Source organism: Phasianus colchicus, chromosome 4 (genome assembly GCF_987193195.1).
Source record: "Phasianus colchicus chromosome 4, bPhaCol1.hap1.1, whole genome shotgun sequence".
NCBI lineage: Eukaryota > Metazoa > Chordata > Aves > Galliformes > Phasianidae > Phasianus > Phasianus colchicus.
Window position 1 is genome coordinate 53729150 of NC_143439.1, and position 72089 is coordinate 53801238.

The window sequence follows — 72089 nt, forward strand, 5'->3', positions numbered from 1 at the left end:
TTTCCTCATATTTTCTCATGTCCTTGACATCTGTGGCCGCACTGCAGAGAATGCGAGATAACTGCTGCTATACAGTATTTACAATACCAATCTGACATAATAAGGTAATTTTGCTGTTATATCTTTTGGAGTTCTTTGTGCCTGCCTTCTTTAAGAATTTTTTTTTTTTTCCCCCCTCAGGAAGTCCTTCTTCAGACACATTTTATTAGTGACAGCATGCATTTCTTTGCATTCTTTGGTTAAAAATATGTGCCACATTTCTTAATAACTAAATATTTTGCCAAAGAAGACAACAGGCATTATGTTCTTGAAAAGCATAGACGTTTTTGTGTAGATTCCCAAGCTCCATATATGTGATTGAGGGCAAAATATAGTAAATTTTCATGGCAGCTTTTAGTTGAATAATGGTGCATTAAGCTCATGTGGCATAGTGGGAAGCATACAAAAAAAAAAAAAAAAAAAGAATCCACAGGATTGTAGTGACTGCAGAACATCCATGCATTTCAAATTGGGAAGATGTAAGAAAAAAGCTAAGTCTTGTCAATCACATAGCATGAGGTAATGAGATTATGAAAAACTGTGGTTATTAACACTTCAGTGGAAATGTGCCAAAACACTGTGTGAAATAAGCCCTAACTATGATAAACTATTTAGAAAAGTGATTTTTTTCTTAAAAAAATGATTAAATAGTAAAATAGTAATCCACTTACAGAACAAAATCCAAATATGCAGACTATGTAGCTTGCATTTCCAGGATGCAATTTATATTGTATATCTTAGTTAATATATTTCACTGAAGATAGTTATTTTATTTTCTTATAATTAATAACTGAAAATGTGGCTAAAATGTAGGGAGAAACTTGATGCTTGATTTTTTTTTTTTCTTTTTTTTTTTCTTTTTTTTTTCTCTCTTTTTTTTTCCCCCAGCAACTCTGTGAGGTCTATCAAGCAAAGTATTTTATTCTACATTTTAACTTTGATTCAGCTTCAGAATCTCAGTGTGCAAATTGTTCACAACTCTTAATTTATTCCTAGGTTCTAGGAAACCTGGAAGTAGAAATGGATATAGATATTGCAAGCACATGTAACCTACAACTCCTATGGGTATAGTCTTAGTCTATTTCCCCTTTTTTTTCTTCTAATTTTCTACCTGAAACCTATGAATAATAGTCCATAAGTCCAATGTTGGTTATTCAGGTGCTACAGTTCTGAATGCTGTATAAATAGTAACAAATGAAGCAATGACTTCCTGTGCAGACTATGCAGTCAAGTTATTATTTTATTATTGTGGCATTGCTAGCTTCACCAATGAAATATCAGTGCAGCGTTGTGCCTTGCAGGGCTCTTTCTAAATAGAGATTATTCATGCATAAATTATTCCAGCAGTTTGTAGTACATGTATCCACACTGAACTTACATCTTACTAGTTTCTGGTTTCTTAGTATATTTGTTTTGCTTTAAGTTATTTAAACTGAAATTAGTTTAAAGGCTAGTCACCATCAACAAAATGGATAAGAGGAATAATGAGGCCATGAACCTTGAGTAATCTAATTATTGAGGAAGGCTATTGAATTGACTACTTCTAGGACTTGACTTTGAAATCATTTTCCAAAATTTTGGAAAAGTGAAAAGGGACACTAAAACACAGAATGCATGGTGGAAGTCTCTGACTCAGTCAGTGACAAGATATGAAGAAAAAGATGAATTAGCAAATTAGTATATATTACAGAAAATTTTTAACTGGAACATATTGTCTTTGATGATCTGAGAAAGAACTTTTAGTTCTCAGCAAGCCCCTGTCTCTTTCAGATGATACAGGCATTGCAACAGAAATGATTAAACAAGAATAGTTTGGAGACATTCTCAATGGAAGTACTGTGCAATTTTTGAACCGTCAAGCTGTCAGGAAAAAGCACGGAAAGGAAAAGGATCTGAAGGATCTGTCTCCAAATGTTCCTTTTTTTTTTTTTTTTTTTTTTTTTTAATAAATTTCTAATTGTTCATAATTATAGAAAGACAGGAATGTAAGACAGTCTGAAACTGATATGTAATTTAATCCAGCATAAATTGTTCAACCTTAGGAAAAAAGAAAGGAAGAAAAAGGAGCCATTTGAGGTAGCATTTTACCAATATGAGTAAATAAATAATGAGTTGAAGTAAGGAAGTCATGATCCAGGCTCTTCTCAGTGGTCCTCAGTGACAGGGCAAAAGGTAATGAGAAAACACTGAAACACAGGCAGTTTGATCTGAACACAAGGAAACACTGATTTACTGAGAAAGTGACTGAGAAGTGAGATTTTGTGGAGTCTCTGTCCTTGAAAATATTCAAAACCGTAGTAGACACAATGATAGGCAACCTGCTCTAGGTGACTGGGCTTTGAGCAAAGTACTTTTCAATCTCAGTGATTCTGGAATTCTGTGAGTCTATGGGAACTGTGACCATATTTGCAACTGTTTTTAAAATGACTGATTCTGATTCTCATCATGTATCCAAATGTACCCAATAATTATCAAACTCATGAGATTAATTCTCATTCAAGAAAGTAATAAATGAAAAATTCTATGGGAAGTCCGTTCTATCAAAGTTTCACAAGTGAATATTGGGAGAACTGTGACTTTAGCTGTTATATTCATCATACACAAAGACTGTTCGATTTCATACTTGAAAAAGATAATGAGGATGAAAAATATATTTTCAAGTTTCCAGTTCCCCTCAGAGTATAACCTTAATAGCTGATTCTAATTCTACAATGAGTTATCAGTAACCATTACATATGACATATGACTCAGAATATGTAGCAGTTTTCCTGATTTCTGTTTATTTTTATATATTTATTTCTGATGTACTATTATTTTAAATATTTTCTCAAGAAGTAACGTCTAGATGGTAATTGATTTTAGAGAAATAGAAATGAATGTAAATATACATAATTGTAGCAGTGAACAAATAGTATGTAGCAGGTCTCTATAAAATAAGCTATAAAAATGTGAAAGAATTGAATATATACAGTAAAAAAATCATTTTTATCAACAGATGCAAAATTGAAGGTACATAACTAATTACAAAAAAAAAAAAAAATCTTTGCAATCTTTATACATGCGATTTAATGAAGAAAAAAAAACTAGCTTCTTTTCCCTCACAAGTCACTTCCAACATTCCTTGTTCGTGTAATATTCAATTCGTTTGTGCTGGAAATTTCAGCAATTTTACCTTCAGTTGTCGGTCTTCTTTCTGCCCTTCAGATGAATGCAGAGTTTGTAGTTATGAGCTTTCTCCTGAGGTTTATCATAAATACTTGCCCAAGATTAAAAAGTTATTTGGTAATTTTTTCTGAAAAGATGTGTAATTGTGAAAATAAAATCTTCAAAAATATTTCAGGTCCAGGCAAATAAGTTTTGCAATGAATTGACACCTACTGTACCTGGACTCTATTCTTATTTAAAAAGAGTTGTATTCAAGCTGAGTTCTCTGGAACATGATTCAGTAGCTATTGCTTTTATTATTTTTTATTATAAAAATGAAAAATGCAACTGAAATTTAAGTTTCATTGTGATATTACTGTAAATGTAAAATACAATGCAAAAAAAAAAAAAAAAGGTTCTGAATAGACAAAAGAGAGAAAAAGAAACATTGGAATGCTCATTCCATCAGTAGGAAATTGAGGCATAATTAGTCTAACTGTATTATGTGATTATATATGAAGCGGAGTACTGAGTATTAAAATAAGCCAGATAACCAACACAGTTCATTACAATCCACAAAAACAAACAAACAAAAGTAAAATACTGTGAAATGAAAAAAGTGGGCAGTATAGGCAGCATCAGAAAAAGAGATACAAAACGTTTCTGCATGAAATACAGCCACCTCAGAAATAACAAGGATCTTACAAGTTATTTAAGATTTACAGGAAACTAGATCTGCCTCTAGATAGTTTACTTGTCTGACTACCTCCAAAATGATCAATGATTGCTGAAAAAACAGGTAATTTAATCTGTACACCCACACAGATGACCAAGGCTTTCTACAGTTCTTTTTGTTTTGTTTGTTTATTTTGTGTTGCACTAAGATTACCTCTCTCAACAAAGCATCCTTTTTTACATGTATCATTGTCTAATATTTTCCAAGCATGGATTTTTCATTTCAAAGTATCATGACAAATGAAGCATTTCAATTTTCCTTATTTTATAAACACAACAACAAAGTGCTCTGTGATAGTCATGAAAAAAACATGAGCTTGAAACATTTCAAGTTTCTAAATCTTTTGTCTCATTAAAGGACTCTCTGGCTGAACTACCTTTTTTTTTTTTTTTCAATTTAGAATGTATTAAGGAAATAAAAGATGGACTCCCTACCTCATACTCCCCTTTTTGCATTAGCTCCCCATTTCCTAAATGAGGAAGCCTTTCTGAGCCAACAGTATTCTCCCATCTCACTACTACGCTGCATAGGCTGGGGAGCATGGTTAATTTTTGAAGTCTTTTGGGGTATTGACTTACATGGATGAGATGACAGGGAGAAAGATAAAGATAGACTAGCACGTATAATCAGAATGAAGATTCTGAGATGCCAAAGGGCAGACTGAGAAGAGTGACAAGGTTGGTTATGGTTAAAATTGCTAAATGGCAACAACAGCTTGTAAAAGTAGACAAGTAGATGTGTCAAACACAACCCCTAAGAAATACTCTTTATTTCTTCCCACAAGTTTTCTCTTTCATAATCATAATTGTTTCATATAGTCTATATTATGTAATGTAGATGTCTGAGTGGATTAGGTTGCTCTAGAGAATTCTGAACACTGAAAAAATTCTTCTGCTGTGTAAGGGTCTGTCCCGTTATTTGTAATGTATGTGATTTAACAGCTAGTAAAATGTAGTTTTGGGGTTTTCTCCCTAGTGTGTTTGTCTTTTTTTTATCATAGAATACATCCTTGCACTGACTTACAGAATCACCAAGGTTGGAAAAGGCCATTCACGATCTTCCAGTCCAACCTATCACCAGTAGTTCTCACTAAACCATGTCCCTCAGTACAACGTCTAAACGTTCTTTCAACATCTCCAGGATTGGTGACTCCACTACCTCTCTGGGCAGCCCGTTCCAGTGTCTGACCACTTCTTCATGGCCATGGCCTAGGACAGCTCTATCTGCCCCTTGGCATTACACAGGTCTCTCCTCTTCACCTCGTGGTGGAGGATAATTTCATCCCATTCATAACAGAAGCGTGAGGACAGCAATATGCAGTGCAGGGACTACTTCTGAGCCAGGAGATGAGCAGCATGAGGAGAGGAATGAATGCTTCCAGCACTGAGGGATTGGGACATCACAGCCATTGGGCACTGTGAGCCACCCAGCAGCGCTGCCCAGAGGTGCTGGAACAAGTTGCCCAGAGAGGCTGTGGATGCCCCCTCCCTGGAGGTGTTCAGTATGAATGGAGTCCTGGGAAATCTGATCAAGTACTTGATCTAGCAATTGGCAACCCTGTCTATGGCAGGGGAGTTGTAACTTGATAAGCCTTGAGGTCCCTTTCAACCCAAGCCATTCTATGATTCTATGACCTTCCTTTCTCATTCTGTACTTATTAGTGTTGTAGTTTAACCCAGCAGTCAACTAAGCACAACAGCCTCTCATTTGCTCACACTTAGTGGCACTGGGGAGAGAAATGAGAAACATTAAAGTGCAAGAACTCAGTTGAGATAAGGATAGTTTAATAAGAAAGATAAAATACAATTGCTCACCACCAGCCATCTAATGCCCAGCCATTCAGAATAATGTTGTACAGTATGGAATATTTCTCTGGTCAGTTTGGGAAGCTGTCACTTCCCAGCTTCTTGTGCACTCCAGCTTAGTCACACACAAGAGAGATTCTCTAGTCTCCATCGTGTGTGATTCTCAGTCTCCATATATGTGGCTACTGTTATTGCCTGTCCTCGGAAGGTATTCTAAACCTCAGATCATTTTTGTGGTTCTCCTCTGGGCACACTCCAACAGGTTCGTGTCTCTCCTGTTCTGAGAACTCTACATAAAGACACAGTACTCCAAGTGCGGTCCCACCATTACAGAATAGAGGGGCAGGATCATCTCCCTCGACCTTCTGACTACACTTCTTATGATGCAGCCCAAAGTATGATTTGCTTTCTGGGCTTTGAGGACACATTGCTTGCTCATGCCATCCACCAGTACTCCCAGGCCTTTTTCAGCAGGGCTTTACAAAATCCTTTCATCTCCCAGCTTTTATTGGTAGTGGGGGTTACCTCAATCCAGGTGCGAGACCTTGCACTTGGCCCTATTGAGCCTCATGAGGTTTGCCTGGGCCCACTGCTTAAGCCTGTCTAGATCTCTCTGGATGTTTTCCTGTCCCTTGGGCATGTTGACCCCCACATTTTGGTTTTGAAGACTACAAAACAAAACAAAACAAATTTACTTTTGCAAGATCATATATAAATACATTTCTGCCAAATATTCAAATAGAACATACAGAGACATACAGAGTTATTCAATTCAAAAATTGAATCATATCTTTTTATTGGACTTTCATAACCCCTATCTTAGCAGAGAAAAAATATCTTCTGCTTCACAATCACACCTTATTCATGTAATCACTTTTTGGTAGTACACACATTTTGAACAACTGTTGAAAAAGTTGAAGTACTGGAAGAGTAAAATTTCATTAAAATATCTAATGAACACCTTGAGGCCTCACTAAGAACTGCAACCACTGCTATCAATACAAACTGATGTGTTAGTTTCACAAAAACAATGTCAAATATCTCACTAGCTTGATGTTTTTGTTCCTCTTTTTTTTAATGTTTTAAACAAAAGAATTAAAATGTTTTGTCACTTTTAAATTACCGATATTGTATATTTTGTGAAAGCTGCTCTGAAAGTAATGCTTCTTGTTCTATTTTGTTGGTGGCATGGCAGTAGAAGCTGAACATTCCCACCAACATTCTGTTACATTTTATTGCCATGTGACAGTTGTAAGCAGAGGCCAGTCTGACAAAATGGCATCTGACATGGAAGTGTGGAGCAAAGGTATGTCAATGAATTCCTCCATGTGCAAAAATGCCACCCACTGACCAATGCTTGCTGAATACTTCGGAAGACCAAACAGTGAATGTCAGCACAGTGAGGCAGTTGGGTGGTGTGTTTCAGTGTTAGTGATACTGGGTCATGTTCACTGGTGTAGATTTTGATGAGTGGCATAAACACTCTTGTTCATTGCTGGTGAAAATGCATTGCTAATGGTGCTGACTATATTGAAAAACAGTGTTTTGTAGCAGAGATTTGCTCTATGAAATAGTGTTATTTAGCTCTTTATATCTGTTGTAGTTTCCAAGAAAATAAATTGGAAGCATTACTTCTGGAACGACCTATGTATATGTGGCCCAAGACAATTTCTATTCACTAAATGAGTCCCTGGCAAGCCAAAAGGTTGGATACTCATGGTCTTGATTGACATGGCCAGCCAGAGACATGGATCAACACAGGCAGAGAATAATGCCTCTATCATCATCTGTATAAAGAAAGACAATTCACACGAACCACAGAATTGACCCATCATTTTCCTTCTGTCAGGCTACTAAGGACTTGAGTTTACTGGTACTGTGTATGTACAAGTATGTACACAAATACATACTCCTCTAGTAACTGGCTCTGTACAGCCTTCAGTCTTTGGTATGTTCATATCTTTCAGATCCCAGTTTATACAGTGCTAGTCTAGAGTTTAAGGTCCCTGGAATCATAGCTCTACTTCAGTTGTGGGTTCATAGACTTCTCATCTACTTTCTGACTTGTCCAGATGAAGTTCTCTCTCTCTGTCTCTCTCTGTCTTTCTCTCTCTCACACACACACATGCACACACACAGAAAACCACTTATGAATGGAAACTAACAAAAAGGGCAGTGATCCAGCATTGGGCTCAGTCAGGCAATAATACCAACCAACAGCCTGCTTTCACTCAAGCAATCCATTTTATTTCCCCCTTCTCACTGTTTTCCAATGCTTGCTTATTCCTCATTCACCTATATACTTCCTTTTGTTGTCCCTAATTCCGCCTTGATGAACAACCTAACACTCCTAATTACATTCTACCTATAGGTACCAATTTTGCTCCTTCTGTACACAAGTTTGGTATTTTTGATAGGGTTATCTAGGTTCTGTGAGACTCCAAAACGCTGTCCTCCAATGGCATATGGTATTTGACCAACTCCCTCTTAACTGTATCTGAAACCAGCCTTTTCTTGCTCTCATGGTACTAACCTTCCTGAACGGTCTCTTTTCTCTTATATATGTATAACTCCAGACACAAACTGCCTTGTAATGTACACAGAATACAGAAGAATAATTGCTTTCTCTTTTAACTCAAATTTCTGAGGTGCTCTCTATTTCTAACATTCTATAAAAAAAAAAAAAAAAAAAAAAAGCCTATTTCTTACAATTACTGCCATTTTAAAAAAGATACTTTTCTGCTTTAAAAAAAGTTAAGAAGAAAAGATGTCAATCAGCCATATCCACCACTAAATCACTATCATCATAAATAATTAACTAAATCTTTATCGGGTTTAAAGACTGATATCTGTCACAGCCAAGCTTCAAGTAGCAGCTAAAATTGCAGTTAATCCTCTAATTCTTTTCTTATTCTGTGCCTCACGATAGTGCCTACCTCTATATTACCTAGAACCACAGTACTGTAGAATTTTTCCCCTATAAAAAACAGTTTATGAAAATGTAGCCAAATATCTCAGTTGTTTTTTTGAATATGTATGGCATACATTCACATTTCCATTTTGTGAGTTCTGTTCTAATTCCTTATAGAGCTGAAAGAAATATTTTGCAATCAGAAGTGGAGGATTTACCAGTCCAGACTCAGACAGTATAGTGCATGTTGTACAGCTGTCACATTGCAAAACTGAGAAGTAAGAAGCTATTAAAGTATTATGCTAATAAGGTTAAACTATGTAACACCTGTTATCAATGAAGACTGATGTTTCGACCATTTTTTTTTTATTTTTAAGGAAGTTGTGTGAAATGAAGTTTTAGGCAAAAGAGGCTGAAGGCAAATGGGACCTGTATTGAGCAGCTGTGCTTGTGTTTCTTTCTGTTACTAAAAGGAATTTGTTATGCTAGTGATTTTAAATGATTTGCGACTGACAGTTTTAGGTTTAATAATAGTAAACCAGACAACATCTGGCATGATGAAATAAAATTATTTCACATAGAACTTAGTTCCCACCCCCAACACACACACACAAATCAGAATCTTTTTTTGAAGTACATATTGAGCCATCATTTTTAATGAATAACATAAGAACATGGGATGAAGATTTCTTCTGAAGTTTTCATTGCATAATTCAATTTTCTTTGTTTAATTTGGAAGCTTACGATGAGAACAGGTATTTTTCCTCCACAGATATTAACATGTTTTAAGGTGGGTTTTTTTTGTTTGTTTGTTTGGGTTTTTTTAATGTTTGTGTTAAGATTATGGTTATTTCTGCTTTACTTCCTTTTCTGACGCTTTCTTGAATAGACAATGTTAAGGCCATGTTCAACGATGACAAATCACAAAGAAATATTTTTTTCATAAAGTCATAAATTCCCCTTCATGAACAGCAAATAACTCTAAATGTATGTGAAAATGAAGTGAAAGTATACCTCACTGGGATTTTTATCATATTACCTAAAACAAATGCTTGGTTGAAAATGTGCTTAAAACTTCATTTCTTCAGTTCTAAGCATAGTCTATAAATAAAATTCCTTTCTTGATATAGAATTTATAATTGTAATGTGTCAGAATTCTATATGTGGCTATGGAATTCCAACAAATGTACAAAAAACAGAAGTGGAATAGGCATTCATATAATATTCTTAGTCTGGTTGCATGAAATACTTACCATGTAAGTCTTCAAGAAATCTGTTTTTCTCTTTAAGTATAAATGTATTTGGTAAAATACCATTTTAAAAGTTATTTTTTAAAGTAGGACATGGGGAAATCTCATGAAATAATTCAGTTTGTAAAATTTGTGTTGCAATTTACAAACCAAAGTTTAATATAGATGAGTAAAAAATAGGTTTAAAAAAACAGGTTCATTTATTCAAATGGAACTTGAAATTTTAGAAAATGTACCTATTTGACTATACATAAGTTTCTCTATTTAATCTTCATGAGGTGACATTTTTGTTTGGATGTGTGATTGGCTGAATGACTTTGTATTTTTGTGTCTGTGCACAAATACATATGGGTGTGTACAGTTAGTTTAACTGGGAATGTAAAGGCTCTAGAGGTGAGTCCGAAATAGCATAGAAGTCTACTGCTATTTTGATTAAATGAAATAATATTGCTCACAATATATGTGAAAGATCTTAAAGGTTGCTTGAAGTAATTTTTAAATGTTGCGCATATTACTTATTATACGTAACAAGCGTAGCTAATTGGCATAACTGAGTACATGAATAACAGTATGTGGCTTAAAACTACAAAAGAAATTATATTTATTTCCTATAAATAAAGTATTATCTACTATGTATTATTTATATTACATAAATTTAAACAATGTATAATACATGAGGATAAATTTACTATATTTGGAGCAAAATTAACTGAGCTGTCTCTGAGGACCTTTATTAATATTGCAGAACCACTATAATACTACTGTATAATTGATTTCTGAAGACTATTTTGCATATGTTTTCCTAAGTCACATCACTTAAGCTAGAAAATTTTACATATCATAGGCCAGACAGATAACACCATGACAAAGGTGTGTTGTGAAGCATGAAACAAAGTACCTTAAAATTCTGGGAAACAATGATAACTTTTCACAAAACATGATTTTATTTTTCTGTGGAAAAAAAAAATCTCAAACAAATCTTCTTAAGACAAAGCATTTCCCCAGCCTTATATCTTCAAATGAAAATACTTTTGGAATCACAGAATCACAGAATTGCAGGAGTTGGAATCCAACCCTCATCAGTTCCAACTCCCTTGCTAAAGCAGGTACCCTACAATAGGTCACATAGATAAGTGTCCAGATGGGTCTTGAATATCTCCATAGGAGCAGAACCCACAACCTCCCTGGGCAACCTGTTCTAGCACTCGTCACCCTTATCGTAAGGAAGTTATTCTGCATGTTTGTAAGGAACTTCCCAAGTTCATGTTTTAGGCCCTTGCTCCTTGTCCTGTCACTACATACCCCTAAGAAGACCTCGGCCTCATCTATTTGCTTCCTACCTCCCTTTAGATAGTATAAACATTAATCAGATCCCCTCTCAGTCTTCTTTTCCCCAGGCTGAATAGACCCATATTACTCAGCCTTTTCTTGTATGGGAGGTGCTCCAGGCCCTTAATCATCTTTGTGGCCCTCCACTGAACTCCTTCTCAGAGATCCCTGCCTTTTTTGAACTGGAGAGCCCAGAACCGGGCACAGTACTCTAAATGTGGCTTCACATGGGCAGAGTAGAGGGGGGAGGATCACCTCCGTTGCCATGCTGGCCATGCTGTTTTTACTGTATCCCAGGATACCACTCACATTCTTGGCCACAAGGGCAAACTGCTGGCCATGGCCAACCTGTTGTCCACCACCAGATCACCCACATCCTTCTCCACAGATCTCCTCTCCAGCAAGTCATCTCCTAACCTGTACTGATGCATATGGGTATTCCTCCCCACATGTAAAACTCTACATTTGCTCTTGTTAAATCTCATCAGGTTCTTCCCTGCCCAACTCTTCATTCTATCCAGGCCTTGTTGAATGGTAGCACAGCTACAGCTGAATGTCATTGCATTCGATGGACTTTACACCTTTAAAGTTATACTTTAATAAGAAAAAAAATAAAAGGAAACAACTTTTTTTTTCATTTTGAAGTTGCTTTGCTCAGAATAGTCTGAAATTGAATTTGATAACCTGAAACACATCTACAGCACAAAGATGGCAAAAAAAAAAGATTATTTATTCTAAATAAATACATGACATTGGCAAAAAGATTTGTAATCATATATAGGAAACAAAGATTCACTTTGGAGCATTTAGCCACACAGTGCTCTTTTAGATCATGATAAATCAGTAATTATGAACAGAAGGAAAATAAAAATTATCAGGAGTGAGAACTTATCATGTTACCCATCTGGCAATTAAGAATGCACTCTTAACTGAAATTCTGAGTTCAGTATCTTGATCAGGAAGCAAGTCCTCTTATGTACTTTACACACCTATGTATGATATTTAGGATACAAAAACTACATTTATACTTGTTCGACACTGTAGCAATGTAGGTACCAAAAAAAAAATAAAATAAAATAAAATAAAAAATCAAAAATTAATCTAAAATATGGAAAAAACTACAAAAATAAAATACAATATTTCTGTCTCACACACACACAAAGAAGTAGTTAGTAACAGTCTCTAACTTGAATCAGGGAAATAAGAACATTACTAGTTTCTTTTCTCGTTTCTCCCAAAGACTTTGTGGCGGAAGCTATCCTAAGGTATGAATATTTTCTTAAAAATAATGATAGATGTTTGTATTATAGTTGAGAGAGATTATGAGATTTAAATGGTTGTGTGGGCGCTTCTGTGAAGCTAAGTACGTGAATAATTTCCTCAGATATGCCATTTCTAATTAATGGCAGGTGAATACAATTTTCGTGGTCATTTGGAGGTCTGGGAATAATGGACAATGAAAAAAATGATTTCTAGATTATCATACTAGCTTTTGCATTTTACCTCCATCTATTCTTTTCAACAAATTCCAGCATCACAGTTTTAGTCCCGTTATCTGCTGCAATATTTAGATATCATAATATGTGCAAGTTAAAGAATGGAATTATGGCTGTGGCTGCCAAAGGGTTCAGTACATTATCTCTTAATTTAAAATATTAGGGATTTTTGGTGTGCAGTATTTTAAGCAGAAGCAGATCTTTAACGAGTGAACTTACCTCTGTTGTCTACTGAGAAATGATTAAAGCCCTATTACTTCTACACTTTCTCTAGTTATCTCAAATGTCATAGTGATTGATGACAAAACATCTTTTCTTCTGTACTGTTTTGGACTTTGGTGCTTGCCTTGAAGCAGATAATGTAGCCATGGCAAAATGTGAACTGGCAGATAAATAATTTGTCTTGTTTCCTCAGCTGCAAGTAGAGTAGCCAGGATACACTTGTTCACCTACCTGAGATTTTTATTTGATAACTTTCTGGTGGCTGACACAGATATGTGTAACATACAATAGGAAAATCGCAGGAAAAGACTGCCTTCCTCCTGAATGCTCAAGGTATTTTCTTGTTGCTAGAATAGTATCGCAGTGAGTTTCTAGCTCTATTTTCTGTACAGTTCATGAAATAAGTAAAACAAAAACAACAACAAAACATTAAACATAACAATAGCCATTCTGGGGGAGAGGAAGGTGTTTGTTTGTTTTGTTTCATTTTGTACTTAATTCCAAATCTACTCATTCAAGAATGTTGTTGTATCTGAAACATTCTGGTCTAAGAAATATTTTTTAAATGTTTTATAATTTGTTTTCTTTTTTCCTTATGTAAGGTAGCATTGTGTTATTACCTTACTTTACCGACATAAGTGCCCAGGTTCCAGCTGTTAAACATCTGTTTGCAGCAGACAAAGGCTGCCAAATACAATTAGCATCTTTTTTTTTTTTTTTCCTCAGTGTCTCTTTCAGCCCATTCTGACCCCTTTATTTCAGAAATAGCAAGAAATGATCACGAGAAGAGTAGCAGAGATCAGTGCTTTGGATGACTACTCTACTGGGAATAATTAAATAGACAAGAATCTTTAAGGCTGAAAAAGACATATTGTGAAGTGATACATTTAGGTCTATAAGATCATGTGTTACGTGAGTAAAAAAGATGAACAGAAAAAGTGCTCACTGTTTCTTCAAATTAAAAAATGTAGTGATCATAATACACTAGCTGATGTAAAGTTCAAGCTATATAAAGAAAGATATGCATAGTTTAGCTGTTGAAGTCTGTCACAGGGCATAAAGAACACAAATTCATAGTTCAAAGAAAGTTAGATAGAACGTTGCTAAAAGGCCATTAGCTCTATCAAACAACAGCACAAGCTGAGACACCTATTCTTGAATTCCTTTACAATCAGAAAGAAGGAATAGGTACAATCATAGCATAAATAATGTCATTCTAAAATAGAATCTGGACTATCAGTGCAACCACTAAGTGATACCTAATGGCCACAGGCATCCCCCCACACACCCTTCTCTACTTGAGCTCTTCTATAGATCAGCTCTGTGCTCAACCCTGTCTTCTACTTAGCCCTTTTCATTTGGATATTCCTAAACTAACCTCAGACCCAACTTTTTATCTTGAATTTGTGTATTAATTACTGAACTGTCAGTAGAACCAGCAGCAATCAGCATCCCAGATATGCTCATCCTGCTTGCAGGTTATGGCACTGTGCCCATATGGGGAGAGCACTGCCCTGCTTTGAATTCCAGCTTGCCTTTGTTTCTCAACAGCCAAGCTTGTTGTTCGCCAAGAAGTGGTTGAAATATGTGGAAGAATAATTCTCTAGAATGCTCTCATTTTTTTCTTTTCTTTTCTTTTTTTTCTTTTTCTTTTTTCTTTTTTTTTTTTTTTTCTTTTTTCTAGATTTACATGATGATACTACATATTGGGAAAATAAAACATTTTGTTTAGCCAAGTCAACCAAATTTTTCTAAAATCCAGTGATATACTTTGCCAAACAGAGACAGGCTATCAATCTTGTCTCGTTCCAATTTATAGGAGGGAGAGGAGGTTGTTTTAATATAACATACCCGGCGTGAGATTAAGAAACAACGGTTCAAATGTTAGTCCAACCAGTTTATTATAAATCCTAACCAGGGAGACAGGGAAGGGAAGGAGGGCGATAGAAGATATAGAAAAGAAGCAAGAATAGCGTAAGGTGGAGATAGTCACTACCAGGATCCAGCACACCATTTCAGAGGTCTGAGGCAGAAGCAGTGGGGAAGAGGGGGGGGGGGGGGAGGGGAGGGCAGAGAGCAACAGCAGCGTGGCCAGCCTTGGGCAGCAAGCCCAAGTAGCAGGAAGAAGTTGCAGAGCCAATCGGGGAGGAAGCAGCAGGACTCAAGTAGCAGGTCCAGGAGAGTCTGTCAGCATGCAGGAGTTCCAAAGTGAGGAATCTGATGTCAGACACCTTTCTTCTTCAGCATGCTGGTAGAGCGCAGAGCAAGTCCAGGAGGAAGAGAGGCAAGTCGTGAGGCTTCTCATGTCAGAAACACCTTCTTCATGAGAAATCTGTTGCCAGAAAACCTCAATCTCATGATTGTAATTATAATTATATAATTATGTTCTTTTCCCTTTTGACTGTATATGCTTGCCTTAAATACTTATTTTTGAGGCTTTTCTACTATTACTAAGTTGTTAACACTAAAGTGTTATTCTTAGCTCAACTGGGGAAGATAGAAACTGGGGTCTGACTAATACAGTACATGCCTGTGTCATTGTGTCATGTCGTGGTTTACAATGTCACAGATAGTTAAAAACCTGCACCTTCTGTGTTCAGAGTTAATCACTGTGATAGCTCACTATGAGATATCTTAACAGACTCCTTAAGTGTGGGTAAATTTGACAATCTGTCTGAAGACTGTTTCCAGTGGTAATTCTTCAAAATAGATAGGCTAAGATTTGACTGAATCAGATCACTAATTCTGAAGGCTTACCTCTGAGTTTTCTTATCTCACTCTTATACCTGGATGTATTTTTTGGTTATCTTCTTTACCACATTTTGTTCTTCCTCAACTTCTCATAAAAACAAGTTTTCATCAGATTTTAATGATCAATTACTCCTCCAACCAGGAGGAGGCAGGTTGCAGGGGGGTTGAAACTAGATGGTCAATCACTGTGGTCCTTTTCAACCCAGGCCATTCTATGATTCAGAGAGGAATGTATGACCATTTAGATACATATCTGAATATCTACAGCAAAGACCAAAGTCTGTGTAACTGAAACTTCATGATAGGTACAGTAATAGCACTGATAATAATATAATTCATCAGTAAAATACACTTTGTTGATACCTCAAAATTTTGTTAATTTAACTTCACAAAATGCTGAGTAGTGAAATAATATGAATTGTATTTCTTATGAGAAGTGTGGACTGAAGCAATGAAGCACTAAGTTAATATTTCAGGACACTTTCTGTAGATCGCTTCTGAGTACTTCAAGTACATCAAATATGCTTTAGTAACTAAGCTTAAGTAAGGAATAAAAATATACCACAACTATCAATGTGATATTACAATGTAATAGATGGGGGGGAAAAAAGTAGTTACTGGTGCTGAAATTTGAACATTTCTGAGGCTAGTTGAGTACCAGCATATACAAAAAGTGGAAAAAGACATTTAAAAACAAATTTTTCAGATAATAAAAATTTTATATTTCTTCAGAGAAATGTGTGTTGATGTAATTGTAATAGAAGTATGCAGTATCTCATCTTATGTAAAATAGAGGATTTCTGAACTAAATTTCCAGATTGATATTGGGATTTTAACAGTTTACTTCTATGGTTAGTGTAATAATCCAAGTTTAAAATATTTTGCTTATTTTTTTCTGCATAATATCTGTTCTTCATTGTTCTCAAAATGTTAACCTATCCCTATCCTCAATATAAAATAACAGTTTCTTTTGTGATAACTATTCAAACTGGTTTATCTATTGTCTCACTCCAATCCATAGGAGGGAGATGAGGTTCTTTTAATATCTGTATACCTGGCATGAGATTAAGAAACAACAGTTCAAATGTTGGTCCAACCAGTTTATTAAAAATCCTAATCAGGAAGACAGGGAAGGGAAGGAGGGCAATAGAAAAGATTGGGAAGAAACAGGGATAATCACTACCAGGATCCAGCAGTGGTCCCATTGTACACCGTTTTGAAGGTCCCAGGCAAAAACAGTGGGGGGAGGGGTGGGGAGCAGCAGCATGGCTGCCTTGGGCAGCAAGCCCAAGTAGCAAGAAGAAGTCACAGAGCCAGTCTGGGAGGAAGCAGCAAGTCTCAGGTAGCAGGCCCAGGAGAGTCCATCAGCATGCAGGAGTTCCAAAGTGAGGAATCTGATGTCAGACACCTTTCTTCTTCAGCATGCTGGTAGAGCGCAGAGCAAGTCCAGGAGGAAGAGAGGCAAGTCGTGAGGCTTCTCATGTCAGAAACACCTTCTTCATGAGAAATCTGTTGCCAGAAAACCTCAATCTCATGATTGTAGGTCCCCCTTTTTATCCTCCTTCTTCTGTCAGCATGGCATTCCTGGGTGCTTGGGTAAGAGTCATGGACAGCACCTCCTGAGATGGCTATCATCATTGAGACAAGCCCACACAAAAGTCCGCTTCACGGCCATTAATCTGTGGCTTATCTCTCTCTCATTGCCCCTGGCCTTGTCCATCTGTGTCCCTCAGACAAAGTGTCCCTCAGACAAAGGATTTCACAACCCTTGCCCAGATCTTGTCCATCAGTATTCTCCAGACAAAGAATTGTCGGAGAAAGGACCACAGGAGACAAGTCTCATGCTATCATGATCAACAGGTCTCAACTTTATTAAGTACAATGTGGTTATTTATTCATGAGATAATTAGCTCATACATATTGCAAAAGCGAGGCTCATGATTGGAAGTTCCTCAACTGTGAGAATCGGCCTTCGCAGCTAGCTTTGCGGTTTCTACTCCCTATATCTACAAACTCCCAGCCTCATGACAGCCGGTTTCTGTTTCTTCTTTCAAGGTAAGGGCACAGTGTAAGGGCACAGTGTCCCTGCCTGGAATCCCGTATTGTTACTGTTTCACCAACTTGATCATATCGTGGCCCTTGTCTGGCAACCATCCCTCAGTCAGTCTCTCCACAAAGGATTTCTCAAATCTTGCCCAGGACTTGTTCGAACTTGTTCATCTGTGTCCCCAGCAAGCTTTGAGACAATTGTGTAAAAGAATAATCTCTTACGAATCTAAAAAGGCTCTTGGGCTGTACTGGTACATTATTTTGTTCTTAACTCTCTGATAGAATTCTCTGGGTTGCCTTCTTCAACGTCTGCTTAGAGCATCATTTTGGTTTCAGTTACTTTTGCTGTTCTGTACTATGAGGAAACAGTAGGGCTTCTGTTTGTTTAAATACAACTGTAAGCTACCAAATTGTCTGGTCACTGAAATTTATCTTCTTTTTTCCTGAGCTATCCACTAATCAAACTGTCCTTGTAAATCAGACGCAACTCAGGCAAAACATTAAGTGATAAGACACAGGCAACTTCCATCTGAGTGGGAGAATAAGTGTAGATAGAGTGTCAATCTTTGTATAGAGAAGAGTAAAATCTAATGTCTTAGATTGATGGTATAAAAGACCTTGTATAGCAGTGAATCAAAGTTCTCTGTGTAAAACTGAAAGATACTAACTGACTTTGTGTCAATCAGAGCGCTTTTCAGAGCTGACAGTTCCTAAAAGAATTAGATAAAAAATAAGATAAAATAAGGTAAAATAAAATAAAATAAAATAAAATAAAATAAAATCTAGTATCAAAGATAGAGGTTCTAAGAACAGAATATTTCCATCATTTTCTTCTACCTCAGTAGATATCTGTTGGGCTTGACTGATCATTCTGAACATGTAAGTTTGAGTTTGTCTCTTGGTAACATTGAAAAATCCTTAGATTCGTACTTCATATGTTTTCTAGTAAAATTAATGCTAATGAACAAACACAGATTCACTGCAATAGCTTCAAGGCTAATGGTGTGAGCAGAAAAACTACCTGTTGGCTTGGAAAAAAAAATTAAAAAATCATTGTATCATTGTATAGTTTAGAGACAGAAATACTTTTATGAAAAGATTATTCTCTTAGATTAAATCAGAGTGGAAATCCTATTTCTATGGATAAAAATACGGTTAATATTGCCAAATTTAATGATTATTTTTGTATGATTTCATTTATATTTGTTTACAGTTTGGTCAGCATAGATGTAATAATGTATCAGGTGATAACTGGGATGATTACACTGCTCAGCATTTTGGGAAATATTAATATTATTGCCGGGATATTGTTACAACTGTGTTCCCTGAATTATCCAGGAATGTGGAAGTTCTAATTTAATACTAACTAGTTTTCACATCATTTCTAGTTAAGTAAGTTTTAAAAAGATATTCAGGTACTTTTCCATTCCAATAATCACCAGACATGTTGATTTCAGTGTACATTTTCACCTGATTGCAATCATTTCTTTAATAATAAATAGAATAAGAAAGTGTATAGCTGATGTATTTCTCAATTTTGTGGATTTTCACTAGTATAAAATTCTGACTGTCGCTGATTCTGACTGCAAGTTATTGAATCTGGAGTAAGTGACTTGCTGAAGACAAGAGCAGATCCATCTTCTTCAATTCTAAGAATATTCCTTTTCTACAAAAAGTATTTTACGTTTTATTTCTGTATGTAAAATTATCTCAGAGATAATCAGTTTTCTTTCCCATCTGTCCTGAGGTGCTATACTTTGAGAGCTTTGATCATAGTTTTTAGCAGATCCCAATGAAGTGAGATATTCAAGCCCATTGTCCTGAATTTGATAATGTAATTCATAGACTTTCATATTTCTTTCTATTCAACAATGAATATTAATAGTGGACAGATATCAGGTTCATCGCCACAAAGTGAAAAACTATTCAGCTCAAAATAGTATGCCCTTTACACCTTCACACAGTTGTTTTTGTAGATTCTGGAAATTGTCCAGCAAGTTTTCAGCATATTTTTTGCTTTATATAATAGATAAGAATTTGGCCATTTATTTCAACAGACACAAATTTTTATCCCCATTTCCTTGCTAATGTCATGTTAAAGTAGATTTACCAATATGGTAAAAATAGATGCAGAACTTCCGAGTTTTAAGGTGACAAGAACTACAGAACTAAAATCTTTAGCCCCCAAGACGTAACTCCTAATACAGTATTGTTTTAAAAGTCCAAGAGATATGAATAATGATTGCTAAGGAAATTTCCATGCACAAGAAAGAAAGAGTATTTAAAGTAGCAGGTAAGAACAGCAGTTTTAAGTCACATGTAAAACAGTATTCCATCACTAAGAAAGGAATAGGGGGTAGGCAGAAAACATAATTTATTTATGCTGTACTAGGCAAGTAATTGGTATCAACCTTAACCACGTTAGAATATTTGAATATTGAATGCTTACAGCTTCATTTAGAAATAGTTATATTCTCATAATTCTCCCATATTTCCTAATTTGGTTTTCAGTTCCAGTAAAAAAAGAAAAAAAGAAAAAAGAAAGTCATTTTTTATGGGGAAAAAACATCTATTTTATTTCTAAAATTTAATTTTGAATGTTAGTAAAGAATCAGAAGGAAAAGAACCAAGGAATTAATATAACATAAAATCTTTAAAATAATAGATGCGGTAAAACAATATCAGAAAAATCAACTCCACCCCCCCCCCCCCCCCCAAAAAAAAAAAAAAAAAAAAAGATATGCAAGCTAAGAACATTGTTTGTTTGTTTGTTTGTTTAATGTAATAGAGTCTAACAAATGTATAATTCAAATCAGCTCAAGAGACAACATTAATTATTCTATAAAAATTATAAATATTGTTTATTCCAAATTGATACTTTAATGTGAATTACTTAGAGGTTCATTTTTGAGAAGATAAGAGGTAGTGATGCTTCAAAAATAAGGACCTTGTCCCAGCTACCAATAAATTTCTAACTTCTTACTTTGAACCTTTATCCTTGTCTTAAGCGCCCAAAAGTGAAGACATTATCCTGTAATTGAGCTAAGGGAAAATGGAATTAATCCTGTCAAAGTATTATGCAAAAGTGGGAATTTGAAAATTCCTACTTAATATTTGCTAAGGACAAAACCATCAAATAATGCTTATTTTACATCAGATTCTAAATATTACTATTCTGATTATTTTGATTTCAGAGGTTCTGTACAAAATTAAATTTATGGTAGGTTCTGGAAACAATATTGATAAAGTCAGATAGACAATATTATTTGTGAAGGAAAATTATGGTAGAAGAAAAGAGTGCTATAATATTGAAAATCTACATTACTATTCATCAATTCATTCTGTTTGGTTTAATTGCATCTTATAAAAGTTAGCATCGTTTTAGATTTAATAAAAATTTCAGATGAAATAACTTGGAATTTATGATTACTGACAGTTTTCAAAAAATAGTTAATATATTTGAGATTAATAGTGACTCAGTATATGTTTTAGATATAAATCTTGTAAAAGCAAGCTAAATCTTACACACTGAACTTGCCTCAGATCAGTGCACATGTACACAGTACTTCCTCAGTTCTTCAACATAGAATTATATGAACTAGTGTCTAATATTGGTAAGAACTTTTTGTGAAGCAAAGCAGTGAAATTTTTCCTTTTCAAGTGAAATACAATAAATTATAAAAGATACCACGTTTTATTAATAAAGCTCAATTGTCCCCAGCAGTGTTTCATAAACATTTTTCATACATGTAATAGAATAATGGCAACTATAATGACAGATGTGTGGGATAGAAATAAATGTCTCAAACGAGAACTCAATACCAAGGCACATTTGAAGAGAGAAACTCTCTAGATTAAAGAATAATACAATACCCTGGTTAAAGTGACTACATAATGAACATTTCCTTCATCACTGAAGCTTAAGAGACTTCTTGTGTTTGCACAGCACAAGTCTAATGAGCAGTGAAAATGATAACATATTGTGAACCTGCAGTACTGAAGCAATGATTTCTAACGGCAGTAAAACATACAAAAAACGTATTGTTAGCTAATTCCCTTTTTTATGGTTACCAGCAAATTTGGAACTCAGTGCTAGTGAACATGCTTTTTCTTCCATTAAAGAGTAAAGTTCAACTGAAGTCTCACAGGACTTCCTGACCTGAGGGAAGATGTTGTTATCTCAGTTAATTGATTTCTTTGGTGGGAATCCAACTAATTATTCTTTTATTTCCCTAGCAAAAGGAAAATAGCTTTCCTATCAGTGGGTGAGAAATAGGGGGCAATGAATTTGAAAGGATGTGACAAATCATAGCAATAGGATAATCTGGAATGCTTCCTTTTTCCAAGAGAATTGGGAAGGGGAAGAGGAAGGATAAGAGAAAGGGAAAGGGAAAAGGAAAGGAGAAAGCCTTATGAATAATCTTTGTATGATAATATATGCAAAATTGTAACTTCTGTTCAGATTTCAATTGAACTGATACCCTAGCATGGATGTTGCACACACTTATAAAATCAGATTTCTATCTGGATAATTAGGAAGCACTTTGTGTTATCATTTACTCAGACATAACGTGTCTTCAGTACAACTGTTTCAAGTGAAGATTGATTGTCTTGGAATAGACTACACTGAAAGAAAAAAGATCCTGTGCAGAAGGACCTGACTATCAGTCCACTTAACAGAAGATTAACATGCTGGAGAACATCTTGTATTGTTTGGATTCAATCCATCATTAAACATAAATGAGAGGGAGACTGAGATACACAAATGTGCAAATGCCACATGGATAGATATATTAAAGAATCTGTAACCATCTGGACTCAATATGGAACGTGAAATATTCCGGTTTATCAAATTTTAATTCCCATTCAACACATCACATTCATATTTCAGTGTTGATTAAAAGTAAATTGTGTGAAATTTATCAAACTGATTTCAGATGTAATCACATATAATCTTATTTATATACTCCAAGATTAAGTTTATCAGAGATTAAAGAATAATACAATACCCTGGTTAAAGTGACTACATAATGAACTCCACTAGAAACATGGAGTGACAGTAGCCCTGATCCTGCTGTTGTGTGTTCATTGGCTCAAAGAAATAGTCTTACCATTTTAAATGGACCATCCAGTCATGCATTCATATTCATGAATTTTAGCTACAAGGAATACTGAATTCTGTAGTAAGGATATTTCTCAAGGATCGTGGAGATACCAAAAGGCCTATGAATGAATGTTAATTGGTGCCATTATTTCCACATGGAGGAATCCAATTACTGTCATGGTTTTGTGATTTTTGGTTTTCGGTATTCCACATCATAACATCATATAGGACACTGGGAGTTTAACTGTTAATGCTCAAGCTCTGGGTACCTGCCCAGAAGAGAAGAACTACATTCCCCAGGGGACTTTGTGGTCACAGAGAGGAGATATAACTCCTGGCAAAGTCACCTGATGCGCTCTTCTTCTCCTGCTCTTCTTCGTCGGCTCTCCTCCCATCTCCCTGCTGCTCAACTGGACTGCGCATCTCACCTCAGCATTGTGGTGATGCCTGTCCACCCTTTGGACATTCTCTCTCTCATTATATTTGATTTATTAGCTTCAATTTTAATTATATTGTATTATAGTGTGTTATCTTGCATTCTGATAATATATTTAGTAAATTAATTTGTTTCTCCTCAGATCATTGCTGCTACTTTTAATTATTCTGGGGTCCCCTGTTCCCTTTTTCCGGAGCCGCAGATTTTGCAAAATCCCTCCGCCCCACTAGTCTCGGAACTGGGCCGAACCAGCCCGTAAACCATTGACAATGACACACTTTCGTTTCCCATGAGATATGAATTTGTCTGAGCAGCAGCAGCATGGTGGCCTTCAGTAGCAAGCAGGTGCAGTAACAGGATAAGTCCAGGAGGAAGTGGTAGGACTCAGGTAGCAGGCCCAGGAAAGTCCATCAGCATGAAGGCATCAGCTTGTGAGGTTTCTGGTATCAGAGACCTCTTCTTCAGCATGCAGGAGTCATGTCATGAGGAATAGGTTGTCAGAAACCCTATCAGGGGAGAGCAGCAGCAGAGTGGCTGGCCTTAGGTAGCAAGCAGGTAGAGCACAGAGCAAGTCCAGGAGAGAGAGGCAGGTCGTGAGGCTTCTCATGTCAGAGACCTATCCTCATGATTGTAGGTCCCCTTTTTATCCTTCTTCTGCCAGTGTGGCATTCCTGGGTGCTTGGGTAAGTGTCATGTGCAGCACCCCCTGAGATGCCACCTTCCTCAAGATAAGCCCACATAAAAGACTGCTTCCCAGCCATTAATCTGTGGCATTAATCTCTCTCTCATTGCCCTTGGCCTCACAAATCTTCAGACAAAAGATTTTGCCTACTTTGTCCAGGACTTTCCTGGACTTGTCCATCTGTGTCACTCAGATGAAGGATTTGTCAACCCTTCCCCAGCACTTGCCCATCAGTGTTCCTCAGCAAGCTTTGAGACAGTGGTGCAAAAGAATAATCTCTTACACTTAGTTAAAGACTTTCCTTCATTACTACAGAAGAGAAAATCTTACTATCTTTTCAGTTTGTTTACTACCTCTCTTGGGAATCTGTCATATATTTAGTACAATTCACACTTAGAGCAGAATTCACTGTGTATTACTGAAGCATGCATTGTAGTGGATCCTATTAAAAAACAAAACAACAACAAAACATATGAGCATCTGAGAAAATGACGGCTCTGGTAATTAAAAGTAGTTTATGAAACCTTGACATTTTATTAATTTTTTCATACCTTCTTACAGAAAAAAAAAAAAAAAAAAAAAAAAAAAAAAGTGTTTTCACAGAATCAGTCATAAATATTTTGCTATAAATATTTATACTATAAGAAGAAATTTATTTTCATGAGTACATTGACTTTTTATGTTAATTACCAAAATTGGAATTCTATGGTGCAGATAAACTGAAGATCATAAAAGCTGATATAAGATATTCTTAGATGAACTGTAAGTTTGGATTTATCAGGCAGTGTTATTATTATTTTCATTTTATCGAGTCTATCACTAATAATTCATGCTTCCAGTAAAAGTCAAGTTTTTCATTCAAGTTCGCTGTTGAGACACGGAGAAGAATATCGAACTAGGAGTGGAACCCACTTTATTGAGAAAAGAATTGAGAAAACATTGGAAAAGATAAGTTGGGTCAGGAAGTGATATACTTCTGAATTTCTTTATCCCCTCAAGATTCACAGCTTCATGACAGATTTCAAGTAATATCCTTTCAAAATTTAAAGAAGTCTCCTATACTTTCAGTCCAAAACAGACATAACCAAATTTCCACAGTTCTGTTTAATCTCTATGATTATGTTACTTGTCTAAAAAAAACTATGTCCATTCACTTTCTTCATCCTCACTTTAGAGTAACTTCCACCTCCTCCATTGTAGTGCCCTCTCCATTAAGTTACAGGTATTTTTGAAACAATTTAATATCCTTCTATGGAAATAATTTTGCATGGAAAAGAAAATCTGACTGACCACTGAAGAAAAAGAGGAAATAATACATCCTGTAGCTCAAAGAGGTAGACCTGATAGTGAGTAAAAAGATTCCTCCATTCCCACTGTTTCGTATAGCATTTCATATTTAGTATTCAATAAACATGATTGTCTTCAATAATTTGCAAGAAACGAGCTTAGGCATTTATGAGCTCAACCACAAGAAATTCCAAATGTGCAAATAACGTGCCACCTATAGCAGCACCACTGAGAGAAGCTGCATCATTCATATCCAGGGCTTACATTCCAGCATGTTCAAAAAGATGCAGTCCTGTGCACACATTTGTGATTAAAATGTGTTTTGTCTCATTTTTTCTGCACAGTAAATATTTTGTGATACAAGTCTAATGACCAAATTAGCATATCAAAGAAAATACTGCAGCACACTGATAGGTATCTTTTTTGAATTGTAGAGGAAGAAGCCAAACATTAAAGAGCAACCTCATCTTAGGTTGTTGTTTTTTTTTTTTTTTTTTTTCCTTAGGACTTAAAAAACTCACAGTAAAGAACTATGTAGAAAATTTGTCACAACTTTTTAAGAAAAAAATATTTTAAATCTGATTACCAAACTGGTTTTAACTAACACTTTTTTTTTTTTTTTTTTTTTTTTTTTTTTTTTTTTTAAGAAAAGTACAGCTGACACTAATTTGGCAAGACTATATATTGACTCAACCAAGATTATCACAGAATCATGGAATCGCTCGAGTTGGAAAGAACCTTTAAAGATTCAGATCTAGTTGAACTTCCCTGTAAATGAAAAGGGACATCTACAGCTAAATCAGTTTGCTCAGAGCCCCATCCAGTCTGACCTTGAATATCTCTAGGAACAAGGCATCATCCACATCTCTGGGTAATGTGCTCCAGATCTTCATTACTCTAATAATATATATTTTTTTCCTTATATCCATTTAAATCTTCCCATTCTAGTTTGAAACAATCTTTCCTTGTCCTATCATAACACATGCTGCTAAAGAGTCTGTCCCCATCTTTCTTATGGCCCCCTATAGATTCTGAAAGGCTGTAATTCAGTCTCCTCTTGATATACAAGGGATAATTATGAAAACTTTTGGATGTATGCAGTCTGCTTAATTGCAATTTAAAATCTATTTGATTTATTTTGCTTTTATAGCAATAACGATGTTGATTTTTTTTCTTATTTCATTATGGCAATGTGTATGATACATTCATCAAATGTTATGAACACCAGGTATCAAACTCCCCAAAAGAAATCTGATAGCATTTTGTCTTGATCAATTTCTTTCTATGTTTCAGTATGGTGTCTTCAAATTTAATGCATTTTTATGTTCTTTTTCTTACTCTGTAGAACTGCTACATGGTATTGCTGTTGCTACTATCCTGGCCTCAGAATTAACACTTGTGAGACTTGTTTTCTTCTTAACTTTTTTGACCTACATTCATCAGTTGCTTTAAATATAGCATCTAATTTTCTAATCCAGTGGATAGATGGATGTGGCTATTTTGTTTGTATTGTACAACCACAATTTTACAGTTATGCAGGGTGAAACAGTAAAGGTCTTGAGAAGTAAATATACATGACACAGTCTAGAGGAGCACAAGCACAGGAAAACAGGGAGTGGGTCCACAGTAACTGGACTATAAAGTGAAGTGAAGTAAATTTTTCCCATAGAATATATTTCAATTAATTCTGCTGGAATTTGTGTAATGAACTATTCATAAAATGTTATGAGTAGATTTCACCATTGCCCAGAATTTCTGCTGGAAAAAAAAAAAATCTACATCAGTAGATTCAAAGCTCTATCTGGACTTAGTCAGTCTGTCAATATCTGTCAGAGGGGGATACCCAATAGGAAAAGGAGTGACATGGAGAATGTAAAAAACTGTCTGCCAGATGAGGAGGAATTTTTTTATTATTCTCTTTTTGTTCTTTTTTTTTTCTATGTATGTTTACCTCTCTGTTTTTTTCATGAACTATAATTAAAGTAACAAGATATTAATGTAAAAAAAAATGCTATTCAATTTAATAGATTTAAAAGTCAAGACATATTTAGCAGCTCAAAATATGGCCTGTTAGCACAATATATTAAGATAAAAATAATCAGAACAATTATCAAGATCTTCCTGGTGTTCCCTGAGGCACTGGTATAAATTAAGATTTATATTCCTACAGATCCACCCATCTTACTTACCTACCTACTCTATATCAATGACAGACAAATGAGAACTAGATCAAGACTGCTCTGAATTAATTACTTTTTAAAAAGTTTAAATCTGTTCAGGGTAAAGTACATTCTGTTTCTAATTGGACCTGCTTATATCTTTAAGACATAAATAATAAATATTTATCTCTCTCTCAAAATCCATAGAGAGTTGAATAGAATTTGATTACCGATGCTCAGGTAGAGAAGTTGACCATTGCTTTCTGCTCTGCAAACTGATTTACTGTATTCTCTGGTGCCTTCTAGATACTGACGTACACCTGAAGGAAGGTTTATTCTGCTTACCAAGCTAGTTGGTGGTCAGTCAGAACATTGCAACTGGAAAAAAAAAATCCAATCTTTCTGTTCTCTTTTAGATCAAAACTGCATCAGGATATTAAAATTCAGATTTATGTGTGTGAACATAGATGTGTTTTTAGCAGGAAGCTAACAGATCCCTGAACACTATCCTGTTACAGTGTCGACCGAAAACTGATCACACAATGCATTCAAATAAATATTCTGGTTGGACCAGTTTAGGCCAATTTTGTAACCAGATTAAGAAAACCAAACCAAAAAAAGTGTTTTAGCAAAAAGACATAGAAACTGTATTATTCTTCTTCCACACAGTTTTGCTCAGAAAAAAAAGTCTGATCGCAGTTCTCAAATCTAATGTCAGTCCATAATCTCTTGTTTATACAGCCATGAAAAGCACTGTAGGATTGTAAAAACCTCTATTATATGAGTCTTTCAGCATTGCTTATATTTTTTAGATTTTTTTCATCTATTTCTTAAGCAATCCTGAGCATCATGATAACAATATATAACTGATTATGCTTTAAGTTGGGTTCTTTAAAAAAAATAATAATAATAATACTTTTACCTGTGTGTTTCAGAATGTGATTCCAAAAGTATATTCCCACATGATACAGAAAAAGCAAGTATAGGAGATTCCAAAAGAGTTATCGGATGTTGGCTTTGTCTTTTACTCTAAGAATGAAAATAAATCCAAAGTTTGCAAGTTTTTAGATGCTGTGATTTCAAGGAAAATCTTCAAAATTCAAGTGACAAAGCGTTACCTAAAGAGACATTTGCCTAAGGAAGTAAAGGACCAGATGCCATAATTCTTTGTTCTTCTTATTTCACATGATGCAGAAACCAGGAGATTTTACAGTTCAACATTAACTATTTCACTCATTCTTGAAGCATTTAATAAAAAAGTATCATACTAGGAAGTTTAATTCCCAGTGTTTGGAGGGAGAAGTTGTGAGGGTGATAGGCATAAATAAGTAGAGGAAGGATGTGTAAAAATGGGTAGATGAAGATGTATGAGCATGCAACACTGCATGATGGGATTGCAGCGGGGGCATTATTGGCTCTCCTTACTGTGAAGTAGAGATAATGATACTTTAAAAAATGCAGATAGATTTCAAAAGGATGAAGTATGAGTGAGAAACAAACAAAAAACTGAATAGATTTTCTTTTACTCCAAGAACAATGGACATAACTTCTAAAATAATTTTTGAAACTGTATAAATTCAAATGAAAGCAATAAAAGAAACAGAAAAAAAAAAAAACATTTTTTTTTTCAATTAGAAATGTGAACAGTTATCTATGATAAAGTTAAATTAAACGACTATATTTCAATTGATTTTACTTACGAGATTTACATCGACTAGGAGAAGAACAATTACTGAGGCTCATGATATTTGTCTAAAGTCAGATAAAAGTAAACCTAACCACTATGATAAAACTGACTCTATTTCAACCAGAATTGAGATAATATCCACCAGTTTATCCATACCATTTACATCATGCCCAGGTCCTATATTTTCTAATATATTCCAATTAGTTACCATCACCTTTCCTATCTTTTGATAAATACACACAGATATAATTCCCTTAGTCTGTAGGTTGTACTTCAGAAGTGTTCACTGTGTTCATTCGGTTGATGAATTTGGGTTTCATCTGTCATTAAGAGTTTTTCAGGGCAAGAGAAATGGTCTGCAGCACTGGATTGTTGGATGCTGACACTAACACTGATTCCAGCACTGTTGTGCTTGTATGGTTCTGTCACTGCTATGCTTTGGTCAATTCCAAAAAAATTCATTCTTAGTTTTCTTAACTCTTTTCTGCTTAACACACACACTGAACTTCCCCATCCTTTTGTATTGCCTGCTAAGTGCACCCAGGCTCTTGAGTAAAAGCAATCCCACATACGGGTTTTCTTTTGCTTAGGGAAGAATAACCCAAGAGTTCAATTTTATAATGCCTGCTATATCTGTAATAGCTGAAACAAGGACACTTGTTTAAATGCTTTTTGTTTGCATATTGTTTGTTTTCAATTATTATTATTACTTTTAGAAAATAATAGATGTTTTTTGTTTGTTTTCTGGATATTCAGTATTAGTGGCCACATGATTCTCTGCTTAATCATAGGGTTAGAAGCTTATTTTTAAAAATAAATGCTGACCTTTCACACTGCAAAATTATTTCAGAACCTTATGCTTCAGAGGATGTTCTACCTTTTTTGAGATGAATTAAAAATTCGAGGTTGGTAAAGCAGCAATGTATTTCAGATCTCTAGAATTTCAGTGGTTAACCCTGACTACTTTAAAATTCTGATATAAGAACTGACACTGGCTCTTAGAGTCTTGGAGAAAACTGTGTTGCACCACACTAAACATGTCATTGACTAGAGTTTGATGATCTCTTTCTGAGACTGAAGTTCACAGTGTCAAACTGTCAAACTCCATGAACATCATATGAAGAAAATTTGGAAGAAAATTTCAAGCAGGGTAGTTGCTCAGAGTATTGTCTAGTTGTTTTAAAACCAAAGGGGTGGAAGGTTTAATGTGGTGGCTTTAAATTTTAGTAGCAAATTTAATTTTCTGAATTTTACATTGTACAAGATGTCCTTAAATCACAATACAAGTAAAAAGTGCACTCAGCAGAGCCTATCAATAGCCATATATAGGTGAATAACAATACAAATGTGATTCTCATTGCTCATCTCACTGTTATGATGCTGTGTTTCCTCCATCTCTGGGAGGAATACATGGCTTAAAATCAGCTCAAAACCATAGTTCTCTTCAAATTCATTTTCACAGAATCAAGGAATGGCCTGAGTTGGAAGAACCCTCAAAGATCATCTAGTTCCAACACCCCTGCTGCAGTCAGGGTTGCCGACCAACCACTTGATTAAGCACTAGATCAGATTGCCCAGGGCCTCATCCAATCTGGCCTTTCTCTGAACTTTTCTTTGTCTTTGGCAAAACCTTGTTTTCTGAGGCATTTCTTGCTATAAGATTCTGACTTATTCAGGAGACGAGAGGTGGATATCACCATGTAGCAGTCAGCATGACTTTATGGACAGTTTTACATTTGAAAGCATTTCTTTGGAGCTGTTTGCCTTCAGAAGGGAATGTTTACTGGTGGAAGATCTGGCCTGTGCAAATAATTTCAGTTTGGCACAGGAGGTGGGGGTATAATACCATTCATTGCATCCTGTGAAGGCAAGATACAAATGGGTGCCTCTCTGCTCCCTCTTATCTGCTGGTAAGGCCTGGAAGATGAGAACAAAGGAGTTCCCACTGAAATCCAAAAAACAAGCAGCTGTTACTCCAAAAAAGAGCTGACTCAACCATTATGGGCAGTACAAATAAGTTTGTACTGTCATTGTAAAACATAGTCATAATCACTGTCCTGAAGATCAACATCTGAACTACAAGCAACTGCTGGAATCCATACTAGTGACTCTCTCTCTTACTTCCTACAAATACTTGCTTTTATTTCCTATCTTTTCTATCACTGCATTCCGTTCCCCATCTCCCTAAATGACCAGGATTTGTAATCATAGAATCATAGAATGGCTTGGGTTGGAAGGGACCTCAAGGATCATCAAGCTCTGGCCCCCCTGCTGCAGGCAGAACCTCCATATCTAATATTAGACCAGGCTGCCCAGGGCTCCATCCAACCTGTCCTTGAATACTTCCAGGGACAGGGCATCCACAACCTCTCTGGGCAGCCTGTTCCAGCACGTCACCACTCTCTCTGTAAAGAACTTCCCCCTGACATCCAACATAAATCTTCCCTCCTTCAACTTGAAACCATTTCTCCTTCTTCTGCCATTATCTACCCTTGTAAAGAGTTGACTCCCCTCCTGTTTGTAGGCTCCATTTTGGTACTGGAAGGCTGCAATAAGATCACCCTGCAGCCTTCTCTTCTGCAGATTGAACATGCCCAGCTCCCTCAGCCTGTCTTCGTAGAGGAGGTGCTCCAGCCCTTTAATCATCCCTGTGGCCCTCCTCTGTACCCTCTCCAACAGCTCCTTGTCTTTCTTGTATTGGGGGCCCCAGAACTGGACACACTACTCCAGATGGGGCCTCATGAGGGCAGAGTAGAGAGGGACAATCACCTCCCTGTTCCTGCTGGCTATCCCTCTTCTGATGGAGAAACTGGTTGGGGTGACATTTGACCCTTTGTGTCTTAATCATGCCATCAGGTATACATATATTCAAAGAACCTGTCTTCTGTAAATCAGAGCGAGACAGCATTTAACACCTCCAGGAATGGGACATCCACAACTTCTCTGGGAAGCCCATTCCAGCCCTCACCACCCTCACAATTAAAAATTTTTGTCCTGACATCTAGTCTAAATCTCCTTTTCTTTAGTTTAAAAACATCCCCTCTTGTCCTATAAAAATCTACTCGTGTAAAAAGTTAATTTGCCTCCTGTTTATATTCTCCATTTAAATATAAGAACGTCGTAGTGAGGTTTCTCCCTGGAGCCTTCTCTTCTTTTGTTGGTTGTTTAATCTTTATACCTTATATTCAGTTAAGCCACTTGCCCCCTCCACTTCTGTCTCCATGCTGGCTGACTCAAGAAGACATTTAAACTCTTTTGATTAATTCAGGGACATCCTCCTTTTCCCTCTGTATTGTTTGGCTTTCTTTGCAGTAGGAATGGACAGTCACTCCAGTCATTCTTCCCTGAGCTTTCTGAGCATGCTGACCTTGCCCATCCACATTGCAGGAGGCATCCTATATTTCTACAGCATAAATTCCTTACAAAGCATAAAAAGAAGAGAGAGCTGAAAGAAACAACAACAGTTGAAGTGGGAAGGGAATTATTGTGTTCATGCGAATGATATGCAAAAAGGGAAAGTAAAATAATTATATATTTTTATCAAATAACATGGTTAAAAGGCACATATTTTGTTCTGGAGAAATCAGATAAAATATCATCATTACCTAATAAAGTTAATTTAACTAATCAACTGTCATTGCTACCTTACCATTATTTTTAGAATTTTACGATGATTATGTCGTCAATACATGAGGAGAAATGGATTCATTTCATATCAGATTTACAACTTCTTACTCTACAGTTCTGACAGAAGTAGAAAGTATTAAGATATTATGTTACAGTCAGTGAACTCAGCAGATTTTCTTCATGATACTCTTTAGAGGGAGTTCCACGGAGTAAGGTGTCATTGAGGCACATTTACTCTGAAAGAAATGAACCAATTGATGTTTCATTTTCTCTAATTTACTGAGCAAATTCTGTGAAGACCCTTGAACAATCAGCTTGTGCTATTTCTTATAATCTGTACAAAAATTGCAATGCCAGAAGATGAAAAATAAAATTCATACAAACATATTTTGCTGTCAAAATCTAGAATGTCAAAAGCCTTATTCCAAAGTGTTTCCTAACAAGACAAGAAGCCTACACATCTTCATTCCTGAAATTTCTTGATCTATCCAATAATATACTGGAGAAATGGACCTCATCAAACTCAACATTTAGGTTCCCAATATACAAGGTGTTATTAGGCACTTTTATCCACACATTACTGTGTCCAATACAGTGATTCTGAATTTAAGTTGTGAAAGAAAAAAAGGAAAGACAAAAATGATCAGAGAATGAAAAAGAAATAAAGTATACATAGAGTAATGAAATATTACTCCAAAGTAACCATCAACAGAGAAACCGAGAACAAGTTCACTGATTGAAAACAGGATATTTATCTTACAACTGTGATTCCATAGGTGCCTTGTCAGGGGTACCTTTTCAAAGGGCAAACTTCTAATAGTATACATTTTCTGCTCACTTTGATGTGGTCATTAATACATAGATTCGAATAATTTAAAACTAAGTAAAGGAGAATAAGTCATAAAATCTTCAGTGAGAAAATAATAACAATTCAATGAGAAAAACTTTTCAATGCATTACGGTGAAAAAAAGGCTGAGGAAGATAGATATGAGGCGTGACAAAGAACAAAATGATATAATGTATCTGGTATTTGCAGTATTTCTATTTCAAGTACAATGTTCCCATCAGGATAGAGAAGTTGTTCAACAGTTTTGGAAGTAAAGAAGAACATAGACGTTGGATGCACTGAAAATCAAAAGTGTGACATTACAAATTGCATTTCATCTGCACTGCATGGGGAGTGTTGTAGAAGATGTGCTTCACTAACAACAAGAAGTGGCAGAGGTGAAGATGTCCTTGAAAATGTCCTTAGTATTCTGACTGACCTTTTCTCTTTAGGAAGTAATATGTTTTATGAAACATTTGTCTTCAGGCAAGTCAGATGAATGGAGGTGAAATACTGACCAGCTTTCCTGCCAGATCATACCAATTGGCATTCACAGGAGAATATATCGAGCTGGATCCTTCAATCAAAATGTAAATCATGTGTCATTATTTATTATCCAGGCTCTGAAAAGCTCTCTGCAAGCCAGAACTCAGGGCTGACAGATTTTTGAACACTAAATGAGTTGTAGTAGTGGCAGAAATACAAAGTCAACACATGAAATACAGTGTGCAATTTATTAGCATAACAAAGAGAAACAAGGCCATATTCCAAGAAAGCAAAGCCCCAAGAAATAATATGGATTTTGAAATTCTTACACCAATGATATTCCTCTTATATAGCTACATCTAAAAAAAAAAAAAATACTTCATGCATTTTGTTCTGTCTTCAGTTCAAATCTGAGAGAAACACAGAATGGAGACTACAGCCAATTTGAGGGGAAAAAACAAAACCAAAAAAATGTTACTAAAGGAGAATTATAATAAATACAGATTCAGAGGAAGCAAAACACATTACACAAATCTGTCTGAAATGCAAAGACATTAAAGCAGAAATTAAGAAGTAAGAAAAAATACCCAATAAATGCCAATAAATTTTGGAATATGATTATACAAGAAAAGAATGTACTGGGTCTGGTTGGGATGGTGTTAACTCTCCCCACAGCAGTCCATATAGCAGTCCACTTGTAGCAGAACCAGCATTAGTATCACACCAATGTTTCACAGAATCACAGAATCACAGAATCGTAGGGGTTGGAAGGGACCTCCAGAGATCATCGAGTCCAACCCCCCTGCCAAAGCAGGCTCCCTACACCAGGTCGCACAGGTAGGCGTCCAGGCGGGTCTTGAATATCTCCAGAGAAGGAGACTCCACAACCTCCCTGGGCAGCCTGTTCCAGTGCTCTGTCACCCTCACCGTAAAGAAGTTCTTGCGCACATTTGTGCGGAACTTCCTATGCTCCAGCTTCTGGCCATTTCCCCTTGTCCTGTCTCCACACATTGCAGAATTGCAGAAAAGAGTCTGGCCTCACCACTCTGCCCTCCACACCTTAGATATTTATAGACCTGGATCAGGTCCCCTCTCAGTCTTCTCTTCTCAAGGCTAAACAGACCCAGTTCACTTAGCCTTTCTTCATAGGGGAGATGCTCCAGGCCCTTCACCATCTTTGTGGCTCTCCGCTGGACTCTTTCCAAGAGATCCCTGTCTTTTTTGTACTGAGGAGCCCAGAACTGGACACAGTACTCCAGATGAGGCCTTACCAGGGCAGAGTAGAGGGGGAGGATCACCTCCCTCGACCTGCTGGCCACGCTCTTTTTAATGCACCCCAGAATGCCATTGGCCTTTTTGGCCACAAGTGCACACTGCTGGCTCATGGCCAACCTGTCGTCCACCAGGACACCCAGGTCCCTCTCCGCAGAGCTCCTCTCCAGCAGGTCATCCCCCAACCTGTACCGGTGCATGCAATTATTCCTCCCTAGGAGAAAGACTCTACACTTGCTTTTGTTAAACCTTGTTTGTTTTGTCTGTTTCTGAGCAGCACTCTCACAGTATCAAGACTCTCTCAAAAACCCTCGGAATATAATAGGGGTGAGGGATTGCAGGGGATCACCAGGACGGCTGACCTAAACTAAACAAAGGAATATTCCATACCATGTAATTAAATATTCAGCTATAAAATCTGGGAAAGAAGGATCACAGAATTGCAGGGGTTGGGATTTCAAGACATCATCACATGTGATCATTCTGCTAAAACAGGTACTCTACAATAGGTCACATAGATAAGTGTCCAGATGGGTCTTGAATATCTCCATAGGAGCAGAACCCACAACCTCCCTGGGCAACCTGTTCCAGCACTCCGTCACCCTTATCGTAAGGAAGTTATTCTGCATGTTTGTAAGGAACTTCCCATTGCTCCTTTTCCTGTCACTACATACCACTAAGAAGACCTCGGCCTCATCTATTTGCTTCCTACCTCCCTTTAGATAGTATAAACATTAATCAGATCCCCTCTCAGTCTTCTTTTCCCCAGGCTGAATAGACCCATATTACTCAGCCTTTTCTTGTATGGGAGGCGCTCCAGGCCCTTAATCATCTTTATGGCCCTCCACTGAACTCCTTCTCAGAGATCCCTGCCTTTTTTGAACTGGAGAGCCCAGAACCGGGCACAGTACTCTAAATGTGGCTTCACATGGGCAGAGTAGAGTGGGGAGGATCACCTCCGTTGCCATGCTGGCCATGCTGTTTTTACTGCATCCCAGGATACCACTGGCATTCTTGGCCACAAGGGCAAACTACTGGCTCATGGCCAATTCATTGTTGACCATAACACCCATGTCCTTCTCCACAGATCTCCTCTCCAGCAGATCATCCTGTACCCTGTATTGTTGTATGCAGTTATTCCTCCCCAGGTTCAAATCTTGTCAACAGTTTATGGGCTGGTTTGGCCCAGTTCTGTGGCTTGTGGAGTGGAGGTGACCGCAGATCCATGCCTCTGGAATAGGGAAACAGGGGACCCAGAATAATTAAAAACAGCGGCAACAATCTGAGAAGAAACAAACTAATTTACTAAATATATTATTGGAATGCAAGACAACACACTTTAATACAATATAATTAGAATTGAAGCTAATAAATCAAATATAATGATAGAAAGAGTGTCTGAGAACTGAAGGGCTCACCTTTTGCAGAGGTAAAGAAATGCACAGTTGGGGTGAGCAGCAGGGAGGAGAGCCAAAGGAAGAAAGGGACATCAGGTGACCTTGCCAGGGGTTATCTCTCTTCTCTGAACGCAAAGTGTTCTGGAGTATGTCGTACTTTTCTTCTGGACAGCTGCCTGGAACTGGAGTATTAACTCTTTAACTCCCAGTGCACTACATGATGTTATGATGTGGAATACTGATAACCAAAAATCATAAAACCATGACAAATCTCTACGCTTGTTCTTGTTAAATCTCATCAGGTTCATCCTTGCCCAACTCTCCATTCTGTCCAGGTCTTGTTGAATGGTAGCACAGCCTTCCAGTGTCAGCAACTCCTCCCAGCTCTCTAGCATCAGCAAACTTGCTGTGGGTGGACTCTATCCATTTGTCCAGATCGTTGATGAAGATTTTGAACCCAGGACAAGTCACTGGGGAACACCACTATTTACAGGCCTCCAACCAGACTCTGCGCCACTGATGGTAGCACTCTGAGTGTTCTCAATCCACCTCACCTTCCACTCATCTATCCCACATTTTCTAAGTTTCATAACAAGGAATTTATGGGATACTGTGTCAATAGCCCTGCTGAAGTCAAGGTACACAACATCCACTGCTCTCCCCACATGTACTCAGTGATGGCATCATAGAAGGAAAAGGGGAGGCTCTCATTATGAAAATGTTAGTTCTCTTCCAAAAAAAAACGCTATGTATTATGGCCCTGCTTCTCAAGACTTGTCTGAACATCACTTGCTGGTGGGAAATAGAGAATAACTGTTTTATGTACTTGTTTGTTCTTTTTTTTTTTTCTTTGTGTGCGTGTGTGTGTATGTTGTGCTGTTGTTGTTGTTTTTGTTTTTCTTTCTTATAATATTTATTTCAATTTCTTTTCCTTTTTATTAAATCATCCTTCACTTTTTTTTTTCCAACCACATTTTCTCCCACTTCCCTTCCTTTAAGAATGGGAGAATGAGATAGCAGCGTGGTGGAGTTCAGTTGTCCACCACGGTGAAACCACCACAAGAATGCACAAAAAATAGCTATAAACAAACAAACAAACAAATAAATAAATGCAGAAGCTGGAATAAGTTACAACAAAGATTTCAGGGTATTTGACACTGAAACTATAATGCTTGTGGGAAAATACACAGGACCAAATAGAAAGATTTATAGAAGGCAAAGGACATGAAAGTTTGGAAGATCAGAGTATACTAGAGGATACAGAAGGAAAAAAATGGATCAGAAAATAAACCAGAAAACATACTGCAGATAGAAATCTGAATATGTACTGATAATAAAGACAAACAGATAAGTGGAGCCTAATCTACTATTCTGAATGTTTACAGAATTTCAGAAAAGAAAACAAGGAGATTTGTAAGAAAGTGAAAAAAAAGAATATTAAAATGACAGAATTCAAGAATAGTCAAAAAATGAAAATTAGTTTAACTTTGATCAGTTTAACAGAGTGATTAAAATCAAACTGCAGTCTTATTTGAAGGAACAATGGAGACCAGCTAGCAGGGATAGCATACAGTTTCTTCACTTCTCTCAAAAGAATACCATCATTTTCTTATATAAATTATTTGCTATTCCTATTCTGCTCTGAATATAGATTTTTCTTCCGAATGATAGCTACTTGAAACATGACTTCATTTTTAACCATATTTTTCTACAATAAGATAATACAAAGATTCCCATTTCACAGCTTAAATGTGAGAAGAAAGAAAATTATGGTGAAAACCACACACTAATTTCATATGCACAACTTTAAATGCCCTTGAGCTCCTTTCCTACATTACTCCCATTAACTAAATGTTTGAAGTAAAAGTTTCTCACTGATTTTAATTAGAGGCTGGAAAGCAAGAAAGATTTGAATGTCGGATCATGGTGTCATAAAATCAACAGTCAAAAATTTCACTATTATTGTGTAATAAATCCAGGAAAACATTTTAAGAGCTTAATATCATATAAGAACATCGAAGATAAGAAACCATTGTTTATGAAATCAGAATATCCAGTCCAAGCCTTCAGACAGATTTCAGATGGAGTAACTATGACTCCATCTTTATGTATTTAGCAGTGTTATTCAGCATATAACTTCTCACTTCTCCAAAAAATGAGACCCTTTTTCAAACAAGAATCTTTGCCTGCAGGCAGTACCATCTTAAGTTTCTGTGGCTTATAATTTTCTGCATGGCAAATTCCTGTCAAACAGATTGATATGGTTTCATTAAAAAAAAAAAAAAAAAAAAAAAAAAAAGCAGCCTTTTTTTGCACCTGAAAGATCCCTTTTAGAGCTACTCCCTCCTCCTAAATGTAAAGTCTACATATTTGCCATTAGAATAATAAAAAATTACACAAACTGCTATTGCTGGCAAAACAGACATACTAGACAATTAGGGTGTTATACTTAAGATCTATACTTAATATCTGCTATGGGCAGATATTGCACTTATACATATGCATCCAATAATGTATTACCTGTATAGGTAAAATCCTATCAATCCAATCAAAATGCAACAGTATTACAATGATACAATAATTATGGTCCTAATCAATATATAAATGTTTAATTAATAAAATTAATGCAAAGTAATTTCTTTTTTTTTTCTTCCCCCTTTGGCATTGGGCTCACACTTCCATTGTTCTTCTGTGTCTTGTCGTGAGCAGCATGCTTCTCTGAGAATGTTATCCAGCCAATCAGCAGAACACCATACTCTTCACAAGATCCCAAAACTGTAGGTAGGCACTCCTTTCTTCTCAGTCTTTGGTCTTCTTCATTGCACATTTCCTTATGACAATTTTTTTCCTTCTCACTAATTTCAGCTGAAATTTCACAGAATCAAAGAATCACAGAATGTCAGGGATTGGAAGGTATCTCAGAAGATCGTCTAGTCCAATCCCCCTGCCAGAGCAGAAACACTTAGATGAGGCTGTGTTTCAAAGCTGTCTAATAGCCTCTTCCTATCTCAGTTGATTTAAAGGGCTATTGTCTAATATATAATGACTGCTTAGTTTATGAGGTCTTTAGCATTAATAGTATTCACACAGATTTGGCAATAGTCAGGCTAGCTATTTGTTAAAAACAGACAAAACATCCAAAATCACTTCAGGCTAAGAAACATCTATAAATGTCAAATCAATAAGATTATGGCTTTTTCTAGTAATAAAAAAGTTATGTTTAGTAGCCTACATTAGCAGCCACAAAAATAAAAATATAAAAAATTAAATCTTTGTTATAATTGATAAACAAAGGAAAACTTACAACACATTTGTATAAACTACTGTGAGGACATTACTGGCTTTCCTCACTTTCTGAAATGTTCTGCACTGTGTCTACAGACATCCACATTAGCTGACTAACGGTGACACTGAGACAGACTGGTAACTTTATTAGTCATGGGTCATGATGTTATGGCTGTTCTTGTTTAATGATTTAATGATTTAGTTGGTATTTAATGACTAAGTTGGTATACATTCAAAAGACTTGTGCTATTCATGTAAACAAATGCTTTTAGAGGTAATTTGGCTAAACTCAAATCAATATCAATTCAATTAAATCAGTGAAAATCAACCTAATCAGTGAAGTAGTTTGAAAAACCTCACTTGTGGCTTGCCTGTAGCTTTAGAGATCATCTACAAAAATACATCTTTTGTAATGCTGTGCTGTACAAAGCTATGTTTCCGTATAGAGTCCTTGAAGTCTAAATTTGCTAAGTTTTATGAAATGAGTGTGATTCAGAATGTTCAGAACTGTAGGAGGAATGATTGCCTGTTGGATACTGACCAGTAAGAATAATTGCCTATTCTGAACCTGATGCTGTTTTCACAGGTGACACAGGTGACACTACAGCATGAAGGTGTAGTGCTTGGCCACCTCAGGTCTCTTCCAATCTGAATTATCCTATGACATGCAAAAAGAAGATGGGATAGAGATTTCTGGTGTCAGTGGAATGCTGGAGAGGCAAAAAATGAAGCGAGATGTACCACAGCCATCAAAATATTTCATTTCAACTCTAAATCTGTGAACTCATTTAGGAAGGTAAGAGGTGAACTTAGTGAACACGTGAAAGCTCTTATGCTCTGGTTAATACTTGTAAGTAATTTCAGGATGCAGTAAACCTTGACTCAAACCTGACAAGTGCCTGTCTGGCTGCTTAGTACATTCTTTAAAGTGAGCTGCGTAGGATTTTCTTTCCTATTTAAGGAGACAGATTCAGAACACTGAAAGTTAGTCTCCAGGCAACCATCCAGTTCTTTGGTGGCTGACTAGACATCACTTGAATCATCTCTCTGTGCGTAGCAGTTAACACACCAACGTCTGATGCGAGGTGCAGACTGAAATTACAGCAATGAAAGAAGCACAGAATTCCTGACTGAAAATTTTCATTTTAACCCATCTTAACACTATCTGGTGGAGGGAGTACATGCAAATGAAACTTGGTGGAAGCAGACTTAAAGGGTTTTTCTGTTTACAAATCCATACACAAAAAGTTATCGAGTTCTGAAAATGGAAACTGCTTAGGTTCATATACAAACATATATCATCTGCATAAGATATAAATACACATGTATGTGTGCATTTCATATCCATAACTTCAGACAGATATAGTTCTGTAGTTAAATATACCAATACAGAAGAATATAACTTATGGCAGGAAATTGCAATGTATAATCTTGACATTTATTTTTCATATGCTGCATCATAAAAACTTAAGATTGTGGAACTAGGCCAGCAGACAACTAAATCACATTATCTGTTTACAAAACTACCTATTATAAAGCTTTCAAACCATGCCATATTTAAAACCCACATTCATTACTTGTTTCTTTAGTGTTATCTGTTCTCATGTATAGTATAATCATGCTTCTTTAACACTGTAGTAACTGTAATTCAGCTGTTCCAATTCTAAGTCAAAATATGTCTATCCAAGATTGTCTAGGTTCAAATTTCATCGTATTTTTGTGCACGCTGAAGTTGAATCATATTTCATTTGAAATTAGGACAAATATATATGAAGTAGTTAAAACTGTTTGATTTTCTAAATTTCATTACTATAAAAAACAACTATTTGATTTTCTTTTTCAGTTTAACATTTGGTTCATATGAAATAATTTAAGAAAACAAAATTCCTTTTATTCTCAATATTCAACAACTAAAAGATCTAAGATCCTTTCAGATTGCTTTGGATAATTAATAGCACACTTTATTATAGAAATAAATCTCAGTATAATTATTTGTAAGAACAATCATCTGCTGTTCTTACTGGAGCAAAACAGAAAATGTAGGATAACTGATTGAGTTGTTCTTTTTCTGCTTATCCTAAAAGTCAGTGTAGAATCTTTAACCCTGCTTTCATATCAGAGGGCAGATTAAATGCATGTTAAAAACACTGAACTACAATTTAGCCTGCTTCTTTTACAGCAGATGGCCTTAGTTGATGCTCAGCAATAAAAAAGATAATGCTGTTACCTAACGTATTCTTACTAGCTTGCTACATGTATTAACATGCATTGTCAGTTCTGTCTCCAAGCAATAATTATTCTGTACTTAAAATGTAAAGAAAAGGTTGTTAAGACCTTGAAAATGGCAGAGGATTCAAGATAATTTCTGAGAGAAACAATGCACTTAAAAGGAAATAAGAATGATCTCAATGAATTACTAACCACTGCAACTGCCTATGTCATGGAGAAAAGGATATCTTGTGAGATTTTTGTATGCTGGTTAATTTCTCCTGGCACTTATTATAAAGGAAAAATTATCCATATAGTCCATTGACAAAATATATCAAGACTTTTACTGCACAAAAAAAGAAAAACCCCAAACAAACAAAAACAATAACATCAAAACAAGCAATAAAAATAAAAACATTCCAAGCCCTATGCCTACTACTCTGTCTGATCTCTCATGATTCGATGTTATGAGAAAGTCTCCTTCCAAACCTGTGACTACACGTGTTCCCCTACAGTGGAGTAACTTAGTGTTAGACTGCAGTTTGTGCTGTCAAAACTTGCGTGTGTGAGCAGATGCCAAATTTCCACAGAGTTGATGCACAAAGGGAAAGTGCTAGAGCTCAAACTGTCAACACCTCTATTTGTGAGCAGATGCCAGGTCTCGGCAGAGTCAGAACACAATGGAAAAATGCTTTAACTGTCAACACCCTATATGGGAGCAGATGCTGGCTTTTGGCAGAGTTGAAAGTAAGAGAGGAATATAGCATTAGCACCCAACTTGCTCATAAAGTCTGGGCTTTGCCAGAATTTATATCAAGGAATGATCTTGTATAAGATGCGCACATATTACTGACCATAGCTTCAGCTTGTAAGTTGAGAGGTAATGATAGTTAATAACTATTTGGCATCCTTCTCTAAAAATGTAGAACAACACAAACTGGGAGAATACAAATACAAAACAAAATAAAGAGCCAAACAGTTGTCTCTTCTCCCACTGCTGAATCTAATTTCTGATAACAAGAAGTTGTTAAACAAACAACATGTGTGACAATTGTGGCTTGCAATGTTGAGAAAGAATATGCTAGAGCAAATGAGCTAAAAGACAGTGTATCTGTACAGTGATGTGTTGGGAGCAATATTTTGTCCTTTAATTCTTCCCAAATTACCCATGATCCTTGTGCCTGAAACAATATATTTTGGGAGAATCAATGCTGATAATCTTTAAAAGTATGTTTTGGTACCTTGATTCAGGAAGGAATGCTTTCGAAGAGATTTTTTTTTTTTTTTTTTTGTAACATTTCCAATCAGTAAACTAACAAGAATTTTCATATATTATTTGAGGCCTGTGTGTAACTACGTCTATACAAATTTTCTCAACAAATAAAACTTCTCAGTACTACAGTATTTTTATATATGTAACTAGTACTTACATATTTAAATGAACATATTTAAAAGAAAGCTATCATTTTTTTTCCATCTTAGAATATGCAAAGTACTGCTCATTTACTGAAGACATGGTGGCTTTTATCAATCGACATGCATGCTGAGGACTGACCTCTCTTTTCATTGTGAACATGTGTAAGTAATTGAATCAGATTAAGTAAGGAATGGAAAACATAATTCTAAAGTTAAATGCCCAGGATTTACTTAGCAGAGTCAGTTTACTGCTTTGTTCTCACACAGTAGGTATTGACAGAAATAAGGGTTGTGTTTGAGATCAGTAATACAGTTAAGAGTAGCCAGTGATTTAGGGAACAAATGAATGACTACTTTCAGTGTATTTAGAAAGCAGTTAAACTTGGCCTTACTTAAATGAAAAGTGAGTAAACCTGTATTAATTCTGAAGTACGCCGGTTATGTCAATACGTCTTATACCATAGCCAGGTCAGAGTACAAGCAGAGGACTAACTTAATTCATGCTGAATAATTTCTGCTTATTATTTGATGACCTTAGGCAACAGAAGCCAGCATAGTCTAACTCTTCAGTCGCTTATAACTTTCTGAACATGTCACCTGTCATTCTGAAATTGTCAAAAATTTGTCTCCATTCAGAGTAAACAAAGAGACATGTTTTCGTTTTACTAAAGAATAATGAAAAATGAAATGCTGTACAGTATTCTGATGATCTTTTTAAAATAGTAGCCAATAAATGTAAGCAACTATGTAACAAATATGGAAAAAAAAAATTGTATGAAATGATAGAAAACTATGTTGATGTTGTAATTATAGACTTCATTGATTTTAAACATACGGAAAAATATATACAAGTTTTTTTCCTGTATTGTATAGTATTCAACTTAGTATTCTCAAGGACTATATATAAAAATTTCTTCTGATATGTAATTCAAGCTGTAATAAGAATTCTAGAGACTCCTTAAAATTAGAACAGACATTTTTAAAGCTTATTAATTTGCTGGGAAAGAGTGTACTACACATAATGACTTACTAATGAAACAACTTTGAATGAAATATAGAAGCATAACACACAACTATGGATCCAATTCAAGAAAAGACAGTAAAATGTATACATTTAATTATGAGTTTTCCTTATTTTTTATATTTTATTAAAGATTTCAAAATAGTTTCCTTAAGCATAATCTTTTTTTGTTGTTGGAGTCCTTCTTAATTTCAGATATTCCATGGTAGATAGACTCTTCAGTGCTGCGTGGCTAGAATAGATATTGTTTTCTTTTCAGAGCTACAAAGATAATTATAATGAAGACTAGTTTCCTTTAAAAATTATATTGTACATTACTGCAAGTAAAGCACAATTATAGCTTGCTGTAATAGCCAACTGCTCTAAAAACAAGGCAACTTACAAAATGAAAACAGAAACAAACAAATAAAAAACCCAAGCTTAAGTCATTATCTAATATAAGGCACAAGACTTCACTCAAACCACAATGAATTAAAAAAGGTTATTTTATTCATTTATCCATTTGAGCAAATTCTGTGTTTAAAAATTAATTAATTAATTATATCTAATTATTTTGTACAGTTTTTAGTAGTGTAAATTGCAGTATAATCCTTCTACAAATGTGATGAAGTATTCCAAAATTAGAGTTATGTGTGCTTATTGTTTGGAGAGGAGTGGAAGAAATGGAAACAGACCTTACAATTAGGTCACAATGCCTTTTTTAAATTATCTGACCCAAGTCACATGAATACCTTTTCTGAAAGAATACATTTTTATCACTATTCATTCCTATCTGTAGGACTTAAATGCATAATTTATAAATGTTTAAGAAAAAAAAAAAAAAAAGTGGTCTCCCTCCTAGCCCTGGAGTCCACATTATCTAGCTAGGAATTTCCTCTTTCTTCTGAATTTTTGAAAATGTAATGCATTTGTTACATGTATCTGCTATTATTACTATAACATCAGACTGAGTGCTATGAAATGTCACAAAAAAATATGGTATCTATGTTTGCACTGGGATGATTGTAAAATGATTTAAAAGCTTATCATTTGTTTTCCAGAGAGCTGTAGAACATTCAGAAACACTTCCTATTTAATGAGAGCTGAGATATGACTGAATGATATCTGAGAAACTCACAACTGCAAATATGAATAAATTACGAAGTACCATACCTCAATAAAGATTATGCTTTCCAGAGTAGAAGCTTCTATGTAGAGTGCACTGAAAGACTAATTGGATTATGAAAAATATTTTTGGGGAATATCATTCTTGCCTAAAGAGCAGGAACCACTGAAAAGTTTGCTTTTGTTACCATATCGTATTAAGATGTTTCAGAATAGTCTCTATATACAATTTTTCAGGTTCTTAGGATTATCCAGTTTCATGTCATACTAAAGCTAATATTCATAATGAATTCTGTTTTTAAAAAGCATGCATTTGAAATGTTATACAAATAAAAATAGTGTGCTTGGTTACTCATTGTAGTTTCAATTTTTTTCCCCAATGTTAAGCATACATATATTCAGAAGCATGACATTAAATAAGACCTTTTAGCTCACTAGAATGGTCTTCTTCAAGATTCAAGTATATCTAATGATTGGTAAGATCCTGCCAGAATACCAAAGAAAAAAATCCCACTTCAGTAATACAAAAATGCAAACTAATTTTGTTGGAAAACTAATTGACTCTTCTTGGCAAAACAGATCAAAAAAACTTTGGGATTTATATATCTCACATTTATCAGCTTGCTATCTTTAGATATACTTGAAGAGACACGCTAGATGACAACATACACATATGATAACATTTAGTTTGGGTGGACCAGATGCTTAGCTGTGAATAGAAGTGAGAACTATTTTATCCCTTGAACAATTTTATCTCCTCAGCTGATATAAATAAATGTCACCAACAAAACCTGTGAGTTCCCACATCTGAAATCAATAACAAGAGACGTACTAAATGGACACTGTAGTTAGAGGTAGTCAACAAAAAGGTAATTATATTTTAAAAATTCTGTTAGGGTAGCAAATGAACATTGGTCTTTCCACATTCTTAGGACACTGCATGTACTCTATACATGACTGTATTCTATGTGATTTTTAACTGTGCTATGGAGACTGTCTCCTGCTTCAAGTTATATATTTGCTAGATCAGAATCTACTGTAAAAAATAAACCCCCAAAGAACTTCAGATACTAAGCCAGAAAGATAACAATATATTGAGACACATAATGGTACTTCCCAATATATTGATTTTCTCTTGCATTCAACAAATAAATTGCTCAAAAGCTCTCTATAATTTGATAATTAACCATACTATAAAAGTTAGAACATTTATTACTGCTCTCACACAATTCTGTAAATTTATATATGTTGCTTCACCTTCATGAAATTTATAAATGTTTAACAGATTACATGCAAAGATTATTAAGGTACAATATAGCCACTAGGTCAATATTCAGTCTAATTAAAAGTTAATTTAAAGTTATACAGAAATGCAAGCTAGCATTAGAAATTGCTTTGCTTTACAGTATGCGAGGAGAAAGAAGAACAAAAAAAAAAAAAAAAAGGGGGGGGGATTTAGAACAGAAAACACCAAAAAAAAATCCATAACCTTATCTACAAAGTTTAAAATCAAACGTTTGCTAAGCACAGTTTTGCAGATAATTAACAGCCTGTGTTAGAGGAAAAACATATTTGTGTGCTGTAGTGTGGAGGCACTTGCTTTTTGAGGAATCTAATTAATCTTCACAGTGATCCTGTGAAGTAAATCAGCATTATTACTACCACATGATAGATAATGAAAGGCATAGATGGCAGGACAGGTGACTTACCAACATTGTAGAGGAATTTTGCAGCAGAACACAAGCTTAAACCGAACAGCTAACTTCTGGCTTTTGGAATTTCAAACAGCTTTCTGTGGCAAATCCATTTTTCTTCTAGAAATGTAGCAGAGACCCTTACTGTTGCATTCATTACAATTTTATTTCTAGCTTTTTTTTTTTTTTTTTTTAGTTTTATCTTGAAGTAATTCTATCCTCTCTAGTCCCGTGACTACCACTGTATAATTATGTAGGTAAGGAATATATATATGTCTTCTTCCACTCTGGAAGGACTGTAATGTTGCAGACGAGATAGATGTATGCAGTTGAAAGACAACTATTTTCACTATCTTGACTAAATGCAGCGTAATTTTCATCTTTGTGCTTATTTACTATAATGAATTTTTCTAGAATATTGTCAATGGTTTACGGGCTGGTTTGGCCCGGTTCCGTGACTAGCATGGTGGAGGGATCCGCAGATCTGCGCCTCCAGAAAAGGGAAACAGGGGACCCCAAAATAATTGAAAGCAGCGGCAACCATCTGAGGTGAAACAAACTAATTTACTAAATATAGTATCAGCAAAATATAATGAGAGAGAGAGAATGTGGGTGAAAGGTGGATAGGCCTCACCACAACGCTGAGGTGAGAAGTGCAGTCCAGTTGAGCCGATGAAGAAAAAGCAGATGGAGAAGAGAGCAGATGGAGAAGCGCAGGTGAAGAAGAGAACATCAGGTGATGTTGCTGGGAGTTACATTTCCTCACTGACTGCAAAGCCCCCTTCTCTTCCAGACAGGCACCCGGAACTTGAGCATCCACAGTCAAACCCCCAGTACATTACATGATGTTACGATGTAGAATACTGATAACCCAAAATCATAAAACCATGACAAATATATTTCCTAAAATAATGCTCTTAAACCATATAAGCTTGAATCAGGATGTTAATTGAATTTGTAAAGCTAAATTAGTATAGACAGTGGTATGTGAAGTCCCACTAAAAGTTTCTTTATAACCAAATCAGATGGGATATGAAACTTTTAAAACTATTGTTGTTCACCTGTTAGGGCAAAGAGCAAAATACTGTGAATGCTGTCACTTCAATTTGACCATTTCTATGGTTTGTAAGAAAATCTCAATATGATGAGAAGCTTCACTTCAGTTTCATCTACAGGACTTCAGTCAACTACTGAGGCCGGACGTTTTCAGTTTTCTCTTTCTTGGTCACACGGGTTTGTGAAAAACTTCATAAACCGCTCCTAATAGTCATTGGGATTCCTATATGCACTGCTGCATGGGAGTTGTTCATGTTAAAATTTCTGAATTTATGTAGTGGTTTTGATAATTTTCTTCCATGGTGCTTCAGATAGTCCCAGGCCCACACCTTTCATGATTTTACTTACTAATTTGTGGTTTTCTATCAGCATTTTAATCAGCTAGATTATAACATCTAACTGTAAAGTACTGGTTATTGAAATGCACAGCTAGGATATTTTACTAGGATTATGAGTTCCACATCAACTCATTATTGTCTTTGTAAACATCATGATCCATTTTCTTGCAGTAAATTGCAAAAAAAGTGAATGAAATCCTCTGGTTCTAGTACAGTAAATAAAAAATTGTGATCACTGTAAAACATAAATACAAAGAATCTCATGATACCTTAATTTTACCAAAAGCTGTATTTGTATCTCACATCAATGTTGCGTAAAGTCAAGCCTTTTACCACTGCTTGTGTTGGGTATCAGAGCTATTTTTAAATGAGTATTTGCTTGTTCTGCTTGCAAATATTATCCAAGGATACAAAATTGATTTTTTTTCCTCTTACATATGTAGCTGTTAAAGACTGATGAATATAAGGAATCCAGTGATAATTTTAACAATCTTCTATATTTTAAGTGCAATTTAATTAAGGTATTTTATTATATTTTAGTACAATCACACTTTGTACCTATCTCTCTTTAACATTAATCAGATAAATATTAAGAATACCTTGCAGAATTGTAATTGAAGAATTGGAAAATAAAACATCATCTGGTCTATTAGTCATGCTGTATTAGTTTGCCTCCTTAGAGCTATAAAAAGATAGAAATCATTTCACACCTACCAGTTAAGAACAAGTTGCATTTTGAATTATTGTACTAATTTTTTTATGTAGGAATTCACATCAGGAAACAGCTTCAAAAGTGGCAATGAATAGTGCAGAACTGTATAACAGAGTCAACAAAGAGAAGTTTATTTCCATTGTGGGAAAGTTATCAACACAAGCCCTTGCTGATTTTCTTCTTCCTTTATTATATCTGCTCTTCGGTGGATGTCATATGAGGGTCTGCTGCCAAAACACCCACCATTCTTCACCTATCGGTGCACAAATGAATCTGTGACAGATGTTGCACCATCACGCAGTATTCAAAGACCAATGTATTAATATAATAAATGTTTTTTTGTAGCTTTATAGCCTTGCTAATAACCACTTTCTTATTTAAATGGACAGATACAGATTGCCTCCTACAGGAGAGCGTTCAATGTAGTGTTAACATATTTTTTTATGGTGAACATCCAATGAAAAAAAATAATAGTAATAAAAAGAAACAACATATCAAATGTCCAAGGTTTTCTGTAACTGCAGATTTTTAAAAATTGTAACAATTTCCATAATGCTGTGGGTTAAGGGGTTCGCAGTCTCTTGGAATGACCTTTTTTAACCAACAGAGTGAAAACTGTCACATTTAAATCAATGTTGAACTGAAACTTAAGTTATAGACTTAGAGTTTTATCAGATATTGGAACAATTTTTCACCTGAAATATGGGTTATCATTTCATATGGCGAACATAGATGTATATTGTTAGTTAGTTTTATTTTCCACTTCACCTTCATTACAAATAAATCTGTTGACAAGATTTGACTTAGAATTTAATCATATTATTATCTGTCTGAAATTCAATGGCAAGATTGAACTTAGACTTGAGATGATAGTTTTGACTCAATGGATAATTCCAGTTAGGAAACAAGATAACTGAAGAGGAGTAGATGTCAGTTCCATGTAAAACGGCAGATAAACACTTGAGATTCCAAAGCAAGGTCATTTGAAAATTGTAGCAGTGTTCAAAAAGCATTAGGGATTATTCTTCCTTCAACTTAGTAACAAGAACTTCATGACAATAGTTGTGTTGCACAAACACAGGCAAGGCAAGGCAAGACATTTACACAAACTACTTTAAGTGACACTGAGGCTGGACATATGGAATCCTTTAGTGGTATTATTTTTAAAATGCAGATTTCTTCATACACAGTATTTCATCAGCTGAAGCTACTTATTAAAATAGGAGTAATAAAAGAACGAGTCCCTGACCATGTTACAGAGAACACAGAGAATAAGCATGTGGTGGGGTATTTTATTAATTAATTATATTTATTTTGTAAATTAATGCTGTTTCAGGATACTGCTTGAAGATTTAAATTTTAGAAAGTCACAGGGGTTAATTTTGAATTATTTTATTCACGTAAAACAAACATCATTGATGCTATTTATCTTATTTATTTGGCCTCAGCAAGTTGAAGTGATAATAATTCTGAATTTCATAAGTAGCACAACTGCACTACCTTTTCTGGAAATAGTGCTAAGATACTTATAAAATATTTAATAACAGAATTGAAGCATTAACTGGTATAATTCAGATCTAAGTTATTGTGATTTAAACAGAACCTCTCCAATTGTATTTAGTTATTTATTTATTTTTAAAATGAAGGGATTATGAATTTACATTAGGAAGAAGAAGGTGTTGAAGACGAAAGATAAAAGTAGTTTGCTGTCCATTTTAATGAGTTTCTCTTATCTTTATAACATTTTGGTTATATACATACTTTCAAAGAAAAGACAATATGAAATCTACTTAAATCTATAAAGTAAAAGGAAAAAACCTGCTTATTGATTAGAGCAATGATGAAGAATACAAGAATCCCCAGTCTCTTTTTCACTTCATTGTGAATTCATATTTCAGCTGGGGCCTTAAAATGATTCACATATTTATTTATTTTTCACTTAGAATATCTCTGCGCCTGCATATGTAGATTCTAAAACAAGGAGAAAAAATTTTACAGGGTTGTAAACCTGAACTAAATGTTAATGTTGTCAGTTTGCTTCTAAACCCTCATTCTTTTTTAAAACCAGTTTTATATCAGAATAAATTGTCTGTATTGATATACTTTGTATCAGTTCAATAACTTTGTGGTGATCAGCGATGCAGAGTCTGGTTGGAGACCTGTGACTTGTGACTAGCAGCGTTCCCAAGGGATTGGTGCTGGTTCTGGTCTTGTTCAATATCTTCATTGACAACCTTGACAGTGGGATAGTGTCCACCCTCAGCAAGCATGCCATTGATACAAAGCTGAGAGGAATGGCTGACATGCCAGCAGGCTGTACTGCCATTCAGCAGGACCTGGACAGGCTGGAGAGCTGGGCAGTAAGAAACCAGATGAGATTTAACAAAAGAAGCGTAGAGTCTTGCACCTGGAAAGTAATAACCACATGTGTCAGTATAAGTTGGGGGATGACCTGCTGGAGAGGAGCTCTGTGGAGAAGGACCTGGGGGTCCTGGTGCCTGACAGGTTGGCAACGATCCAGCAGTGTGCCTTAATAGGCTAGATCTTTCACAAAGAAAAGTGGCCAGCAAGTCAATGGTGGTGATACTCCCCCTCTATTCTGCCTTGGTTAGGCCTCACCTGGAGTACTGTATCCAGTTCGGGCTCCCCAGTTAAAAAAAGACAGGCATCTCCTGGAAAGAGTCCATTGGAGGGCCAGAAAGATGATAAAGGGCCTGGACCATCTCCCCTCTGAGGAAAGGCTAGGTGACCTGGGGATCTGATCTATAAATGTCTATAAATATCTTAAGCATGGTAGACAAAGGGATATGGACAATCTCTTTTTAGAGGGTGGGGACCAGCCCAGGAAGATTGGGTTGTATTGCATGCACCTGTGTGACTGGAAAGTGTGGAATCAGGAGCCAGGATCCACCCCTTCCCAGACCTTATTTAGGGGTTGGCAGTGGAGGCATATATACCTGAGGCTTTTGGAAGGTAAGCAACTTCTTTATTTCTGTCCCTATGGCTGTTTTGAGCAAGTCCTTCCTTGTTGCAGCTTAAGCCCTTGCTACTTTGCTATCATTGCTGTGCTTTCTATCTCATTACACTATTAAATGATATCTCTGGGCTTCTGGAGTCTGTTTTATGATGTACATTTTTTTTCAGAAACTGAATAATTTCCTTCTTGAGTTTTAAATATTGCTCATGGTTTTATGGTTGTGGGTTTTTGTTTTTTGTTTTTTTTTTTTTTTTTCTCCCACAGTAAGGCTCCATGCAGTCCTACAGCACACTTTTTGTACAGTGGTTTGACAATGAAAGACTGTCTTAAGTAGGGATGATTCAGTACTGAGTCATTGCATAAGTCTGTAAACCTGATACTCATATCTTTATATCTGTTATGTTTTGTTTGTCTACTACAGTAGCTGAGGTCTTAATATCAGAAGAAAAGCCTTTGTATTATTGTGAGCCACAGAGATATTTTAATTATGTTCTTTTCCCTTTTGACTGTATATGCTTGCCTTAAATACTTATTGTTGAGGCTTTTCTACTATTACTAAGTTGTTAACACTAAAGTGTTATTCTTAGCTCAACTGGGGAAGATAGAAACTGGGGTCTGACTAATGCAGTACATGCCTGTGTCATTGTGTCATGTCGTGGTTTACAATGTCACAGATAGTTAAAAACCTGCACCTTCTGTGTTCAGAGTTAATCACTGTGATAGCTCACTATGAGATATCTTAACAGACTCCTTAAGTGTGGGTAAATTTGACAATCTGTCTGAAGACTGTTTCCAGTGGTAATTCTTCAAAATAGATAGGCTAAGATTTGACTGAATCAGATCACTAATTCTGAAGGCTTACCTCTGAGTTTTCTTATCTCACTCTTATACCTGGATGTATTTTTTGGTTATTTTCTTTACCACATTTTGTTCTTCCTCAACTTCTCATAAAAAAACAAGTTTTCATCAGATTTTCATGATCAATTACTCCTCCAACCAGGAGGAGGGGGGTTGCAGGGGGGTTGAAACTAGATGGTCACTGTGGTCCTTTTCAACCCAGGCCATTCTATGATTCATAGAGGAATGTATGACCATTTAGATACATATCTGAATATCTACAGGAAAGACCAAAGTCTGTGTAACTGAAACTTCATGATAGGTACAGTAATAGCACTAATAATAATATAATTTATCAGTAAAATACACTTTGTTGATACCTCAAAATTTTGTTAATTTAACTTCACAAAATGCTGAGTAGTGAAATAATATGAATGGTATTCCTTATGAGAAGTGTGAACTGAAGCAATGAAGCACTAAGTTAATATTTCAGGACACTTTCTGCAGATCGCTTCTGAGTACTTCAAGTACATCAAATATGCTTTAGTAACTAAGCTTAAGTAAGGAATAAAAATATACCACAACTATCAATGTGATATTACAATGTAATAGATGGGGGGGAAAAAAGTAGTTACTGGTGCTGAAATATGAACATTTCTAGAGGCTAGTTGAGTACCAGCATATACAAAAAGTGGAAAAAGACATTTAAAAACAAATTTTTCAGATAATAAAAATTTTATATTTCTTCAGAGAAATGTGTGTTGATGTAATTGTAATAGAAGTATGCAGTATCTCATCTTATGTAAGTATTCTTTACTCACTGTGTATGTGACTTCCTTGATCCCAGTAAGAATACTGTACCCAAGTTTCTAGAGGGTGGGGGAGGGAAATACAAGGGAACTGTCTAATTATAACAAAAGAAAGGAGGAAAAAAATCAGCCCAGAGTTCTTTCTGTAATGTTAGATAATGGAGAGTTCTTCTCTTCATATCAATATACGCTTGACCAGCTGTAATCTACTTTCTGAATTTGCTAATGCAAACAAGAAATATGAAATGGGCAGATTTGATTTTCCAACATAAAAGACATTCATGCAGATAGTAAAGAATTGAGGCAAATTAATTTTTTAAAAAAGAATAGCAGTTTATGATGGTTCCATTTGTTTTTTTCTTTATTTTTGTTATCCATAAAGCTGAAAATTGAGTACTGAGAAATCCATTTATTCTTAAAATTCTCACACTGTAACAAATTTTAAGTATTAGTGTAAAAAAAAAAAAAAAAAAAAAAAAAAAAAGAAAGAAAAAAGGAAATAAATTGAATTCTTTTGTCTTCTGGAAATCTGAAGTTCCATCTTCCTGGGAACCACTTCACAACTGAGAGTTTATGGCCAAAGAAGTCTTTAACAGTTGCTGCCAGAATGTCAGAAATGCAGGGCTCTTTGCCTGCTCAGCTGAAGTATTTAGATACCCTGAATATCCTAAAGAAACTCTTTCTCTGTGGAGTATCTTGGCTAATGAAAGATCTCCTAGGTGTCTAGGTATCCAGTTTTATAGCAGATAGCCAACATTTTCAGATTGCTAAGGAGATAAGCTTGCTGGCAAGAAATGCTATGCTGGGAAATCTGCCTGGTTTCTGTCAGATTCAGGAAAATCGCAGCAATCAACAATGTTCTACAAAATTAAACTCTTTTATCAAGCTTCCTTTGTAGGAATTTCTAATAGAAATACAGCGGAAACAAATGTTCATTTTAGTAATATGTTTTCGAAACAAAAAAATCTGAAAAAAAATAAAACATGAAGGTGTGTTGTTTTAGAAAGATGCCTAAGTAGGACTCGGTGTCTAAGCAGCTTCTATGAGCCTTAATGTTGACTAAATTATTTTTATTGCTTCCATATTTACCTTTAATGAGGTGGAATATCTTGCTCGTTTTATATGATCATAGAGTCACAGAATGGCTTGGTTAGAAAGGGCCCTCAAACATCATCTAGTTCCAGTCTCCCTGCTGTGGGCAGCATTGCTGACCACTAAATCACATACTAGATCAGACTGCCCAGGGCCACATCCAGCCTGGCCTTGAACACTTCCAGTGGTGGACGTCCCCAATTTCTCTGGGCAACCTGTGCAGTGCCTCACCACCCTCTCTGTGGAAAAACTCCCCTCAGACATCTAGTATAAGTAGCTCTTCTTTTAGTTTAAATTTTTCCCCGTCCTATGACATTCTACCCATGTAAAATACTGGTCTCCTTCCTTCACATAAACTCTTTTTAAGTGGCCTTCTCTCAACCCACATCAAAAGCTGTGCATAACTTCAATTTTGCATTATGAATTATATAATTTTTACCATGGATAAGGTCTGATATAGTAAATAACAGTTTTTCAATTTTGTGGAAGTTTAGCAATTAAGTTTAGAGTGGTATTTGTTGTATTATTGTTTCTTTGAAAAGTTATGTGGGACTATCCAGCTCTTACAAGTATATAATAAAATCATCAACATAATAAAATATCCTTTTTTTGATTAAGCTATTTATATGCTAGTTAAACTTTCACAGTGCTTCACTCATTGTTCTTCCTATTTACCATTAACAGTTTTCATATGGTAAGTCTCAGTCTTCTGTGGAGGAATGTATTATTTCAAGTAGATCAATCTGAGTAACGTGGTTTGAAAAAGCAGGATGATGTAGAATAAAGATAAATATCATAGTTTAATCAGTATACTTTATTATTATAGATAGACCAGCACACTTCTCTCGTGTGAAAAAACAGTCAAAATAATTCTGCAAATCTTTCCATGCTTTTCCAGAGAAGTTCTAAGTAAAGGACTATGTGACCCATTAAATTATTTTATCTGCCCCCACCCACTGGTTAAAAAAAAGTGCTTCCCAATGTTATGGACAATATATTCATATTATTAAGTCACAAGACTTAAACATCCTTTCAGTCCAGGATGTCCTGTCATTAGTGTGTTTATCCTGTAAAATTTTGAATGTTTTTTTTTTTTTTTAATGAAATTTTGTATATTGAGACAAGCTGTAGGGACAACTGGTCCTTGGGAACTCAGGGAAAGATTTCCAGCCTCAATAAGGAGTTCCTATTTACTGCAACATATTTTTACAATCACAAAATGTGCCAGTAAAACATAAATGATTGTATTACTGAGGGTACTATTCATTTATAACATTTTATTCTATTAGGAAATAAATTTATAGACATTCAACAGGCCTCAAGTCCAAAGAAGGACAAGAAGATTTTGCCTTCAACTGTCCAGAAATAGTGTGAGGTAACAAAATGATGAGAAATACACTATGTTTTATGTTCAGAGACTGTTTAAAAAAAATAATAATAATAAAATCAAACACTATACGAATCATGCAACTAGCTGAAAAGTGAATACAAAATATGGGTCTATGTCTGATCACTGGCATCAGGATTCTAGATGATTTACGTGTTCCTTATAGTGCAGAAATGTGTTTGAAAGATTGACACTGGTCTTCCTGCTTCCTATATGGTATAGGAAAGCAGAGTTTGAATTTTCATAGAGTGGAAGTGGAATATCCATGAATTTTGTTAGAATCTTTAAAAGTATTATTCATGTTTAATGAATCTAACAGTCCATTTTTATGAGCTTGTATTGAGCAACGACTGCAATGAAGTTACTCAGTGAATATTCATTTGATAATCTTTCTTCAAAGCACTCTATCTAATTCAATTTCCAATAGAAGTTGCCAAAATGTTCTCTATGGTGATCTATAATGTTACTACTTGTTTTCTAGTTCTTGCCTTTTACTTCACTATGCAGTTTTTTCACATCCTCTTTGAGCTCCCACTAAACGCAAATCTGATATTCTTCATAGTACATTAATTTGACTCATTGTTCATTATTTTCTGCACAGGGCTTGGTTTCTACTATTCCACTAGAGAGTGATTGCATAAGATACCATTATCTAGTAAAACTCTATTTAATCCTCTGTTGTTTCTCTACACAGAGGGTGTGTTCAGATATGGTAACTGATAAGACTTAGACTTTGTTGTTGGACATATAAGTGAACAAGAGTCTTTTGGTATGAGATTGTATTCATTAGAGATTGAATCTGTTTCAATTTTCTTCATGAACTTCATACTAGAAAAAAAAGTAATGAAGGATGCCTCAGATTCAGACCCCCTACTAATGATAAAAGCAAGGAGAGGAAGCTGTCATTTCAAAGTGCTTTCCTTTCTTCAAAACCTCTAAACAGGTTTAATAAGGCTTAGGAAGATTTAAAACACTGTTTTTTAAACTTATGAAATGTTTCCTTCAGCCTTCTGTAAACTTAGTTGTTTCTTCCTAAAAGATAGTTGATTACATAGGAGTTCTTATAACAGTTTTACTCCTGAGCCCTTTATTACTGTGTTTTTCTTTTAAATAAAATTTTAGCTTCACTTAACATGAATAGTGTGATAAAATAATAAAAAAAACTTTCTGGGAAAGAAGCTTATAATCTTGTGCCTTCATACAAAAATTTCAGGAAAGGTAAACACTGAATGCTTCTACATTAAAAAAAAAAAAATAAGTACATCTTTTAGGAAGCTCAACATCAGACACGTTTTAATCACTGTTGATACATATGTTCAAATAAATGTGTAATGGTGACACAGAAAATTACTTACATTAAAAAAAGCCCACACTAAATCTTTTCTGCCATGTGAATTCAGTATTAAAAATAATTGAGTAAAGTATAAAGAACTTATTAAGGAGAGGGTTACTCTTATCTATTGATAAATTTATATCATGAGTCATTCTCATTTTGAACTAAGGTGTAATGAAAAGACTAGAAGACTAAAAAATAATTGCAAGTTTTGATAATGTTAAGAAGTGCCAATGTGAAATTTGTTTTTAGACCACCGAATGAACTATATCTGTAAAATTATAGCAATCTACCTGGCAGGTCCGTCTTCAAAGTCATTGATCTAAAAAACACCTCTCAGTTTTCAGATTACGCTATATATTCTACTGCTTTTTGTAAAACTGAAAACTTTTTAATTCTTTATCATGTTATTTTTCTTTGAATTTTTCTTTGTTCTGTTCTTTCCTCCTTTTTAAAACCAGGAAAACTCTTTATTTTTCATGTATTTCAGTACTTTCCCATCCTTATTATATTTCTTTTATGTTAGTATACTCAGTATACTTTAAGAAGCTATCTTTAGAGATGTTAAACAGCTGCAGTTCTCAATGATTTCTGTTCAGAAAGAATATTGCAGAAGTATATGTAATCTGTTCTTCCTGTCATTGTTTTGGGAGGGAAAAGTGATGTGAAGACAGTTAAATTACTCTTCATATGTAAGAGCTTGATTATAAAAGATGTGCCAAATGCTTTTAAGGCTCTACAGTATACCACTGAATATGATTGAATTTCAGGTACATTTATAAGAATTTTAAATTTCCATGTCATATCCACTTTGGAGAGATGCACTTACATACCAAAAGTTGAAAAGTTGGAAGATTTGACTCTTTGTTATTTTTTTTTCCTTGATAAGTCTACACTGGAGGAAGACAAAAAAAACCAACAAGTAAATAGATAAGCCTTCTTATGGTTCAGCGTCCAGATGAAGATGAGTGGTGTCGCACAGGTGTCTGTACTGGGACTGGTGCTCTTTATTATCTTTGTCAATGACATTGACAGTGGGATCAAGTGCACTGTCAGCAAGTTTGTGTCGACACACTTAAGAGAAGGATATCATCCAGAGAGACCTGGAAAACTTAGGCCGAGGTGAACCTCAATAAGGCTCAACAAAGAGAAGTGAGAGGTCTTGTGCCTGGGTTACAGAAATCCCTGCTATCAATACGAGCTTGGGGATGAAAGTATTGAGCACAACTGCTGAAAAGAACTTGTGTAGACCTGATAGCAGCCTTTCAGTATCTGTAAGAAAGAAAGAGACAGGCTACTTAACAGAGTTTGTTTTGATATAACAAGGGGAAATGGTTTCAAGCAATAAGAGTGGAGAGTTAGATTGTACATAGGAAAAAAAAGATTTTACAATAACGGTAGTGAAGCACTGACACAATTTGCTCAGAGAGGTGGTGGTTGCCCTGTACCTGGAGACACTCAAGGTCAGGATGGTTCAGGCTCTAAGCAGTCTGATATAGCTCTAGATGTCCCTGTTCATTGCAGGGAAGTTAGACTAGATGACTTTTAAAGGTCGCTACCAACTCAAATGATTCTATGATTCTGAGTATCTCCTCTTCCTTACAGTTCTCACATTTTATATATTTTATACATGCAGATTTAGAGACTTCCATGGCAAACTGTAGCTTTTTCTTTGTATATTTTTGTTGTTGTTGTTGATCTGTTTTTGTTAATCTGTTTCCTAAGTATTTCTAAACACAACAGACAGGGAAAAAAAAAAAAAAAAAAAAAAAAGGGTTAGTTTTGTGAAGGACAGTGTCTTTGGGCAATTACGAGCCATTGATGCAGCAATACATATTCCCTCACCATTATAGCTTACTGATTTTTTTTTTTCAGTTTTACTTTATTAAACATCATATTTCATTGCAATGCACATTTTACAATTGCATAAGACAGGTGAAGAAACTATAGAAAACAAGCAAGTTATTGTAGAAGGAGGTACCAAGGTCTACTAAAATACATTTAAATTGTCACACTCAGAAGGTGTTAACAGTTCAGGAAGGGTAGTTAAGCCATAGGAAATGAATGCCTGAAGCAGACTAAGTTCGGAGAAGATTTTGAAATAAAAATTTTAATCCCTTCTTAGTGCTTTTAGTTAGAAGTGTAAAATAGTTTTCACATTAAGTAATTAATGCTGTATAAATAACCATCTGTAAAGGTCTCTAACGTTTTCCAAACAGTCTTGCACAGATCAAAATGATTTCACCCATCACCTCCATCCTTTTTCAAGGAGAGGTTGTGGTAGAAATACTTAGTGAACCCCTTAAGGTTCCATCCACCTGAAAAGTAGCATGACCTTCTGTACAGAGCAAATCTATAACAAAGCAGCAGTTGGTGTCTCTGACACTTTGACCTGCAAATTGCTTTGAGCTGCAAGGTTACTTGGCATGCAAAGTACACTTGTGGTATATTGATACAGGCCAGCCTGGTCCTCATGAGGGAAATGGGAAAACAGACTGCCTTGTAGAAAATTGAATATGTGGACTTTTTACTGACATAAGTTAAAGAAACTCTTAAGGAAACCAGAAACAAACCATAGCAACTGTTATGCTATTTTTGCTGTAGTGTCTTCTGGTCTCAAAAAAAAAAAAAAAAAAAAAAAAAAAAAAAAAAAAAAAGCTCCTGTAGAAGCAAAGATGTTCATTGCTGTTTGAGTACTCTGCATTTAATGGCCTGAACAGCAAACATTACCAAAAGGGAAACAAAATATCTCATGCAGCTTTTTCAGGTTACTTAGGTGTAGGATTGTTGCAGCTGCATGACCTGATTATGTGCAGAAGTTAAACTTTTAAACTTCATTTAATGGAACTTTACCAAAACAGGTAGAATATAATATAAGTAACTGTTATAGAATATCTTATTAAATAGCTTTGAAAATAATGGAAAATAAATCTGTTGGATCAGCATTATTATTTTTGTCCTTGTACTAATTCTCAGATGGATTTTGTAGCTCTTACAAAAAAAAAAAAAAAAAAAAAAAAAAAGTTTATTGTTATATCTCAACCTTTGAATTTATCTCACTGGAAATAAGGATAAATAAATATCATATTAATTTTGACTCTTTTAATATCCATACTTGAGCCACTACTTGGAATCACAGTATTTATTTATTTTTTTATTGCACATCATTATTTTATCATATGGAGCTCCCTGGTCCTTATTTGAGGGGGAAAAAGGAAGATACAAAAAAAACCAAACCAAACCAAAACAAAAAAAACTGATCATAGCAATGCAGTAGCTGTAGACAGAGGAATAAGATAGGAGAAAAGAAGTATCATTGCTGGTTGTGCACAACAGTAACAATCATTTTACTATCTTACTATTTTAATAGGTTGTTTTCTTGCTGTTTACATGTCAAATTTAGTACCATTGAAAATATGAGAGAAGGGAATTAATGTTGTAGGGGATTAAAAAAAAAAAAAAAAAAAAAAAAATCAATGGTATAAGTAGTATAAAAAACATTTAACATAATAACTGCTAATAAATACCAAGGATAAGGTACCAAGAATTTTTTTCTCTGAAGGAGAAAACAAATTAATATTAATTAAATATCTCAATTTTTCTAACTATGGTGCTCCACTTGGTAACTTAATATAAAGAAAGAGCCTAATAGAATAACTCAGAGCAATTTTCTAGACTGTATGTTTTTTATTTGGTATTATTCAACAGATTTGGAAATACTGTCTCAGAAAATATTTCCTTTACATGCAAGCATTTTCATTCAAGAAAGCTGTATTAAGCAACACTTTGATATTTCTGACCACGGACTAGAACCAGTACATTAAGTATTGTCATGGTTTTGGTTTTTGCTTATTTGGCTTTCAGTATTCAACATCAAAACATCGTGTACTGGAAGTGTTAATATTCTAACTCTACGTACCTATCCCTATACATTGCGGAAGTCACGGGATCTGACCCTTCCGGGGGGGGCGGTCTCTTACTGCCTGGCAGTGGGTGCTGGAGGGTGCTTTCCTAGCCGTTCCAAGCTTTTTCAGGTTTGACTCGGTCTCGGGAACTCTCTCTCATATCTTATTTCATTCATTAGTCTCAATTTCAATTAGATTGTATTATATTGTATTATTTTGTATTCCGATATCATAGTTAGTAAAATAAGTTTACCTCCATAGATTGTTGCCGCTGTTTCTTTCCTTTTCCCCCTTCCTTCCCATTTTGTGGGCCCAGGTGGGGAGTGGGGAGGGCAGGGGCATACTGCCCCCTGTCACGGGCATAAACTGATCCAGTTAATTCCGTGACAGATTTTGGTGGAGAATGCGGGCATAGCTGCCTTTTGTTTTTGGTTTTTGCTTTTTGGCTCTTAGAACGAATCTCGCTCTCTGCTCTTAGAGAGCTTCGTTAGGGAGCATTATCAGTAGTTCAGGTTTTGTGCTGGGAAACTTGACCTTGAAAGACCAGGCGTACTGCCAGTATTCTGGGATATTTGTAAACTTTGAGCACTGCTTAGTCTGGGTAGTGCCTTTTTTTCCTTTCCCCCCCCCCCCTCTTGTTAGTTTCAATTCATTAACCCTTTTTGAGCAGAAACCAGCGATGAACCCACTCTTTTTCGTGGGAGCGCTGAGTAAGGGATTAAAAGCTATGGTGTTTCTCGCGACCTACTGGCGAATCATCAATGTCATCATTACTTGTTGTGGACTTGTGTACATATATAACTACATATGGGCACTGACGGAGACGCCTGTATGGTACCTATCTTGGTACCTATATGCAATGTTTAATACGAATTTTGACACTTGCATCCCGGATGGAATGGCTAATTTCACAAGCAACTACATCCCAGATGGAATAGCTAATTTTACAAACCACACAATGTTCAAACCAGTTTCCAGGTTTTCCTTTTGGTTTATCAGACGCTTTTCCAATGCTGAGTTAACTCTCATGCTTGTGGTCGTAATATTACTCTCCCTGAATGTATTCCAATACAGGAATAGTAAGCAGAAGGAGTCTCCTCCAGAACCAGAGAATGCTGACTGGCAGGGAATATGGAGAGGTTTAGGAAAAATCTTAGAAGCATGGGGACCCGCAATGTCATGGGATTTCACTCTTGAGCACCTGTGGGATCCCCAGAAAACTTAGCCAGTATTTGGAACAGGGGCAGTGCGGCTCAGGTAAATCTAAGGAGGTACAACTTATTTGGGGTTTGGCTTGTGCTTACCGTGCCATATATAATACTGTTTTGGAGAGAGAGAGTTTCCGAGCTGAGGTTCAAGCCAAAGGGAAAGTCAAATCTGATCAATTACAGGAGACACCAGTAACAATATCAGTTGCCCCTGTGGAGGGCAAGAAATGGAAACGAGTGTCCTCGCGTCTAGAACGGAAAAAAGAAGAAGAGGAGGAGGAGGAGGTGGAGGAAGATCCAGCTGAGGGGCCCTCCTCGAAACCACCAACATCAAGAAAGGCAAAAGGAAAAACTAAGAGACATGCAGAAGAGAGTGATGAAGAGGAAGTTTCTATTACTACTCGTCGGCCTCTGAAGATGACTGAAATCCAAGGCTCAAGAAAGGAATTTATACGGCGCCCAAATGAAGCTATCGTTTCCTGGTTAGTTCGCTGTTGGGACGATGGGGCCAGTAGCTTGTCTCTAGATGGTAACGAAGCTCGCCAACTAGGAGCCATTGCCAGAGATCCAGCTATTGACAGAGGAATTAGTCGATGTCTGGATGGGGCTGCCTCCCTCTGGGAATGAGTATTAACAGCCGTGAAGGAAAGGTACCCCTTCAAAAGTGGCTTGAAGCCTGTGACGAAAAGATGGGATACAGTTGAACAGGGTATCCAGTATTTGAGGGAAATAGCCGTGGTGGAAATGTTGTATGATCCTAACTGTGTTTTTAACGACCCACAAGGCCATGACCCTGAGAGAGTGAGAACAACGCGTGAAATGTGGCAGCAACTCACATCAACAGCACCAGCCAGATACGCCTCTGCACTATTGGCAGCATCGGACAGATACCAGGACCAACAGAGAAGCCCCTTAGTTTATGAATTGATTCTTATGCTCCAAAGCTATGAACAACAGCTACCCCCAACTCGCGCCGCCATCGCCGCCATCTCACAAATGACGGAGCAACTGAATGAAATGCGAGAGCAAGTGTCTTCACTGATGAATCGTGACAAACCTGTAGAAGTATCAGAAACGCTTGATGAAGATCAGAATAGTCAAAAGAGTCTAATGAAGGAGGTGAAGGAGATGGTAGAACAAATGTGGATCCAACTAACTAAAGACGATGAACCCTCCTTCTCAGGTGCAAAATCAAAAATCTCAGCTGTTAGAGGCAAACGCTCTCCAGCTCCAGGAAGGAATCCTACATCGCGACTTGCCTTGTGGCGTTACTTACGTGACCATGGAGAAGACATGAGGAAGTGGCACGACCAAGCTACTCATGTACTACGAGCACGGGTGAGAGAATTACAAAGCAGATCAACTGCCAGTGCAGTTGCTCCGGTTACCACAGGTAATGAATAGAGGGGCTCTGCCCTCAGTCAGGGGGGGGAAAGGGATAATAGAGTTTATTGGACTGTGTGGATCCGATGGCCTGGCACATCAGAACCACTGAAATATAAGGCATTGGTGGATACCGGTGCACAGTGCACTCTGATGCCCTCGACTTATGAAGGGACAGAATCAATCCATATTTCTGGAGTGACTGGGGGCTCTCAAGAATTGACTGTGTTGGAGGCCGAGATAAGCCTCACTGGTAGGAACTGGCAAAAGCACCCTATTGTGATTGGTCCAGGGGCTCCATGTATACTTGGTATTGATTACCTCAGAAGGGGGCATTTCAAGGATCCTAAGGGGTATCGATGGGCCTTTGGAATAGCTGCTATAGACACAAACAACATTAAGCAGCTGTCTGTTTTGCCTGGCCTGTCAGAAGATCCGTCTGTTGTGGGGTTGCTACAAGTAAAAGAGCAACAGGTACCAATTGCTACAAAAACGGTGCACAGACGGCAGTACCGCACCAACAGGGATTCCTTGCTCCCCATTCATAAGTTGATTCGTCAACTAGAGAGTCAGGGAGTGATCAGCAAAACTCATTCACCTTTTAACAGCCCCATATGGCCAGTGCGTAAAGCCAGCGGAGAATGGAGGCTGACGGTGGACTATCGTGGCCTGAATGAGGTCACACCCCCACTGAGTGCTGCTGTGCCGGACATGTTAGAACTCCAGTATGAACTGGAATCAAAAGCAGCCAAATGGTATGCCACCATTGACATTGCTAATGCCTTTTTCTCCATTCCTTTGGCCAAAGAATGTAGGCCACAGTTCGCTTTCACCTGGAGGGGTGTTCAGTATACTTGGAACCGTTTGCCCCAGGGGTGGAAACACAGCCCAACCATTTGCCACGGGTTGATCCAAACTGCATTAGAACAGGGCAGTGCCCCTGAGCACTTGCAGTACATTGATGATATCGTTGTGTGGGGCGATACAGCAGAAGAAGTCTTCACAAAAGGAGAGCGAATAATCCAGATTCTTCTGCGTGCTGGTTTTGCTGTTAAGCGGAGCAAAGTGAAAGGACCTGCTCAGGAGATTCAGTTCCTAGGTATAAAGTGGCAAGATGGCCGTCGTCACATCCCGACAGATGTGATCAACAAAATCACCGCTATGTCTCCACCCACTAGTAAGAAAGAGACACAATCTTTTTTGGGTGTAGTGGGCTTTTGGAGAATGCATGTTCCAAACTATAGCTTCATTGTAAGCCCCCTTTATCATGTGACGCGAATGAAGAATGAGTTTACATGGGGCCCTGAGCAGCAGCAGGCTTTTGAACAGATTAAACAGGAGATAGCCCGTGCCGTGGCCTTAGGGCCAGTACGGACAGGGCAGGATATAAATAACATCCTCTACACTGCTGCTGGAGAGAAAGGTCCCACTTGGAGTTTGTGGCAGAGAGCCTCAGGAGAGACCCGAGGCCGACCCCTGGGATTCTGGAGTCGGGCCTACAAGGGGTCGGAAGAGGGCTACACTCCAACTGAGAAGGAGATCTTAGCTGCGTATGAGGGGGTTCGGGCTGCTTCTGAAGTGGTCGGTACTGAAACACAGCTCCTTCTAGCACCTCGACTACCAGTGTTGAACTGGATGTTTAAAGGAAAGGTTCCCCCTACCCATCACGCAACTGATGCCACTTGGAGTAAGTGGATTGCGTTGATTACGCAACGAGCGCGGATGGGGAACCTCAGCCGTCCAGGAATCCTAGAGGTCATCATGGACTGGCCTGAAGGTAAAAAGTTTGGAACACCAGCAGAAGAAGTATCACGAGCTAAAGAGGCCCCACCATACAACGAATTACCAGAAAATGAAAGAAAGTATGCCCTGTTCACTGATGGATCGTGTCGTATTGTGGGGAAGCATCGCAGATGGAAATCTGCTGTGTGGAGCCCCACACGACAAGTTGCAGAGGCCACTGAAGGGAAAGGAGAATCAAGCCAATTTGCAGAGGTAAAGGCTGTCCAACTGGCCTTGGATGTGGCTGAACGGGAGAGGTGGCCAATGCTTTATCTTTACACTGACTCGTGGATGGTGGCAAATGCTTTGTGGGGGTGGTTACAGCAGTGGGAGCAAAATAACTGGCAAAGAAGGGGTAAACCTATTTGGGCTGCTGAACTGTGGAAGGATATTGCTGCCCGAACAAAGAATATGGTCGTGAAGGTGCGCCATGTAGATGCTCATGTGCCCAAAAGACGGGCTACTGAAGAACAGCAAAATAACCACCAGGTGGACCGAGCTGCCAAAATTGAGGTGGCTCAGATAGACCTGGACTGGCAGAACAAGGGTGAATTATTTCTAGCTCGGTGGGCTCATGAGACCTCGGGCCGTCAGGGGAGAGATGCAACATATAAGTGGGCTAGAGACCGAGGGGTGGACTTAACTGTGGATGCTATTGCACAGGTTATTCATGACTGTGAAACATGTGCTATAATCAAACAAGCCAAGAAGATGAAACCACTCTGGGAGGAAGGGCGATGGCAAAAGTATAAATATGCGGAGGCATGGCAGGTTGATTATATCACCTTGCCACGATCCCGCAGTGGTAAGTGTTATGTGCTTACCATGGTAGAGGCGACCACTGGGTGGCTTGAAACATATGCAGTACCCCATGCTACCGCCCGAAACACCATATTAGGTCTTGAGAAACAAGTCCTTTGGCGACATGGCACCCCAGAAAGAATTGAGTCAGATAATGGGACTCATTTCAAAAATTCTCTTGTAAATACTTGGGCCAAAGATCATGGCATTGAGTGGATTTACCATATTCCCTATCATGCACCAGCTTCTGGTAAAATCGAACGATACAATGGGTTGTTAAAAACAATGCTGAAAGCAATGGGTGGCGGAACATTTAAGCACTGGGAGAAGCATTTGGCAGAAGCCACCTGGTTAGTCAATACCAGAGGATCTATCAATCGTGATGGTCCTACCCAATCCAGCTCTCTACATACCGTAGAGGGAGATAAGTTCCCTGTTGTACACGTAAAGAGCATGTTGGGAAAAGCAGTTTGGGTTCTTCCAGCTTCTGGAAAGGGCAAACCTCTCCGCGGTACTGTTTTTGCCCAGGGACCTGGATCCACTTGGTGGGTAATGCAGGAAAATGGGGATGTTCAATGTGTACCACAAGGAAATTTGATGCTGGGGGAGTGCAGACAGTAATTCCATGTATATAGACGTGTGCGTGTGATGCATTTGTAATCATTTTGTTTGTTTGCATATGTGTGTATATATATATATATATTAAGCGTGATGTAGTGATGTAGAATAAGGGGTGGAATGTCATGGTTTTGGTTTTTGCTTATTTGACTTTCAGTATTCAACATCAAAACATCGTGTACTGGAAGTGTTAATTTTCTAACTCTACGTACCTATCCCTATACATTGCGGAAGTCACGGGATCTGACCCTTCCGGGGGGGCGGTCTCTTACTGCCTGGCAGTGGGTGCTGGAGGGTGCTTTCCTAGCCGTTCCAAGCTTTTTCAGGTTTGACTCGGTCTCGGGAACTCTCTCTCATATCTTATTTCATTCATTAGTCTCAATTTCAATTAGATTGTATTATATTGTATTATTTTGTATTCCGATATCATAGTTAGTAAAATAAGTTTACCTCCATAGATTGTTGCCGCTGTTTCTTTCCTTTTCCCCCTTCCTTCCCATTTTGTGGGCCCAGGTGGGGAGTGGGGAGGGCAGGGGCATACTGCCCCCTGTCACGGGCATAAACTGATCCAGTTAATTCCGTGACAAGTATATATTAAAAAAAGCTTTCAGTTTGCTATGGCTGGAAGCTATGGACCTTCTCATAAGAAAAAAAAAAAATTGCAGTGTTGAAATCGCTGCTGAAGCTAATTGGTTCTACATTTCTCTTTGCTGAGATGTGAAGAATCAATATACTTCTAGGTCAGATCTCTTTGCAAAAGGGGAAGTGGAAAAGAAGCAAGAAAAGGAAATGACAGAAGGCAGAAATTTACCATTGAATATATGAAAACTAAGGTTTCTTTTCTTCTTTTTTTTTTTTTTTTTTTTTTTTTCTGGAGAATATATGCACTTATCTTAGTTGAAACCATAAATTTCTAAATATGGCGTTTAGTGAATCTTCCTTAGTTAATCATCCAAGTTAGCAGTATATAATATCACTTTCTAATAAGGTATAAGCCCTCTATGTTATTTTTATTAAATGTTAAGATATTTTTAATTAAGGAATACTCCTTAAGATCCTTGAAGAAAGCAATAATGAGGTTTCTTCCTCTCAGCAGTTAGTACTTTGGTGCCAGATGATGCTGAACTAGATATTATACTGCCAAAATCTTGTTACGGGTCTAATTAGACTAAACCAGACTTTTGCCTTTAGTGGATCAATGCACAGACTTCCCTTTCACTCACCCTTCTGCAGTGCAAAATTTTCAACTCTTACTTTTCTGAGAACTGCTTTTTCTACTGTTAGATGGGATTTTTAGGAGGTTGTTATTAGCTCACTGGTATGCCAAGTTGTAATACAAGGGAATCTAAAACTGAGGCTTTATGGCTTTGCTGAAAACACATGCTCTGACAAGATCTATCATGTTTTGACCATGTGGAGATATAAACTAATGAGAACCAACAGGTACCATAATGTTGATGTTATAAAGCATAGTCCCTATTTTAAAAGAAACAGAGAACTTGCATGCTGCTTAACTCTATTTGGAATGTAAAATATGCTGAGGTATAAGTGCTTTTCTTTTTACAAAGGGTAACCAATTTTGATAGTCTTTAATTGGCAATTAATGGTCTGATAAAGATTCTAGATCCAACGGCGGTATCAACTTGGCTTCACCACGGTCAAGTTATACCTGACAAATCTGGTGGCCTCTTATGATGGAGTTACAGCAAGAGTAGATAAAAGAAGAGCAACTGACATCATCTACCTGGACTTGTGCAAAGTGTTTGACACTGGTCGCCAAATCGGAGAAAGATGGATTTGATGTATGCACCACTTGCTGAGTAAGGAGTTGGATGGATGGTTGCACTCAGAAAGTTGCAATCAATTGCTCCAAGTGGTGACTGGTGATAAGTGGCATTCCTCAGAGATCAACTGGTGTTATTTAACATCTTTGTAGGCAACATGTTCAGTGGGATAGGGTACACCCTCAGCAAGTATGCAGATGACACCAAGCTGGGTGGTGCAGTTGACACACTAAGGGGTGCTGTACAGAGGGACCTGGACAAGCTTGAGAGGTGGGCCCATGCTGACCTCATGAAGTCTAACAAAGCCAAGTGCAAGCTCCTGCACATGGGTTGGGGTAATCCTTAGCACAGATAATGTTTGGGTGATGAATGACTTGGGAACAGACCTGAAGAGAAGAATTTGGGAATGTCAGTTGAAAGATCCAACATGAGCTGGCAACGTGCGTTTCCAGTCCAGAAGGCCAACTGTATCCTGAGTTGCATCAAGAGAAGTGTGACCAGCAGATTGAGGGAGGTGATTCTGCCCCTCTGCACTGCTCTTGTGAGACCTCACCTGGAGTACTGCCTGCAGTTCTGGAGTCCCCAACATAAGAAGGACATTGAGTTGTTGGAACAAGCTCAGAGGACTGCTATGAAGATGACTGGAAGGCTGGAGCACCTCCCCTATGAGAACAGGCTGAAAGAGCTGGGGATTTTCAGCCTATAAAGAAGGCTCTGAGAAGGCCTTCTAGCAGCCTTTCAGTACCTGAAGGGGACCTACAGGGAAGCTGAGGAGGGACTTTTTATTACAACATCTAGTATGAGGGGAAATGACTTTAAATTGGTAAAGGGAAGGTTTAGTGCAGATGTTTGGAAGAAATTCTTTACTGTGAGGGTTATGAGACACTGAAACAGGTTGCCCAGTGAGGTTGTGAATGCCCCCTTCCTGGAAGTATTTAAAGCCAGGCTGGATGGTACTTTGAGCAACCTGATCTAGAGGGAGGTATTGTTGCTAATGGCGGGAGGGTTGAAACTAGATGATCTTAAGTGTCCCTTCCAACCCAAACCATTCTATGATTGGTATCCTTTTAGTTCCTTTGCCTCTAAGCAAGTAGACAAGTAGTGCTTTCTGAAGCCTGTCAGGCCGTTTCATTCCATGAAAACTATCCATTTTTGCCTTGAATATTTTGGTTGAGCAGAAAGGTAGAGCAAAGCAAGACTGCTTCCAGTTTAGTATTAGAGAGAGGTCTCCCTCACAGTGAAGGGAAAAATCTGTATATGGAAGAAAGAGATTACACTGGGAAGAGGTGATAAAGGAGTTTATAAGACTACATTAAAATACCTCTGAAATCTTGGTTAAGGTTTAATGGTATATCTCATCTCTCTCTCTCTTTTTTTTTTTTTTTTAGGTAATTATTAATGAATAAAGAAGATCTTTTAAGAAGTCTATGATTTTTTTTTTTCTGTTAGTATAGTAATAAAGCAGTTATTATACAAAACCTTTCTAATCATGAGATCCACTGCTGTATGAAGCAAGAGAGGGTTAATTGATCAATATTCAAGTTAAAGTAACCCCTGAAACGCACTTTCCTAGTATATTCAGTTCAGTGAAGCCATGTTCTTCTGCATTTGAGTCTGAAACCTTTTATTTTTAAGAGGAAATATGTATTCTATAAACTCAGAAGGCTTTATTTACTTCAAAGAAAGATGTTTCATATTGTTCAGGAGTTACTCTACTCTTTTATTCTTCTTGATTCTTGTTTATTTGTTTTAGACTTATTCCTGTAAAGAATAAAGATTTTTTTCAAGTAAAAAAAAAAAAAAGCTGTATTTTTAGGATGTAAAAAGAAAGCATACTAACATTTCGAAATGGACTTGTTTTATTGAGAAAGGAAGATATTTTTACATATTAAAAGTACTACCATTGTTTTAAAGGAGGGAAGTTAAAGCTATTCATTGAGTACTGTTAATTTCATTGACAAGTCTAATGCACTTCTGTTTTAGTAGATTTTTTTTTTTTTAATTTAAATGTAAAAATAAAAAGTGAATGTGTATTTATAATTATTAATGTTCAGTAACGTTTTCATGCTCATGTATTTACCACTTCAGTATTGCTTGTCAACCTAATTCAAAAATAAATGTTCCCATTCTGTTTTAAGAATACTATATATATCATACATTACTGTCAGTACATAAATGATTTACACATTCTTCTCAATCATAAATTATTAATTAAATATTCAAATAATTTTAGATTGGTTTATGTTTCATTTTTTTTTGTTTGTTTCTTTTTGTTGTTTCTTTGTTTTTCAATTCAGTATTGAAAAAAATTGCAAGGACTTAAGATACGAAAGATTTATTTGGAAAAGGAATAGATGGAAATGTAATATAATATCCCTAACAGCAAAACAAATTACTGTTCTCCTCTTTGTCTGTTCTATATTTGTTATTGTTTGTGAAAATGCATTGGATTTACAGTAAGCACTGATTTTGTATCTTTAATGGTTTATTTAATTCTTTTAATTGTATCTAGAGCATTAGCGAGATTTAAATCTTTCTCTCTTAATAGGTTTTCTCCTCTCTCTAAGCTTGAAGTTATTTGTCTTTTCAGATATTTAAATATGAATCATTCTGTGTGCCAGTGAACTAGAAGTCCGCATAAAG

The 72089-nt window shown here is 36.4% G+C and overlaps 1 long non-coding RNA gene across 1 annotated transcript; it reads left to right on the plus strand.

Moving 5' to 3' along the window:
- The first annotated feature begins 25956 nt into the window (after positions 1-25956).
- On the plus strand, positions 25957-45879 carry LOC149918260 (uncharacterized). Its single transcript, XR_016466484.1, has 5 exons — positions 25957-26112; positions 39406-39477; positions 40568-40777; positions 43672-43767; positions 45667-45879. It is a non-coding gene; the product is annotated as an uncharacterized LOC149918260 (long non-coding RNA).
- Positions 45880-72089: the final 26210 nt, after the last annotated feature.